Here is a 72,089-nt window from a genome sequence, read left to right as displayed (position 1 = left end):
ACCTATGGCTTTTCATCTTTTCCTCACCATTGTTCTCCACATGCCCCTTCTTCTTATTCTCCAGTCTTTCCCTACTCTGTCCTCTCCCTCTTTCCATCCAGCAGCTTCCCTCTTTCTTTTGCATCCAGCGTCTCCTTTTTCTCCCTACCCTTCCATCCAGTGTCTTCCCTCTTTCTCTCCTCATCCTTCCACCCATCTACCCTCTCTCCTGATCCTTCCATCTAGTGTCTCTATCTCTCTACCCTTTTCTGTTCAGTCTCCCCTCTCTCTCTCTCTCCACATCCTTCCAGTCTCTCCCCTTTCTCTCTGCATCCATCCATCCATCTCCCCTCTTTCTCTCCCTATCCCCCCATGTCCAGCAGCTCTCTCCCTTCCCTCCTGTCCCTTCTTCCTCTCCCTCCCATGTCCCAGCGGCTCTCTCCCTTCCCTCCAGTCCCTTCTTCCTCTCCCTCCCATGTCCCAGAAGCTCTCTCCCTTCCCTCCAGTCCCTTCTTCCTCTCCCTCCCATGTCCCAGCAGCTCTCTCCCTTCCCTCCAGCCCCTTCTTCCTCTCCCTCCCATATCCAGCAGCTCTCTCCCTTCCCTCCAGTCCCTTCTTCCTCTCCCTCCCATATCCAGTAGCTCTCTCCCTTCCCTCCAGTCCCTTCTTCCTCTCCCTCCCATGTCCCAGCAACTCTCTCCCTTCCAGTCCCTTCTTCCTCTCCCTCCCATGTCCCAGCAACTCTCTCCCTTTCCTCCAGCCCCTTCCTCCTCTCCCTCCCATATCCAGTAGCTCTCTCCCTTCCCTCCAGTCCCTTCTTCCTCTCCCTCCCATGTCCCAGAAGCTCTCTCCCTTCCCTCCAGTCCCTTCTTCCTCTCCCTCCCATGTCCCAGCAGCTCTCTCCCTTCCCTCCAGCCCCTTCTTCGTCTCCCTCCCATATCCAGCAGCTCTCTCCCTTCCCTCCAGTCCCTTCTTCCTCTCCCTCCCATATCCAGTAGCTCTCTCCCTTCCCTCCAGTCCCTTCTTCCTCTCCCTCCCATGTCCCAGCAACTCTCTCCCTTCCAGTCCCTTCTTCCTCTCCCTCCCATGTCCCAGCAACTCTCTCCCTTCCCTCCAGCCCCTTCCTCCTCTCCCTCCCATATCCAGTAGCTCTCTCCCTTCCCTCCAGTCCCTTCTTCCTCTCCCTCCCATATCCAGTAGCTCTCTCCCTTCCTTCCAGTCCCTTCTTCCTCTCCCTCCCATGTCCCAGCAACTCTCTCCCTTCCTTCCAGTCCCTTCTTCCTCTCCCTCCCATGTCCCAGCAACTCTCTCCCTTCCCTCCAGCCCCTTCCTCCTCTCCCTCCCATATCCAGTAGCTCTCTCCCTTCCCTCCAGTCCCTTCTTCCTCTCCCTCCCATATCTAGTAGCTCTCTCCCTTCCTTCCAGTCCCTTCTTCCTCTCCCTCCCATGTCCCAGCAACTCTCTCCCTTCCAGTCCCTTCTTCCTCTCCCTCCCATGTCCCAGCAACTCTCTCCCTTCCCTCCAGCCCCTTCCTCCTCTCCCTCCCATGTCCCAGCAGCTCAGCCATTTTTCCTCCAGGTCCGCCCATCCGCATCCTTCGCGCTGTCTCTATCCCTTTTGTCCCACGGAGGCAGCGCTTCCTTCCTGCCCTGTCTTCTCCCGAAGCTCCGCTGCATCGGTCCCTCCCTGCAAGTAGAATCCTCCTTCGCTGGTTGCGCTGTACTGCCATGCACATGGAGCTTCGCTCCTCCCCCTGCCGCGTTCATCCGGCCCTAAACAGGAAGTGCATCACAGAGGGCCAGATAGACGCGGCAGGGGGAGGAGCATAGCTGCGTGTGCAATTGCATGGCAGCGCAGCGCGACCGGCGAAGGAGGATTCTACTTGCAGGGAGGGACCGATGCAGCGGAGCTTCAGGAGAAGACAGGGCAGGAAGGAAGCGCTGCCTCCGTGGGACAAAAGGGATAGAGACAGCAATGCGGATGGGCGGGCCTGGAGGGAAAATGGGTGGGCCTGGGCCCGTCCAGGCCCACCCGTGGCTACGCCCCTGGTGCATAAGGGGGTGAATTCTATAAGTGATGCTGAATAATTGGCACAAAAAAAGCGCACTGTAAACCAAACATGCACTCTTATAGGTCAGTTCCCAACTGGACAGTTACTACTGGACAGTTCGCACCCACCAATTCCCATCTGGACAATTCCCACTGAACCAATTCCCACCACACCAGGGAGGACAATTCCCACCCATAACCCAAAAAATACAAAACACACAAGGAAAGTAATCTCCCTCCCTTTTCTCTTCCAGATCAATTGGGGGGACCAGTACCCCCGCACCCCCACCCCCCCACAACATTATCTTTTACACATCCCTTTCTCCTTCCAGACATGCAATTCATGTGTGGGTGGCAATGCCCCCTCCACAACCCCCAAACTAGATTTCAGCCTAATTCATGTTTAATCCGGGATCTAAATGTCATAAACAAGTAAATAAATAAATAGATAAATACCTAATGCAGCCTCTCAAAATGACACACTGATTACGATTTATAACAAATTGCTACTCTACCTATGAAAAGTTATTTTTGTTATTATATGTCCTCTGTGTACACCCGTACGCTGCTTTAACCCTCTTTGTTCCAGATGCCGTAAAAAAAAAAAAAAAGCACCGCCAGGACATATGGGACTTGATACAAGAAAGAAACTGTGGTTGGTAAAAAAACAAAAAGGCTAGGGAGGGTGGGAAATATCTGGCGGGGGGGGGGGGGGGGAGTCCTAAGTGGGAATTGTTCCGGGGGTAATTAGTGGGTGGGAACTGTCCGGGTGGGAACTCATCTGATATTGTCTTATAGAATATGCGTAATCTGTGCCTAATTTAGGCACCAGCATTTATGCCTGCTTTTCAGCAGATTAGACACATAGGTGCTATTCTATAAAGCAGTGGCGTACCTAGGGTAGTTGACACCCGGGGCCGGTCATTTTTTAACACCCCCCCCCCCCCCAAATCCAGTACTAGGCATGCCGAGAATACAAAACACTCAGGACCTATAGAGCAATTCTACCATACCATAAGCAGTCATTTCTACGAGTCACACAAGGAAAAGGAAAGCATCTTAAACACTACAGTGAGCACTAGAACATCAATTCACCTATTGTAAAACGAAACCAGACAGAATAGTACAGATCGTAGATCCTGCACAGTCAATGCCAACTGAAAGCCATGTCTTTCTCACAAACACAGATACACCCTAATCCACTATAGAATAAGTAATCATAAACTTTCTATTTAGACAAAAATTAAACTGAACCCCCAATGCCAGACTCTGCATACAATGCAACACCACAGAAACAGAAACTGTCCCCTAGTACTGTGCAAAATATAAAGACAGCAGATGTAAATTTGAAAAAAAAAAAACTAACAAGTACCAATCACCACTTTACAAATTAACAAATAGAAATAAAACAAATATAGAAAGTAAAATAATACCATTTTATTGGACTAATACATTTAGCTTTCAGAGGCCAAAACCTCCGTCCTCGGGTCAGTACAGTATAGTGCTGTTACAGTATCCTATCCTGACCTGAGGAAGGGGGTTTTGTTCTCCGAAAGTTAGTCAAAATGTATTAAAATTAGTCCAATAAAAAGATTACCATATTTACATGTTCTATTATAAACATTTAACACATCTACAATACTTTATCCTAAAGCAAAAAAAATATATTTTATTTACAGTTTGTTGTCTCTGGTTTCTGCTTTCCTCATCTTCTTTTCACCGTCTTCCTTCCATCCAGCATCTGTCTTCACTCTCTCTCTCTCTCTCTCTCTCTCTCTCTGCCATCCAGTGTCTGCCCTCTCTGCCGTCCCTTCCATCCACTGCCTGCCCTTTCTCTCTGCCCCTTCAATCCACCATTTGCCCTCCCTCTCCCATCCATTTAGGGTCTGCCCTCCCTCTCACTCCCCCTTCCATCTAGGATCTGTCCCCTCTCTCTCTCTGCCCCTTTTTTCAGCCCCCAGTTCCAGCCCCCTTCTCCCCTCTGAACACCCCCACCCCAGTCCCCTTCTCCCCTCCCCTCCCCTGTCTGAGACCCCCACCCCAGTCCCCTTCTCTCTTCTGAACACCCCCATCCCAGTCCCCTTCTCCCCTCCCCTTCCCTTCTCCCCTCTGAGATCCCCACCCCAGTCCCCTTCTTCCCTCCCCCTCCCCTGTCTGAGATCCCCACCCCAGTCCCCTTCTCCCCTCCCCTTTTCCCCTCTGAGACCCCCACCCCAGTCCCCTTCTCCCCTCTGAACACCCCCACCCCAGTCCCCTTCTCCACTCCCCTTCTCCCCTCTGAGATCCCCACCCCAGTCCCCTTCTCCCCTCCCCTGTCTGAGACCCCCACCCCAGTCCCCTTCTCCCCTCTGAACACCCCCACCCGAGTCCCTTTCGCCCCTCTCCTTCCCCACCTCAGTCCCGTTAAAAACCGGCGAAGCAGCGTCGCAGGCAGCGCCTCGTGCCCTGCTTGTAAAAAAAAATCAAATCTCCTTCCTTCTCCTCGTCTTGACATCGACTCGGGCCTTCCAATCAAATTGATTGGAAGGCCCGAATCGACGTCAAGACGTCAAGACGAGGAGGGGAAGAAGATTTGATTTTTTTTTTTACAAGCAGGGCACGAGGCGCTGCCTGCGACGCTGCTTCGCCGGTTTTTTAAATGTGCGGCGCCGCGGGAACGGCCACGGGAGGTGGCGGGAGCGGAGCACCCCCCCCCCACCCACTGGTACCCGGGGCGGACCGCCCCCACCGCCCCCCCCCCTTGGTACGCCACTGCTATAAAGTGTGGATGCCCTTTAAAGAATACCGCTCAACGCATAATTTTGTAATCGGCATAATTTACTGAATCTAGTCCTATGTTACTATCGGGCTCATTTTCGAAACAGAAGGACACCCATCTATCAACATAAATTGGAAGATGGATGTCCTTCTCCCAGGGTCGTCCAAATTGGTATAATCGAAAGCCGATTTTGGATGTCCCCAACTGCTTTCTGTCGCAGGGACAGCCAAAGTTCACGGGGGCGTGTCAGAGGCATAGCAAAGGTGGGACTTGGGCATGCCTAACACTTGGACGTCCTTCACCCATAATCGAAAAAAAACAAGGACGTCCCTGACGAACACTTGGACGACTTTACCTGGTCGTGTTTTTCTTACGACCAAGACACAAAAAAGTGCCCAAAATGACCAGATGACCACTGGAGGGAATCGGGGATGACCTCCCCTTACTCCCCCAGTGGTCACTAACCCCCTCCCACCCTCAAAAACCATCTTTAAAAATATGTCGTGCCAGCCTCAGATATCATACTCAGGTCCATCACAGCAGTATGCAGGTCCCTGGAGCAGTTTTAGTGGGTACTGCAGTGCACTTCAGGCAGGCAGACCCAGGCCCATACCACCCCCCTACCTGTTACATTTGTGGAGGAAACAGCGAGCCCTCCAAAACCCACCACAAACCCACTGTACCCACATCTAGGTGCCCCCCTTCACCCTTAAGGGCTATTGTAGTGGTGTACAGTTGGGGGTAGTGGGTTTGGGGGGGGGGGTTGGGGGGCTCAGCACACAAGGTAAGGGAGCTATGTTCCTGGGAGTAATTTCTGAAGTCCACTGAAGTGCCCCCTAGGGTGCCCGGTTGGTGTCCTGGCATGTTAGGGGCACCAGTGCACTAGAAATGCTGGCTCCTCTCACGACCAAATGGCTTGCATTTGGTCATTTCTGAGATGGACGTCCTTGGTTTCCATTATCCCCGAAAATCAGAAACGACCAAGTCTAGGGACGACCAAATCTAGGGACGACCAAATTTAAGGATTTGGATGTCCATGACGGTATTTTCAGAACGAAAGATGGACGTCCACCTTGTTTCGAAAATACGAGTTTCCCCACCCCTGGATTGGGATGTTTTGCGAGGACATCCATATCAAAACATGGACGTCCCTTTTGAAAATGCCCCCCCCCCCCACGTTTGTTACTACGTCCTATAGTGTGCACGGTTTCACCTGCATTGAAAGTGAGCAATTTTCAAACATCAGCTTTACACTGCTAATTTAGAAAAAACACAATCTGTGGAAATTAGCTTTCAATACAGCCCTACCCATGATGGTTTATGGTTTGTTGTTTTTAATATACCACCCTTCATAGGAGAATGGCAAGGCGGTTTACAATCATCAATAACAAAAAATAAGAACAGAAATTGAAAGGAACTACAAAAATTGGATAGAAATATAAAGCATAGAAGAGTGGCAAATAGAAGAAGAAGAAAGGGCAATGACAGAAATACAGGGTGCTGTTGGTCACTCTTGCCAACAAGGCAGGAGCTGGGGGAGAAAGGAATTAGTAAATGGTCCCTTAGTTTATCAAGTCAACATAAACAGCCACTGTAGTACATAAGCACTTACACACACATTCATATCTGCTCCAAAACAGATGTAAACATCTGTACTTTGTGGCACATGACAGCAACACAGGAGTTAACATGGGTGGAAAAGTGGGGGTCAGCCCAGCCATAGTTTAAGTACAAGAATCCCTACCTGGGTTATCAACAAAGGAATGCTCAAATGAGAAGAGAAAGCTGTGGGTCTGTGGCCCCTGAGGGAGGGGAGGATAGGCTGCCTGAACTGTACAGTAGACTACAGCCCAGGGGAGAGCAGCTATGTCTTCTGGGAATTGTAGTCTAGCCCTATGCACCAATTGTAAGTAAGAATCATGGTGATGTCATCTCCTAAAATGGAGCAGGGTGGGGCTCTAGATTCACATGTCTGTGTTCAGCCAAGAAGGTTAGATTGAGAACAGGAGATGGTACGAAGCTATCTAGCCCATTACGTGGGTTGAAGCCAGTAGGTGTAGCTTGTTGGCAGTAGGTGGAGTCACAAGTACACCCAAAATAATAGCAAACACTATTGAAAGCAATAGTAAAAGATTCTTAGATGCAGGTAGCAGCGATGGTCCTAGAGAGCAGGCCCACCTGTGGCTACACCACTGAACCTTTGGGCCTCAAGTTTTTGAATGATGTGCATTTATTTAGAAATCAGGTTAAGGCATGACTTTTCTCAGAGATCTGAGACACTTTGTTATTTTTTTTTTATATAGTTTATGTGATTCTGTTATTCCTAATCTGTTATTGGTACTTGCCTGGTATTCAATAGATAGACTATAAATGAGTTTTAAATGCAAAAAAGTGCTTCCAATTTTTTTTCCCAAAGCCTTCAACACAGAAGAGTGAACATGCCTAATGTACTCTACATTGCAAAAGGGTGCCAGCTTTCTGAATGGAAGAGAATAGAACTGTATTGCCAGACTAATCAGCTTTTCATATCCTATGATCCCAATAAGCTGGGGATTCCAGTTGCCAAGAGAACCTTATCAAACTGACTAACAGGCTGCACAGCATACTGCTAAAGTCTTGCAGAACTGCAAATAGCAGATGTTACGAAGGCAAAATCAGAAGTATGCCAAGATATAGCACTCATCTCCACTGCCTCTTGTTCAAGAAGATACACAGAGCTGCAACATGGTCTTCCAGTCATATCTTTACATCTCACTACTATCTGGGTATCATGAACATAAGAATATAAGCATTGCCATACAGGGACAGACTTAAGGTTCATCGAGCCCAGTATCCTGTTTCCAGTGCCAATCCAGGTCACATGTACCTGGCAAGATCGCATAAGAGTAAAACAGATTTTATGCTGCAGTGTCTTAAAGTGACAGTGCATTTGGACAAGCAGTTCCACAATATGCATAACAACAACATTGCTGTCACTCAGCTCCCCAGGTTGCTTCTGCATAATTTAGAACCAATTCACACTTTGAGTAAACTGACTGCCTGTCTAGTAGCAAGTAGGGAATGGGCAAAAAGTAAAACATGGATTCTGTGAGTTCTTAACAAAAATGGACAGGTACCTAACTTCCAGTACCATTTGGGAAGTGTGAACTCCCCCTAAAATCACAAGTCAAGAATCCTGGGATGCTGCTGGAGTAATCACTTACTGTGAGTATAATGTAAACTGTTGATACAAAGCGTGATTGGATAAGCAGTATATTTTATTATTTATTTGTCTAAAACATTTTCTAGCCCACACCATCTACAATTCAGGGTGGCTTACAGCCAACACATTTTTCATAAATGCATACACAGTACTGCAAGGGAAAAGGTAGAATTAAATAGGTAACTCAGGGAATTTATTTTAAGTTACTCTGCTCACTTAGCAAAGGAGTTTAGGGAATTGTTTTTCTTAGTGTAATCCCCCATTATAATGGGGATTACTAGAATCATCTGAGAGAATGCTCCAGTCTCTCTGAGGGGAGGTTTCTGGATTTGTGGGAAGTCATCTGATTTGTGGGTGGTAAAGGATCCAGCCCAAGGGGGTGGGTTCCTGGGATAAGTTGCGGAGGGAAATGGTTCTGGTAAATGATTGACAGTGGATGTGGAGTTTGAAGGTAATAAAAGTTCTTGTTTGTCTGAGCACATGGTCCTTGGTTGCCTTCACCCCCACCAGGACTCTAGGAGGAGAAGGGGTATCCTGAAAAGGCCAGATAACCTAAGACTGAATTAAGGGGGAGTTATTGTCAGCCAAAGGCCGTAACTGTTGGAGAGGAGTGCTCTGGGTGGGCAATGGGAGCCCAGCTCATGAGCAGGAACAGGGAAGAACCTTATCAATGCCAGAGAATGCACCTCTGTGAAGTGCAGCTCTGGAGGAGTGGACAGACAAGGGAGTCTGGTCCTGGAGGAGTTTGCTGGTGATAACTAACGCTATCAGCACAGCCTTGGATTATATGGCCCAAAGGGATGGGTGATGGATTCAAGGAGTTATGTGTACAAATATACAACTCCTCAAATCCATCACCCATCTCTTTGGGCCATATAATCCAAGGCTGTGCTGATAGCGTTAGTTTTTGGGACTGCTATAAGAAACCAATAATCTAGTGGATAGGACTTTACCAAATAGACCTGGATGGGCAGAAAACCTCTTAAACCAAATGTTGTCTATAAATAACGATGTATAAAGTTTGGATTAACTGCCTGTTGCAGAGTTCAGTAAAGTTTGCATAGAAAGATAACTCCACACCAAGGTGGAGTATTCCTTGAGAGAGAGAGAGAGAAAGAGAGAGAGAGAGAGAAAAGAGCTTTCTCCCAGACTGCAGAGGATATTCAGATTAAAGCCCAGTTTAACATCCTATGGTCTTCTGGATCTGTATCCGGCCCCGGCCCACACCCAAGCTCAAATCAGAAAGACTGCATAATGTGTGGAGAATGAGTTATGGAGGAACAAGAGAGAGGAGAATACATTTTTCTTTTGTTGTGACCTGGGTCAGTCAAAGAGAACTGAGCTGGTTGCTGAGACCCAGGTTACATTAGCATATAATGTCTCTGTTACAGTTTGATAGGCTAGAGTCAACCACCAAAATGGAGGAACAAGATCCACTACAAACGAAACAGGTCAAAAGGAGAAGAAGCGTGATCAACAGGACTCTTCCAAGGATACCAGGGAGATGGTAAATGTCACATACACTTTATTCCATAAATAAGAAGATGTTAAAAATGACACAACACGGCACCGTGTATCGGCTAAAGTGCCTGCATACAGCCCAATTACAGCAAATGATATTTGAAGGAAATGCTAAAGGTGAATAAAGTTTTTTTAAAGACTGTCAGTCATGAAAACACCAGAGCTATGTACTACTTGAGCTCTAAAAATGTCAGTCCTAAGCCATCAAAGGAGAGCCCTTATATGGGACTGACCCCATCCAATGCATCCCAGGATGCACCGCCTGGGGTTGGGCACTACTATTTTTCAAGATGGTGGTGCCAGAGTCAAGAGCGAGTAGGCATTGCTGTTGCCTTCTTTAAGGTATGAACTGGGGGATTCTGGAAGAGGATGTCAGGGGTGGGAGAGTGCACTAGACCTAGACACCAGGAAAGGGTTTGTTTTTTTTACAGTCAGAGTTGGGGGAGGGAGAGGTGGGAGGTTAAATAGATATCAGGGAAAGGTCTTTTGTTTACATTCAGGGTTGGGGTGGGGGGGGGGAGGAGTGGGGACCCACTAGACACCAGGGATGCATTTTAAGTAGGGGTCAGGGACAGTTTGTCAGGGTAGAGGGGGGAATGCAGACTGCCACAACCTATTTTAAATGTCACTTTTCCTGTCAGTGCCTGAGCCAATCACTGCTCAATATAATATCATAAAGAGCTTAATAGGATATCACTTATAATCAAAGTTCACATCAAAGCCAGCAAAGATGTCCTAACCAGTCCTGAAAATTCTAGATGTTAGGAGGAAAAAACCTCAAATTATAAAGGCACACTCCTAGTGTTGGTATCACCAACTATTGGGAGGTCCTTTAAATCATCACAGGTAAAAAATCCTCCTTTTTTGTTATTTTGCAAGTACTACAATATTTGTTCACTCTATTTAAACCAAAATAACAAACCCGTCTAATTCAAGTACGGGGAAAGGCACTTATCTTATCCAATTTACAGTCAACTCAACACCTTCCATGGCCCGACTAGGCCTCAGTTTCATGTCCTTCTTCAGGGTACCGTGGTGTCTGACTGATCGAATCTGTAGAAAAAGTGCATCATCATTTCAACATGACTTCATTCTGAGTAGCCTTGTTAGCGAAGTCATGTTGAAATGATGATGCACTTTTTCTACAGATTCGATCAGTCAGACACCACGGTACCCTGAAGAAGGACACGAAACTGAGGCCTAGTCGGGCTGTGGAAGGTGTCGAGTTGACTGTAAATTGGATAAGATAAGTGCCTTTCCCCGTACTTGAATTAGACGGGTTTGTTATTTTGGTTTAAATAGAGTGAACAAATATTGTAGTACTTGCAAAATAACAAAAAAGAAGGAGGTTTTTTTTACCTGTGATGATTTAAAGGACCTCCCAATAGTTGGTGATACCAACACTAGGAGTGTGCCTTTATAATTTGAGGTTTTTTCCTCCTAACATCTAGAATTTTCAGGACTGGTTAGGATATCTTTCCAATCACTGCTCAGACACTGATAGGAAAGGTGAAAATTTGCAATAAGCTGTGGATTACTGCCACATTTTGAATATGACAGTAATTTGCATGCTCAGTGTTTACTGTGGAATATTTTTTCACATTAATTTTGCAGTAGAACCGGCATGCTGAGCTGACTACAGCCCCACAGTCTCTCCTTCCTGGGATCCACTTCCACAAAGACTCTAGAGGAATAATCTTGTACACCGTTCCTCCAGTCCAGCTCCTCTCTGAGGTTTCTCTCCCTTTGGTCCTAATCGATTGAGGGTCAAACAGCTCCTCCACCCCTCTATCAAACACCAGGCAAAAATACAGGTAGAACCTCTAACCTGTCAGATTCACTTTACAGTGGATACAAACTAAAAAAAAACTTAAGGGAGTTTTCACACAGACAAAAATGTAGCAGAAAGATACAGAAATATTTCCCATCATTTTGGATGCCATCACCAACACACACTAAGGGGAAATTCTATTTGTGCACCTCCATTTAGGTGTACCGAGGGCACATGGTAAGTGTCTAGCCTATAAAGAAACCTAGGCACCTAGGTTCCATTATAGAATTGTCACGTTCCTCACCTTCACGTCCCTCATCTTGGTCCCGGTTGGGCCCTTCGACAGCACAGAGATGCACGCCACCATAGCGATTTGGTGCTTCCCCATGGCCTGCTGATGTCAGACGCTTGCCTGGGACGTCCCGTTGTTAACACCCCTGCCATACGCTGCTCTCCTTCCCAGCGTGATCCGGCACTCCCCCACGGTCCTGACGTCAGACGCTTATACTATTTCTAGGAACCTTCCCTCTCCCTCGTTGCTTCGACTTCGACCCGGTAAGCGTTCTCTTTACTGCCTTCTTGTATTTCTGGTGTGAGACCTTGCTTGTCCCTGGATTGCTCTCTTGTCTGTTGCCTGCCTGTAAGACCTTGCTTATTCCTGGATTACTCTCTTGTCTGCTGCCTGCCCTTATGACACTGCTTGGACCCAGTCTATTCTATTGTCTGCTGCCTGCCTGTCAGACCTTGCATATACCTGGATCATTCTCCTGTCTGCTGCCTGCCTGTGAGACCTTGCTTATACATGGATCACTCTCCTGTCTGCTGCCTGCCTGTGAGACCTTGCTTATACCTGGATCATTCTCCTGTCTGCTGCCAGCCTGTGACACCTTGCTTATACCTGGATCACTCTCCTGCCTGCCTGTGAGACCTTGCTTATACCTGCACTACTCTCTTGTCTGCTGCCTGCCCATATGACGCTGCTTGGACCTGGTCTATTCTCTTGTCTGCTGCTTGCCTGTAACACGTTGCCCGAGCCTGGTCTACTCTCCCATCTGCTACCTGCCCGCGGCACCCGCCTCTTGTCTCTTTGTGTAAGTCCTGTCGGCCGCCCGCACCTGGGGGCTCAATTCCTGGGGAACGGCAGTCACCACAGGTGAACTTCAGGGTTGCTCGGCTGCCAAGCAGAATCTGGGGCCAAAATCCTCATACCTGGGATCACTGCTTGGCACAGGGACTCACAAAGCTGACAAGAGTATTGGTGTAACCCGGTATCGATGCACCTAAAATTTTTAACATGAGCACTCATGTCAGCCATAGAGCTAGTGTGAGTGTGAGAGTCTAAGGGGTCCTTTAACTAAGCCATGGTAGTGTTTTTAGCTCGTGGTAGACATCAGCTGGTAGTAAATGCTGAGATGCCCATAGGAATATAATGGGCATCTTGGCGTTTACTACCAACTGATGTCTACCTCAGCTTAGTAAAAGACCCCCTAATTGCAGCAGCTACCCATGTAACTTACAGTAAGTAGGAGCTCCACCCAGTGGTGTTCCTTGGTTAGCTGCGGATCGCAACTGCACCCCTCCCCCAATGCATCACCTTGAACCCCCCCTCCCCCACGGATGCATTGCTCTTACCTGCTGGGGTGCTGGGAGCAGCCACACGGCTTTTGGCTCTGCCAGATCCCTGCTCCCTCTGCCCCAGAGCAGGAAGTAACATCAGAGGAAGCAGGGAACCAGCGGATCCGACAGTTACGTGGCTGCTCCCTGCACCCCCCCTGCAGTGTGCACCCGGGGCAGACTGCCCCCACCGCCCCACCCTTTGTACGCCACTGGCTCCACCTGTGTCCCACACATACTCACCCTTGTGTACACCCATCATGCAAATAAATGCTATGTAAGTTAAATGGGTTTTTGCAGAATAGCTCATAGATGCCATGCTCACACTTATGTATGTAAGTGTGCATATACATACATAAATGTTAGTTGAACATTTACATGCGTAACATGTGCATAAATGCGAGCTTCTAGGTTATAAGTACATAAGTATTGCCATACTGGGACAGACCAAAGGTCCATCAAGCCCAGCATGCTGTTTGCCACAGTGGTCAAACCAGGATAAAGAATTGTCTTTTAAGTATCTCTGACTTATAAAGGACCAGCAGTACCATTGCAGCCATCTCACGAGAGGGATATTGTACACAAGTGTTGTATACCTCCTTTCTACTCTGACTTGGCATGGTTCTTGGGACAAGGACATGCAGAACTAGTGAGGGTCCTGAGAGGATCCTTACATAAAGTTTTGACTATATATTCATCATATATCTTTAAGTGGCAACTGCCCCGAGAATGTCGACCTCTGTGTTATTCTAACATGATGCATAAAAAATGTTCTGCATTTAGGGTGTAAATTCTGTAAAGAAGGCCACCACTGTTTATACACCAGATAGGGGCCCTTTTACTAAAGGGTTGGTGCGTGGCAACAGGCTTGCCATGTGCCAATCTGGAACTTCCGCTGGGCTACTGTGGGATTCTAGCAGTAGTTTGTACCCCCAGCGAACGCCATTTCCAGCGCTACAAAAATATTTTCTATTTTTTGTAGTGCCGGTGCTTACCCGGCGGTAATGAGGCAGCACCACATGCTGCCCGGTTACCATCGGGTTAGCACAGGAGCACTTACTGCCACCTCAATGGGTGGTGGTTAGTGCTCGTCCCCCCGAAATGGCTGTGCGGCAAGTGGGTCACTTACCTTATGGCCATTTCTTTTCTAGAAAAAAGGCGGCCTTTTACCCACTGCAGTAAAAGGGGGTCTTAGTGCGCATGAAAAACACACGCTGACGCTAGCACAGGCCCCCTTTTACTGCAGCTCAGTAAAAAGACCCCTATCAAATATTTGTAGTTGCCCTTTCCTTCCTGACCTATTGCTTTGTTATAATGTTTCCCCTTTTTTTTGTACTGTAAACCACTGAGATGACATTTCCAGAGTGGTATATCAAATAAATAACCTTGAACCTTGACTTCTTGATAATAGAAACAATGGGATCCATAAACAAACAGATGAAAAAAATGTTAACAGAAATTAGGAAAGTTGACAAATTGGGCAACAGTATAATAATAAGTGATTTCAATTACTCCACTATTGACTGAATAAATGTCACATCAGGGAGTGCTAGAGAGGGAAAATTCCTAGATGTAATAAATGACTGCTTCTTACAGCAACTGGTCCAGGAACTGACAAGAGAGGGAGCTATTTTAGATATAGTCCATAGAAAGAGAGTTATCAATGTTGAATCCGCTGGGAAACAATTGTCATAACATGATAAAATTTGAGCTAATATCTGGACTGAAGTCACTAAGGAAATCTACTGTAGCAGCATTTATTTTTTGAAAGGGTGACTATGATAACATTTTATTTATTTATTAGAATTTATTTACGCCTTTTTGAAGAAATTCACTCAAGGTGGTGTACAGTAAGAATAGGTCAAACATGAGCAATAGGAAACCACAGCAGTAAAAATATTCAAATAACAACGCAAAGCATGGCATGGTACACTACTTACAGAATGTCAACACAATTCGTAATTAATAGAACTTTATAATTGATAGCGAAGGGTATGAAACACATAGGCAAGACAGCAGGAAGAGCCAGAAAGCAAGGTGACTGATCCAAAGAAAGCCACACATAAGTACAGAGAGACAGCTAAATACCATCTCAGCCAGGGTAGGAGTAGACAAACATGTCCTGTTGCAGTATGTGCAGCCCAAGTCACTCCCTGTGTGTGAGAGTGAGTGAGTTTAGCAAGTTAGTTACTTCTTCCATTAAAGACCTGGTTGAAGAGCCAAGCTTTCACCTGCTTCATGAAGTACAGATAGTCTTGTGTTAAGCAAAGCCTTTTAGGCAGTGCATTCCAGAGTGTGGGGGCTATTCTGGAGAAGGTTAGCTTGCGGATATCACGTCGTGTAATGTCTTTTGGAGAGGGTGTAGTTAGTGAAAGTCCTTGGGAGGACCTTAGTGTCCTTGGTGGTATGTGGAGGATCATCCTATTTTTCAGGTATTCAGGGCCTTTTCCTTTCATGGCCTTGAAGATCAGACATAGAGTTTTAAATTTTGCCCTGTATTGTACTGGTAGCCAATGAAGTTTTTGCAAAAATGGTGTGATGTGGACACGTTGCTTGAAAAATGAGAAAAATGGTTTAAAAAAAAAGCTAAAAGGATCAGCCACAAAGGTTAGGACTTTAAATCAGGCAAGGATATTTTTTAAAATATAATCTTGGAAACTCAGATCAGATGTATTCCATGTATTAATAAAGGTGGAAAGATGAGCAAGCAACAGCCAGCATGGTTAAAAGGTGAAGTGAAAGAGGCTAATAGAACATCTTTCAAAAAAATGGAAAAAAGATCTAAATGATGACAATAAGAAGTAACATAAGCACTGGAAAGTTAAATGCAAAGCACTGATAAAGCAGGCTAAAAGAAATTATGAATAGAAACTTGCCACAGAAGCAAAAACTCATAGTAATAACTTTTTCAGGTACAATCTGTGGGACTATTAAATCATGAAGGAGCAAAACGGGCACTCAAGGAGAACAAGGCCATAGCAGAGAGACTAAATGAGTTCTTTGTGTCAGTCTTTACGGAAGAAGATGTAAGAGATCTATCTGTACCAGAAATGGTTTTCAAAGGTAACGATGCGGAGGAACTGAAAGAAATCTCAGTGAACCTGGAAAAAGTACTGAGCCAAATCGACAAGACTAGTAAATCACCTGGACCGGATGGTATGCACCCCAGGGTACTAAAAGAACTCAAACATGAAATTGCTGATCTGATGTTAGTGATCTGTAACCTGTCATTGAAATTGTCCATAGAACCTGAAGATTGGAGGGTGGCCAATGTAATGCTGATTTTTGAAAAGGATTCCAGTGCTGATCTGGGAAATTACAGACCGGTAAGCCTGACTTCAGTGCTGAGCAAAATAATGGGAACTATTATAAAGAATAAAATTACAGAACACATAGATAAACATGGTTTAATGGGACAGAGTCCGCATGGATTCAGCCAAGGGAAGTCATGCCTCATCAATTTGCTTCATTTCTTTGAAGGCGTGAATAAATTTGAGGTGGTTGATGTACTGTATCTAGATTTTCAGAAAGCTTTTGACAAAGTCCCTCATGAGAGACTCCTGAGAAAATTAAAAAGCCATGGGATAGGATGCAATGTACTGTTGTGCATTTGGCACTGGTTAATGCATAGAAAACAGAGGGTAGGGTTAAATGGCCATTTTTCTCAACAGAGGAGGATGAATAGTGAAGTGCTATAAGGATCTGTACTGGGACTGCTGCTATTTAAAATATTTATAAATGATCTGGAAATCAGAACGACAAGTGAGGTGATTAACCCCCCCCCCCCCCCCATTTTTTTTTTTTTTTTACAAAACCACACTAGCAGCTATCGGTGCTGTAATGCTGACACAGCAGCTGCTAGTGCAACTTTGTAAAAAAAAAAAAGGGGGAGGGGTAAATTTGCAGAAGACACAAACTATTCAAAGTTGTTAAAACACATGCGGACTGTGAAAAATGTCATACCACTGCGGGTGTTCTGGAGTAGTGAGCCCTTGGGCTGCTGCCAGAGACCAGCAAGAGCAGGAAAACCACCCAAACTGCTGGAATGGACTTGGCTTGGCTGGACTGGAACCAAACGCTGGAACGGACTTGGCTTGGCTGGACTGGACTGGAACCAAATGCTGGAGCAGACTTGGCTTGACTGGAATGGAACTCAGGATTCTCAAACTAGGCAGACCCAAGCAGGGTAGGGCAGAAGCTGGGTGATACAGACAGGAAGGGAGCAAGAGCTGAGGAGAGACAGAACAGAGACACACAGGAAGGAACTGAGACTAAAGACACAGAGGGCAGCTACAAGGAAGGAAGCTAGGACTAAAGACAAACAAGGCAGACACAACAGTAAGGAACTGAAGCTTAAAGACACACAGAGCAGCTGGATACAAACAGTAAGGAACTGAAGCTTAAAGATACACAGAACAAGAACTAGCAGAGCTAGAACAGCAACAAGTACTCACAGATGAAAGCACATCTGAAGACCTCTGTTGCAAAGGCAAAGCCTGAAAGTTTCCATGTGCTTAATAAAGGCAATTACAGATGAGGTCACAGGTGAGGCTTGGCAGCAGAAACCTCGGGGCAAGTCTGGAGTGCTGGAATGTCAGGACCAGAATGGAACCCGGAAGATGTCTGAGAAACGGAAAAAACAGTCCACAGCAACCACAAAGCTTGGTCACCCGGGGGCCAGGTGAGTGTCGGCATGGAATATAGTCACAGTCGTGACAAAAAATTGCAGGAAGACCTTAGGAAATTAGAAGACAGGGCATCCAAATGGCAGATGAAATTCAAAGTGGACAAATGCAAAGTGATGCACATTGGGAAGAATAATCAGAATCATAGTTACTTGATTCTAGGGTCCACCTTAGGAGTCAGCACCCAAGAAAAAGATACAGGTGTCATTGTAGACAATACGCTAAAATCTTCTGCGTAGTGTGCGATGGCGGAGACCAAAAAAGCAAACAGGATGCTAGGAATTATTAGGAAAGGGATGGTGAATAAAACTGAAAATACTGTAATGCCTCTGTTTCGCTCCATGGTGCGACCGCACCGTGGGTATTGCATTCAGTTCTGTACGCCGAGTCTCAAAAAAGATATAGCGGAATTAGAAAAGGTTCAAAGAAGAGCGACCAAAATGATAAAGGGGATGGAACTCCTCTCGTATGAGGAAAGGCTATTGAGATTAGGGCTCTTCAGCTTGCAAAAGAGACAGCTGAGGGGAGATATGATCGAGGGCAGTTAAGCTGGTATTCTATAAAGGAAAGTACAGGAGGCACCTATTTTACAATAAAGAATATGCTCCCAAAAGGTGCCTTCTAGGTGCTTATATATTTGGATCCAGATATGCTCTTCAGTTGACTCCTGGCGATCACACAATGTGGGATCTCCACCTGTGGATTTCTTGGCATGATACAAGAATGGTTTTCCAGTGTCTTCTCCTGAGGCATGGACAGTTAAGTGACTTACCCAAAGGCCGTAAGGAGATGCTATGGGATTTGATCCTTGGCCTTCTAGTTCCCAAACCACTGCTCTAACCATTAAGCTACTCCTCTGCTCTTTGGGGCTTATATATAGGTGACCATTTATACAATTGCCCTCAATATGGCCACCAAACATAGAAATTCCATATTCATGAATTTTTATTGGCTATTGTATGGATAGTGCCACCAAAAATCCCCTCTAAATGCTTGGGCATTCTGCCTAATGTACTCCTAGCAGCGATATTCAGCCTCTATCCATATGAATATGTGGTTTAATTTAGACTGGCAAATGGCTGTCCTCTATTAGACCAGCTATATCATCGCTATATGTATGGATGCCAGTTGTGAAGACTTTCCATGTATATTTATTTTATTTATTAAGATATATTTACTGCCTTTTTGAAGGAATTCACTCAAGGCAGTGTACAGTAAAAATAGATCAAATATGAGCAATAGGCAATTACAGCAGTAAAATATTCAAATGACAATAAAAAGTATGGCATAGAGGGGCATAATTGAACGAAAACGTCTATCTCCATGGGTGTTTATCTCCGAGAATGGGTCCGTGAAGGGGCGGACCGAACCGTATTTTCGAAAAAAATAGACGTCCATGTTTTATTCGACAATTTGTGAGCTGGGCGTTTTTGTTTTTCAGTGATAATGGAAAATGAAAGCGCCCAGCTCAAAAACGAATAAATCCAAGGCATTTGTTCGTGGGAGGGGCCAGGATTCGTAGTGCACTGGTCCCCCTCACATGCCAGGACACCAACCGGGCACCCTAGGGGGCACTTTTACAAAAACAAAAAAAAAGGTAAAAGAGCTCCCAGGTGCATAGCACCCTTCCCTTGTGTGTTGAGCCCCCCAAATCCCCCTCAAAACCCACTGCCCACAAGTCTACACCATTACTATAGCCCTAAGGGGTGAAGAGGGGCACCTACATGTGGGTACAGTGGGTTTGGGGGGTTGGACGACTAATAAGCACTAAGCAGCACAATTGTAACAGGTAGGGGGGGATGGGCCTGGGTCCACCTGCCTGAAGTCCACTGCACCCCCTAATAACTGCTCCAGGGACCTGCATACTGCTGCCAGGGAGGTGGGTATGACATTTGATGGTGAAAATAAAAAGTTGTGAAACATCATTTTTTGTGGTGGGAGGGGGTTAGTGACCACTGGGGGAGTCAGGGGAGGTCATCCCCGATTCCCTCTGGGGGTAATCTGGTAATTTAGAGCACTTTTTGGGGCCTTATTCGTGAAAACACAGGGTCCAGGAAAAGTGCCCTAAATTCTAGCTACAAACGTATACTTTTTTTCCATTATCGGCGAAAGGCGCCCATCTCTCCTCGGCCGATAACCACGCCCCAGTTTCACCTTCACCACGCCTCCGACACGCCCCCGTCAACTTTGTACGCTTCCGCGTTGGAGTGCAGTTGAAAACGTCCAAAATCGCCTTTCCATTACACCGATTTATTCGTTTTTGTGAGATAAACGTCTATCTCTCGATTTGGGTCGAAATCTAGGCGTTTTTCTCTTTCAATTATAAGCTGGATAGTATACTACTTACAATGTCAACACAATACGTAATAGAACATTTTAATTGATAGTGAAGTGTATAAGCAAAGATGGAACATATAGATAGGTATGACAGTAAGAAGAGTCAGAAAGGAAGGTGATTAATTTAAAGAAAGTTGCACATAAGGTCAGAGATGGTTTAATATTATCTCTGCTAGAGCAGGAGTGGATAAACAAGTGCCTTCTGCAATATGAGCAGCCTATGGCACTCCTTGTGTGTGTGAGTGAGACTAACAAGTTAGTTAGTTCAGTGCCACTACTTAGCTGGACTGTGGTGCTGAATATGCATATTGTTTTAAGTGCTGTGGCCATATTAAAAAAAAAACAAAAACACTCACTGCCGGTTATGAATATTGACCTGATTATGTGCACAATATTTAGTCTTAGCACAGAATTCCACCAGTCAGAGAGGCAAATATTTGCACTCTCGTGTACAGCACTACAGGAGTTTCTGGATGAAGACACTTCAAAAAGCCATAGAAAAGAGGTTTTCAAACCTGTCCTGGGGGCTCCCTCCAGTCAGTCAGGTGTTCAGGATACCCTCAATGAATATTCATGACATAAATTTGCATATTCTGCCTCTATTACATGCACATTTCTGTCATGCATATTTATTATGAACAGTCTAAAAACTCATTTGGCTGGGGAGACCCTCTGGACAGATTTGGGGAATTCCTGCCCTAAATGCTGTTTCTCTGCATTGGTGTCAGTTGGGCTTATTTTATCTCTATAAGGCTGGGGACGGCTCTGTATACCTTGACATCATTTAAAGGAGGATCAACCAAGTGCCTAATTTAACCCAATTAAAAATGGACTTCCTGCCTGGCAGGGTGGTTGTAATCCTGAAGCAAACAAACAGGCTTAGTTTACCACAGATAGATCAAATGCTGGAGGAGGATTGGTGCTGGCAAAGCTTGAAAGGAAAGAGCTTGCGTGCTAATGCTGAGCTGAAAAGATCATTCATGGTAGTTATGGGACCTGCTGTGACTCATATCATGCAGGCTTTTAGGCTTCTGTTCACATGGTTTAGTGGTATGCTCACACTGAAAAGGCATCATGAGGGCAATGTATCTTGCACATTAGGCACTGGGGGGGGGGGGGGGGGGGGAGAGGTAAATAGTTGTGTGTGGGGTAAGAAGCCTGTTTGTAAGGACAGCAGCAAATTGAGACATTATGTGGCCCTTTGTTTGTAAGTGATATAAAATAAACCCTGTTATGATATTGAGAAATCTTTTGTTTAATGCTATAGTTACAGATATGGCAAAATAGAGAGCAATTTACAAAAGGATTTCCATGCATAAAACAGGGATTTATGCATGAAGATGGCATCTTTGAAACCTGCCCACAGTCTAGGATGAACAATTGCCTGGTTTTTCACCAGATAGTTTACTTTACTGAGCCACATACATATACAACTGTATTTCTCAGTAAAGCATGGAATAAAAATCAAGTTACAGCTCCCAGTGCTCACCACCCAACATGAATAAAGCTTACTTAGTAAACCAGGAAGAGATGTCTGGAGGCCAATGAACAGCCCTTCTGGCATTTTACACCACCACTCAAAGACCAGCCCAAGCAGCAAGTTGACTTCAGACTGGAGTTAACAGTCCTTCTCACCTTGCTGTCACTGTTTGTTCTGCAAATTGCTTCCTCCCTCCCAGGGGCGTAGCCAGACACCCAATTTTGGGTGGGCCTGGGCCAAAGATGGGTGGGCAGAACTCCGCCTTGTCCCACAAGTGATATGGTCTCGTCCTCTCTCTCCTGCATGCCATATGGTCTCTCAAACATCCCCACCCCCCCCCCCCCCCCCCCCGCATACCTTTTAAATAGTAGATTTTCATTGGCAGTGAGCAGCAACTAGTATACACTGCTCATGTTGGCCCCACAGCATGTATCAGTTGCTCATCGCTGCAGGTGAAGATCTGCTATTTACAAGGTATGCAGTTGTTGAGAGTTTTCGGCTGGTGGGGCTTGGGATCCCTGTTACCCACATCATAGGTGTGCTGCTACTGAGTGGGCCTGAGCTCAAAGTGGGTGGGCCTGGGCCCACCTGGGCCTACCCTTGGCTACGCCACTGCTCCCTCCCCAGGGAGCTCCCAGGCCCTGTAGTTAAGGCTGCTGCGACCCATAGAGGCTGGTGTGCAGACCCCGTCCTGGCCTGCAGTTGTGTTGGCAGTGACTGGCTATGCAGCATGTATCTCAGGCCCCAAGACTACCAACTGAACTGATCCAAGTCTACATGGCCCACTGAACCACCATTGTCCACTTCCCAATCAGCTAGGCTGGCCGTGCTCCAGGGCTGTCAATTGAGACTCTTCCTGTATGTTGCTGAGTGATGATACACATGCAATCTGGAACTGATGCAAAAAAAAAAAAAAAGCTTACATGAGCAGAAGCACACTTAATGAGGCATGCAGGCTCACATTACCAGATGAACGATGCAGAAGAGCATCCTTCACAGAAATGTACTCCTGCAATATAGGGTACACAGCATGGTAAAATGCATGCTAAGGATGCTATTAAACTGCTGTAATGCAGATACATTTTTGACGGAGCACAACATGAGAAATGTACTGCCAGGCCTGGGGTGTCATAGAGTGGGTTACTTGCTCTGGTAGTCTAGTGACCCCTGACCTAACCTGACCACTTTGCCCCCAACAGAAAAACAAAATGCTTGGTAGTCTAGCGGCCTCCTTCTTCACCCTGACCTGATCTGATCCCTCCCCTGCCCCTGGCATTACAAAAATCCCCTGATAGTCTAGGGTACCCCCTTCCTTCACCGAACCCTCCCAGACCCACTTCACACACCTCATACAGTGCAAATGCAGATGCAATGCCCACTTGCTTCTATCTACAGCACTGCCATCATTCAAAATAGTGGTGCCTGACCTCTAGCAATGCCTTATTTGGTAGACTGACCCCTTGCAAGGCATCCTGACACACCGGCAGGGGCAGTCTACCAAATAAGACAATTAAGCTGATATTCAAAGTGATTCAACCCGGCAGAAATGGCTTCTGGCCAGATAAATCACCTGTTCAGGGTTTAGCACTAATTCTCAGCCCAGAAATCCAGCATTGAGGGTCCTTTTTACTAAACTGCAGCAAAAGGAGATCTGCGCTGGTATCAGCACATGTTTTTGACGCCTCCCGAGGTTCCTTTTTACCGCAGCAGGTAAAAGATAAGTCTTGCTTTTCTGGCCATGCTGGCAAGTAAAGCATTTGCTACATGGCCATTTCTGGGGGGAGCGCGTGGCACTGCTCAATTACTGCTGGGTAGCATCGAATAAGACGGTGCACTGCGGATGGGAAGTACTACCAGGCTGCTGCGGTAGCCCAGCAGTACTTCCTTTTTAGTGAGTGGTAAGCTTGCATTGGGCTTACCGCCGCTTTGTAAAAGGGGCCCTGGATTTCTGGGTTTAATGCCTGCGGAGGTTAGCAAAATACAGATTGCACCAGCTGAATATAGGTCCAATGTGTATTGCCTAATTTGTTAGACTGACCCCTAGTGGCACCCTTCTTGGAAATAGTGCCCACTCTCTCAAAAAAATGCACACTATTATTAGCTAATGAGTTTCTCTCTTTTTTTCTGCTTGCTTTCATTTGATAATGACATACACCATGGGATTGCAAATTTCTCTATCATGCACGCCATACAAATCATGTTTCTCCACTACTCTGACAACATCATTGGCTTCCCATTGAGCAATGTACCATTTATAAATCACTCCTTCTTACTTTCAAAGCCCTTCATATGGGCTGCCCTGATTACTTATCCTCCCTTACCATCCCCTATGCTCCTCTGCACCTGCTCCATTCTCTAAATGATCAGCCCCTTATCCTTCCAAATCCCAAACAAGCAATTCTAGAATCAACCAGACACAGAGCTTTCTACTTTGTTGCACCTGCCTTCTGGAATTCCATGCCTTTAATACTTTGTGCTGAATCCTCTTTAAAACAGTGTGGATTAGAAATTGGTTATTGGACAGAAAACAGAGGGTAGGGTTAAATGGTCATTTCTCTCAATGGAGGAGGGAGAATAGTGGAGTGCCACAGGGATCTGTATTGGCACCGGTGCTATTAACATATTTATAAATGATATGGAAATCGGAACAATGAGTGAGGTGATAAAATTTGCAGATGATACAAAATTATTCAAGGTTGTTAAAACCCATGAGGACTGTGAAATATTGCAGGAAGACCTTAGGAAATTAGAAGACTGGGCATCCAAATGGCAGATGAAATTTAATGTGGACAAATGCAAGATGATGTGCTTTAGAAAGAATAATCCGAATCACAGTTTGTTGCCTGGTGCTAGAGTCCACCTTGGGGGTCAGCACTCAAGAAAAAGATCTAGGTGTCCTGTTTGTCTGTCCTAATTAGATTGTAAGCTCTGTCGAGCACGGACTGTCTCTTCATGTTCAAGTGTACATCGCTGCGTACGTCTAGTAGCGCTATAGAAATGATAAGTAGTAATAGTAGCAGTAATACACTGAAATCTTCTTCTTAGTGTGCGGCGGCGGCCAAAAAAGCAAACTGGATGCTAGAAATGTTTAGGAAATGGATGGTAAATAAGACCGAAAATACTATAATGCCTTTGTATCGCTCCATGGTGCAACCACACCTTGAGTATTGCATTCAGTTCTGGTCGTCTTATCTCAAAAAAGATGTAGTGGAATTAGAAAATGATCAAAGAAGAGCGGCTAAAATGATAAGATAGAACTCCTCTCGTACGAAGAAAGGCTAAAGAGGTTAGGGCTCTTCAGCTTCGAAAAGAGACGGATGAGGGGAGATATGATTGAGGTCTACAAAATCTTGAGTGGTGTAGAACAAGTAGAAGCAAATAGATTTTATACTTGTTCTAAAAGTACAAAGACTTTTAGACACTCGAGGACACTCAAGGAAATTACATGGAAATATTTTTAAAACAAATAGGAGGAAATATTTTTTCATTCAATACATAGTTAAGCTCTGGAACTCTTTGCTAAAAAAGTCCATAGTCTGCTATTGAGACAGATATGGGGAAACAACTGCTTGCCCCGGGATTGGTAGCATGGATTGTTGCTGCTAATTGGGTTTCTGCCAGGTGCTTGTAACCTGGTTTGGCCACTGTTTGGAAAACAGAATACTAGGCTAGATGGACCATTGGTCTGACCTAGTATGGCTACTCTTATGTTCTTATGTAAAACTGACCTTAAGACTTGGCTTTTCTATCTTGTTTTCACGCCAGACTGATAGTTCAGTGTCCTAATTCACAGAAATTTTTGCCTTACTTTCTGTTAGTTTTTCTTATTTTCAGTTTATTTCTGCTTTATTATATTTTTGCTATTTATGAGACACAGGGGAGATGCTGAGCAGAACAAGAATAAGGACACAGAGGCCAGATGAATGATGGACATGGAGAAAGAAGAAATGCCAAAGAGACCTGGAAGGAGAGTTAAGAGAAGATAGAGAAAAGAAGGCAGGAACCAAGGACTGGAACCTACACAATTAGAAAAAATAAAATGACCAGATAACAAAGGTATAAATAAATTTTATTTTTTATTGATGGATTAGAATTGTACATCTGCTAGAAGCGATGTTAGACATGGCTGAGGCCCGTAAAAAAATTTCAGTCAATGGCCTTCAACCTCAAGCATAGCAATGGTAAATTTCAATCTTTGGGATGGGCCACTATTGGCATCTCTGATACTATTTGTGTACAGCATCCCCCTTCTGGATGGCTACAGTGGTACTTCCTGCCCTTATATAAGTCAGTGACCCCCCTACAAAGCGTGTGGTGGTGGATTTGCTAAGAGAAGCAATATGTGTGTGTAAAGTTCAGTCTTTGGGCCTAGTTGAGATTTTATCTCATGTGAAACCACCCTTGAGTTTTGCATTTATGTTCAGTGTGAAGTGAAAGTAGAAGACAGAAGTTTTACCTACCTCTCAGCCTGCTATTTAATTAAGGAGGAGCGTAACAGCAGCTTGACTCACAAGGAACCAGGAAAGAGAAAAACCCTCTCAGGAACTGGACTACTACTACTTACTACTTAACACTTCTAAAGCGCTACTAGGTTTACGCAGCGCTGTACAGTTTAACAAAGAAGGCCAGTCCCTGCTCAAAGGAGCTTACAACCTAATGAACAAAATGTGCAGTCAAACAAATTGGGGCAGTCTAGATTTCCTGAATAGAGGTATAATGTTAGGTACCGAAGGTGACATTGAAGAGGTGGGCTTTGAGCAAGGATTTGAAGATGGGCAGGGAGGGGGCTTGGCGTATGGGCTCAGGAAGTTTGTTCCAAGCATAGGGAGAGGCGAGGCAGAAGGGGCAGAGCCTGGAATTGGCGGTGGTGGAGAAGGGTACAGAGAGGAGGGATTTGTCCTGTGAGCGGATGTTTCGGGTAGGAACGTAAGGGGAGATGAGGGTAGAGAGGTAATGAGGGGCTGCAGATTGAGTGCATTTGTAGGTTAGTAGGAGAAGCTTGAACTGTATGCGGTACCTGATCGGAAACCAGTGAAGTGACTTGAGGAGAGGGGTGATATGAGCATATCAGTCCAGGCGGAAGACAAGACATGCAGCAGAGTTCTGAACAGATTGAAGGGGGGATAGATGGCTAAGTGGGAGGCCAGCGAGGAGTACTACTAGAGGAGGTCGTGTGTATTAGATTATTCCTATTGGGAAAAATCTATGTGGAAGTAGATCCCAGAAAGGAGACTGTGTTTTATTCAGAAGAAAATAGGTTTGCTCTGGTACCCAAAAAAGATTGATTATTATTTAAAGGGATCACAGACACAGATAAAGGAAGAGTACAGTGTTTATTGAATGGTATACAGCCTCAAGACAGAAAGCAGTAATTGCTTTGTATGTATATCTAGTAATGAGAGTTGGAGCACCCCATAGCTTCCTCTGAGTGATTGTTGAAGGGACTTCTACACCTAGGCTTTAAAGGGAAATCTTTCCCCCCCCCCCCCCCCCTTCCCTGTGAGATAACCTGCTCCCTTCAATAACATTGTGCGTATAAGAGGGGTGGCCCATCAAATATCTGTCCATTTGTCTGTGTAGGGGCAAGATAACTGCAAAAATTTAACACGATGGAACCAAGTAAAATGGGCCAGATTGGACTAGGATTTCCAGACAAATAAACTTCCCAATGCATTTGTATAGAGGAAGCAGTTCCAGTTTCTGTAGGAAACTGCCTACTCCTCTTCTCTGCTCTCTCAGTCACAGACACACAGAACCAACCTTTGCCACCCCCACCCCCCTACACTTATGTCAGACTCCTATCCCTGCTGTGCTGACTCATGCTGAATCAAATATGTATTTCATGTCTTTCATTGTAGTTGAACTGCATAGTCATTATAATGGTTGCTATAGTGACTGAACTGGGTGATGTGCTATTGGTTCCTATACGTACTGCCAAGTGATGGTAGAGAAGTACAGTAATACCTGTTGCTGTGAGACAGTGACACCCTTTTTGTTAAGTTGTTAAAATATATCCTTTACAATTTGTTAACAATGACATCTAATGGTTAGATATATATTTCACACTTCTACTCTCTTGGTCAGAGACACATACAGAGACAACATAGAGCCAGATGCTTCAAAGTCCCAGAATAGCACTGATCGTAATTTCTGCCTCGGTAAAAATTACTGAATTTGAAATAGTGAGGGATGCTCAAAAGAATTGGCATGCAAATGAGCTGCTCGCAAAAATAGCGAGCAGCTCAGCAGGGGGAAGCCAATCGGTCACCAGAGCATGCGCAGGATAGCCAATTGCTAAGCGTGGCTGCTCTGCACATGCTACAGACATCTTTCATACATGCATTAGCTGCGTGTATGAAGATGTCTTTCATACACACATACAAGCTACGTGTATGAAAACAGTGTGTAGGTTTTTTTTTAATCACCACCAGACCCTCAGCAGCAGTACAGGCAGGGAGGGAAGCAAGGGAGAGCGAGGCGGAGAGAGTGAAGGGCTGCCGTGCATGCTTGACCAGTGGGGGCGGGGGGGGGGGGGGCTCTAGAGATGGCAAAGCTCTCCTCAGCCAAACAGCACCTGCTATTTCAGTGGTAATGGGAAGGAAACAGCAGTACCGGCAGCTCCTGACCACCTGTAAAAATTTCATCATTAAGGCAGGCGGTCCTTTCTCTGCATCACTAGGAAAATGGCTGTGCATTACTTGGAATGCACAATTGAATAGTAATTAGCTCATTAAAATAACTTTGCATACAATTTTTGTTAGCTGCTACCGTGACAGGAAAGGAGCTCGCTGAACTCCGTACTCGCTAAACCAGCTAGAACCAGTGTAAAAAACCATGAAGCTGGCTCGTTAAGTTTTGTACATCTGGGTAGATACACACACACAGATTGGAAAGAATTCCATGAGCCATATTCCATGTGCTTTCTCCTCTTTTTGCATTCAACAGTACTGCCTATATCACAGTCAACCTATAGGGGCCGGGAAGGAGGAGGAACCCTATCTATTGGAAATATTGAGGCTCACAAATTTGCTATACGATCAGTAGCTAGCACCTGAAAAGCCCAGTGCTGAAACTGAAGCTTATATTTCTTATATGATACAAGTTTTCCTTGTACAAATTACAAAACCATTTCTGTACTTTAGCTAAGCTTAATCTTACCCCTGAGATAGTTTATGGTCATTCATCTGTGGCAGACAGCAATGTGAGAGAAAATAGAAATGGGATAAACCATCCAGCCCAATGCCTCTCAGCCTGCTGATTTGTTAATCAAGGAGTTTTTGTGCCTTTCAATACACTCTCTCCTAGCTAAATGTTTTGTTACTAACATAAAGGTGTCTTTAGAGGGGTAGTAAAAACACAGACACTCCGTTATTGCTTGGATCAAAAACTGCATCCTAGAAAAGTTCTTAAGTTTCGGTAATTATTTAATTAATAAGGGCAATGCTGTTGAAAGGGTGGTGAGGGTTAATGATGTGGGCATCTGGGAAACAGATAAGTATCCTTTGATGTGGTTATGTTTAAGTACTTGCAGTCTGATATCTGCCTGGGGGATAAAGAGGTTTCAAAACAGAAGATGAACACCAACATAATTAAGCAACGTTACTCAGCACGGCAGATTTCTGCTGGGTAGCCAGAGACCGTAAGCAAAAAGATGAACGTTTCACTCAGTAAAAAGGTTCCACAATATTAATTTAATTTTTTTACACAGCTTTTCCAATTCTAGTTCGAGGCAGTTTGCAACATTTTTTCAGGTATTAAAAACCCCCCTCCACTAAGAGCTTATGTTTTACGGGGGTAATTCTGAAAAGCTGGCCAACATTTTGGCACGGAGTCTGCACCCTAAGTGTGAATTCTAGATCAGTAATTGTGCATGTCATTGTCATTATAGAATACTAGCGTAAGTCAGCAGTTATGCACCATTAAGGCATGGTTGCTTATGTCAATGGCTGGTGTAAATGACCATAACTGTTGCAGTTGTATGCTTAACTGACACTATTCTAGAACCCTAGCGCACAAGTGCTAGGCACACTGCTGACCCGTCTATGCCCCTCCCATTGTTTTCCTAATAATACCTAACATTCAGTGATTACTGAAGGAGAAGAAATGTCCATGTCTAAAAAGAAGGATTCCTTATTTAGACCTGTTTTAGGAACACCAACGAAATCAAGTTCGGTCTGAACATCATGGATTAATGGGCAAATGCATTTCAACTAAAACTCAATAAAGAAAAAACTCATTGCCTCATCCTCTCATCCCAACACAGCACGGACATCCACACAAGTATCAACACCCCAGATATCACCCTTCCTATCTCAGACAGCTTGAAAATCCTCGGCATTACAATGGACCGTAACTTAACACTAGAGAGCCAAGTGGCATCCACAACAAAGAAAATGTTCCACTCAATGTGGAAACTCAAACTCTTGAAGCATTTCTTCCCAAGGGAAACATTTCACAACCTGATACAATCAATGGAACTAAGCCACTTAGACTTTAAAGAAACTTCAGACCGCTCAAAACACGGCAGCTAGGCTTATATTTGGTAAAACGCGATTTGAAAGCGCTAAACCCCTCCGCGAAAAACTACACTGGCTCCCAATCAAAGAACGCATCGCCTTCAAAACCTGCACCCTGGTTCACAAAATCATCTATGGAGAAGCCCCGAGTTACATGACAGACTTGATCGACTTACCAATTAGAAATACATCCGAATCAACATGAACCTATCTAAATCTGCACTACCCAAGCTGTAAAGGACTTAAATACAAAACAATTTACACATCTAGTTTTTCCTACATAAGCACACAGCTGTGGAATGCATTACCGAAAGCCTTGAAAACGACATACGACCACCTACACTTCCGGAAAGCACTAAAAGCTAACCTGTTTAAAAAGGCATACCCCACAGATCCAATTTAAATGCCTAATCTCTGCAACACAACCAAACTAAAGCATGTAATAGACATAACACAACTCTTCAGTTCTCCGATTCCCTAATGTGGCTGTGCCACATGAACTTGATCTTACCACAACATCACCCTGTATTTGTTCACACCAGAGCCTGCATTGAGCCTACAAATAGGTGGGAAAATGTGGGATACAAATGTAACAAATAAATACATAAATAAATAAACATCCAGGTTACAGAAAGGTACTCTGATTGAGCAGCTGTTCTCTGGAGGGATTAAAACAGGACACCTATCCCCCCCCCCCTCCCCCGGGTAGCTGTCCCCCTCCCTCTCCTCTGAAAGTGAAACTGAAAGGTGATACTAGGCTCTGTGACAGCTTCAGATATTATAGGCAGGGCCAGTCTTAGCAATTGTGGGGCCCTGTGCAGACCAGTTCGGTGCCCCCCCCCACCTCGTCCTACCCGCCCTGCCCCCACCTAGCCCCACCCCTTGTTGACAAGATGTGTTTCCTGTGTAGGCACAGGGGGAAAAAAAGATTTTAAATGCTCCCAGGTTTCAATCTAATTCATGTTTAATGTGGGATAAAATGCCATAAATAAATAAATAGTTAGATAGAAACACTGAATGTTGAGCACCTAATTCTCATAACATGATGTCTGTTTAATGGTCCTTTATCAAGAGAAAAAAAATCTCTGCACGAATATAATAGTACTAGGGTGTCCCTTTAAGCAGCCCCTCCAAATGACACAGATATTACCTTGAGCTTTTTTTTTACAGTATCCTCCCCCACTGTCCCTTTAACCAGTCCCTACTCCCTGCTTCCTGTTCTGAGGCAGAGAACTGGCACAGCCGACAGCCACTTGACTGCTCCCAGCACCCCCAGGAGATAAGAGCAATGCGTTGGGGGTGGTGAAGGTGATGCGCCGGGGGAGAGGTGATGCAGTGCCGTAGTGAGGGTGCCTGACACCTGGGGCGGGTCGCCGCTGCGCACCCCCCCCCCGGGTGCAGGGCACGGCGTCCCCCCTCCGGAGCGCACCCCCCCCCCCGAAACGCACCCTACCTTTCACCGGAGGCAGGCGGGAGGGCCGATCCGCCCCCAGTGCACATCACTGGGAGCTGCGTCGGCTCTGCTGCTTCCCTGCTTTCTCTGCCCCGGAACAGGAAGTAACCTGTTCCGGGGCAGAAAGAGCAGGGAACCAGTGAGCCGACACCCCCCCCAGCACGTGCACCCAGGGCGGACCGCCCCACCGCCCCCCTTCCTTCGCCACTGAGGTGATGCACTGGTGGGAGAGGTGATGCACCGGGGGGGGGGGGGGGTGATGCTCTACAGGGTGCTGTGCCCGGGGGGGGGGGGGTGCACAGCGGCGATCCGCCCTGGGCGTTAGCTGACCTAGGAACACCACTGTAGCCGGCTAACCACTAATATTCAGCAGGAGATAGCTGGTTATCTCTGCTGAATATATGTAGTTAGCGCATAGCGGCTAACCAGCTATTTCTTGCAATATAGTTGGTTATCTGTGAATATTCAAGGGCTGGCCGGCTAAGTTTAGCAAGCAAATCAGACTGTAAAAATATTAATTTTACTGGCCAGCATTGAATATTCACATAGCTGGTTAAGGTAGAGCTGGCCAAAAAAAAGCCCTAGATATTCAATGTTAGTCACTTGAAATGGTCTGGCTATGAATGTCCGGGGTCAGCGTTGACAGCGGCACTAATTCGGGCTGCCTCCCACTGGCTAAATATCATCCCCCAGTGTCTTTAGGTGACTTTTAATTTGACAAAAGATAATTCAGATCTAATGTATGGTGAAAGGGCATTCTAAAGTTTTGAGGCCAGAATGGAAAAAAAAGGGGAATTTCTAGTAGATTCATAATGAGCTTTTTTGGGTGCAGTTTAACAGAAGTGTCTGTGTAAGCAGGGTAGCTACAGGTGGAAGAAGCACCACTTACACCTGGAGGCTGCAAAATTACCACTTTCAAATGGAAAAGCATCTGTTGGGAGTGCTGCGATTCAAATAAGTACAGTTACATGTGTTGGATGAGTCAATTTTATGTGCACAGAGAAAATATTTATGAAAAAAATGGCCATTTCTGATGAATCATTTTAATGGAGCATGGACCAAATGTTGAATTAAGAAGCAATATTAATAATAAAACTTTATTTATAACCCGCTATAGCTTTAAAAGTCTAAGCGGGGAACAAATCACATACAAAATATAAAAAAACAAAGCAATAAAAAGTATTTCTTTACACAACAAACTATACAAAAAAACTCTACAATTCAAACATACATCAGATTAAAATGTACATGGTATTAAAATAATTTATACATCAGAGGAACGAAAAGCCTGAAGAAATAAATGGGTTTTCAATGCAGTCATTATAGTGCAGTTTAACTCTGGTATCATTATAGAATACTAGTGTAACCCCGCACTAGCGCATCTAACATTTCTACCCCTGCAGTTACACCACCATAGATTTGCTACTACTACCACTAATTATTTCTATAGTGCTACTACATGTACACAGCACTGTACACATTATGGGGGAGATTCTATATAAGGCACCTAAAAAATCGGCACTGATTTAAGCGTGTTCTATAATCAGCAAACACGCTTAGTTGATATTTCAGTGCCTAAATCTACGCACATCCATTTACACCAACAAAAATGTGGCGTAAATTCCAGCGTGTAGAATTAGGCACACTGGGCCATATTCTATAACTAGGCGTGTAAATGTCAGAATGCCCATGAAACACCCATTACTATGCCCCTTTTTGCCTGTGTGCATTAGAAGTTTGGCGCACATCATTACAGAATATGCTTAGCAAGTTGTGTTCCTAAATTCTAACCCGTGCCAATTTGTGCTCATTATTACTTGAAAAGTGCTGTTATCAGCACTCATTAGCTTGTTAAGCTATGCACATTGTTATAAGGGATTTACGTTCCAAGACGTATGAAGAGAGGCTTGCTGACCTGAACATGTACACCCTGGAGGAAAGGAGGAACAGGGGTGATATGATACAGACGTTCAAATATTTGAAAGGTATTAATCCGCAAACGAATCTTTTCCAGAGATGGGAAGGCGGTAGAACGAGAGGACATGAAATGAGATTGAAGGGGAGCAGACTCAGGAAAGATGTCAGGAAGTATTTTTTCATGGAGAGGGTGGTAGACGCTTGGAATGCCCTCCCGCGGGAGGTGGTGGAGATGAAAACGGTAACGGAGTTCAAACATGCGTGGGATATGCATAGAGGTATCCTGTGCAGAAGGAATGGATCCTCAGAAGCTTAGCTGAAATTGGGTGGCGGAGCAGGTGGGGGGAAGAGGGGGTGGTGGTTGGGAGGTGAGGATAGGGGAGGGCAGACTTATACGGTCTGTACCAGAGCCGGTGATGGGAGGCGGGACTGGTGGTTGGGAGGCGGGAAATACTGCTGGGCAGACTTATATGGTCTGTGCCCTGAAAAGGACAGGTACAAATTCAAGGTAAGGTATACACATATGAGTTTGTCTTGGGCAGACTGGATGGACCATGCAGGTCTTTTTCTGCCGTCATCTACTATGCCCCTTTTTGCCTGTGTGCATTAGAAGTTTGGCGCACATCATTACAGAATATGCTTAGCAAGTTGTGTTCCTAAATTCTAACCCGTGCCAATTTGTGCTCATTATTACTTGAACAGTGCTGTTATCAGCACTCATTAGCTTGTTAAGCTACGCACATTGTTATAAAGTCCACACCAATTGTGGCATGGACCTCTAGGTGTGCTATATAGACTCCAGAGGTATATGCGGGTACTTTCGCTGTCCCTAGAAGGCTCACAATCTAAGATTCTGTTCCTGGGGAAATGGAGGGTTAAGTGACTTGCCCAAGGTCACAAGGAGCTACAGTGGGAATTGAACCCAAGTTGTCAAGATTAAAGCCTGCTGCTTTAACCATTAGGCTACACCTCCATATCTCTAACTACAGCACCCAGATGTGGCCAGGGCACACAAAACTTACTGTATAAACAACTTGAGAATCTGAACATGGCCAAAGCTATGGGGCCAGATGGGATACATCCCAGGATACTGACGGAGCTCGTAGAGATCCTGGTGGGACCTCTTAAAGATTTATTTAATAGATCTTTAGAGATGGGAAAGGTACCGCAAGATTGGAGATGAGCGGATGTGGTCCCTCTCTATAAAACTGGAGACAGGGAAGAAGTGGGAACCTACAGACCGGTAAGTCTCACGTCGGTGGTAGGAAAAATAATGGAGTCGCTGCTGAAAGAAAGGATAGTTAAATTTCTAGAAGCCAATGAGTTACAGGATCCGAGGCAACATGTCTTTACCAAAGGAAAATCCTGCCAAACGAATCTTATTGACTTCTTTGACTGGGTGACCAAAGAACTGGATGAAGGATGTGTGCTAGATGTAATCTACTTGGATTCCAGCAAAGCCTTTGATATGATCTCCCACAGAAGACTCGTGAATAAGCTGAAAGGGTTGAACTTAGGACCAAAAGTGGTGAACTGGATAGGAAACTTGTTAACTAACAGGTGGCAGAGAGTGGTGGTAAATGGAATCTGCTTGGAGGAAAGGAAGGTGAGCAGTGGAGTTCCTCAGGGGTCGGTGCTGGGCCTTATTCTGTTTAATATATTTGTGGGAGATATTGCTGAAGGGTTGGAAGGAAAGGTTTGCCTTTTTGCAAATGACACGAAAATAGCCAATAGAGTGGACAGCCTGGAGGGAGTAGAAACGATGAGAAGGGATCTGTGAACATTAGAAGAATGGTCGAGGGTCTGGCAGTTAAAATTTAATACTTATCTCTCTCTGAGGTACCTAATCTTTCTGGTCTCACTTTTACTCACATAACAAACCTGAACGAGATCATTTTTAAAATTTTGTTTTTTACTATGCTCTTAAACTGAAATCTCCTCTACTACATGTGTAACTTCAAATTATTTCTATTAATGAAGTGATAGTGCTCAGTAATACCATATTACTCCGGCATAGAAAGCGCTTAGTAATATGTTGTCAACAACATCACTGCACTATGACCCTACCTACCTCCTTATACTACATTCTCAATCTTGTTTTCAATGTCATTACTAATTGTAATGACTACTGTTACTATGTAGTTGCTTATTCAATCATACACTAATCTTAGAGTCGATCTTATTTCGTGCTGGTGAAGCTAACAATATGGTTATGCCTCCAGAGTAACAGCTGGACATGCAAATGTGCTCAAAGTAAATGTGAATAAAACCAATTCAATCCTCCTCCATTCGCTCAGTTCTTATATGGTTCTTGTTCTACTCCACAGTCAGGTTACACGCCTGGTTCCTGGCCCAAACTCCAGAGCTTATTGATTTTAATCTGAAGCTTCAGCACATTGGTCACGCTGCTTCCCACATTTACAAGTACCTTCTTAGCCACTCCCGCACTAAATGTACTGGTTTACGTAGATGCTGGGAGGAGGCCATACAACAACCTATGTCTGAAAAGCAGTGGGAACAGCTTTGGAAATCCCTCTTCCGGTGCTCTAACTCTTCTGATACTATAAAGTCTATGTATTTCTTTATGCATAGATCTCTTTGGACGCCTTATAAGTTGCATGTTATCAATTCCTCTAACTCTAGTATATGCTGGTCTTGCCAGTCTCAAGTGGGTACTATAAAGCATCTTACCTTTGAATGTGTGTGCCTTCGTCAGTATTGGCTGGAAATTTGGTCGCAGCTGGTAGACATTTTTCACCTTCCTGGCTCACTCACTTATCAATTTGTGATTCTTAGGGATCAGTATTACAAGAGTCTGCTGACTCCTAGTGAAAGGGCTTTTGTTAGCACCCTGGTTTCTTTAGCATTGAAGGTAATCTTCTCCCATTGGAAGTCTTTACATCAGGCTACCTACCAGGAATGGTGGAACTTAGTGTTCCAAATTTACAAATACGAATCACACCTTGCAAAGAAATCTTCTCGTTTTGCTTCATATAGGGAAAAATGGCTACCACTTGTTGCTTATTTTGATACGGTACAAAGATAAGTACAAAATGTGATGTGTTTTTTGGCATATGCATGCTTTATACTTTGATTTGTATTCTCCAGCCCCCCCCTCCCACTCCCCTTTCCCTCTTCTTTTTCTCTTTCCTCCCTCTCTCTTGTTTTCACTTAATTTGATTCTGAATGTAGATTGCTGCTTCTTACATGTGAGCTCCGGTATTGCCTTACTTTGTAAAATGCTACTTGTTATGTTGTGAGCTCTTGATGGTATCTGTATCAAAAATCAATAAAAGAAATTAAACTTGTGAAAAAAACATTTAATGCCAAGAAATGTAGAGTGATGCACTTGGAGTGCAGAAACCCAAAAGAGAGATACCGGATAGAAGGGGAGAGATTAGTAAACTCAACTCAAGAGTGAGACCATGGAGTGTTGGTGTCTGAGGATCTAAAGGTGAAGAAACAATGTGACAAGGCGAACACTGTGGCCAGAAGGATGCTAGGCTGCATAGAGAGGGGTATAACCAGCAGAAGAAAGGAGGTGTTGATGCCCCTCTACAAGTCATTGGTGAGGCCCCACTTGGAGTATTGTGTTCAGTTTTGGAAGCTGTATCTTGCTAAAAAAAAGTCTGGAAGCGGTGAAAAGAAAAGCTACAAAAATGGTATGGGGTTTGCGTTGCAAACCGTACAAGGAGAGACTTGCTGAACTGAACATGTATACCTTGGAGGAAAGGAGAATCGGGGATGACATGATACAGACGTTCAAATATTTGAACGGTGTTAATCCGCAAACAAACCTTTTCTGGAGACAGGAAGGCAGTAGAACTAGAGGACATGAATTGAGGTTGAATGGAGGCAAACTCAGGAGTAATGTCAGAAAGTATTTTTTCACAGAGAGGGTGGTGGATATGTGGAATGCCCTCCTGTGGAAGGTGGTGGAGATGAAAACAGTAATGGAATTCAATCTTGCGTGGGATAAACACAAAGGAATCCTGTTTAGAAGGAATGGATCCACAGAATCTTAGTGGAGATTGGGTGGCAACACCGGTAATTGGGAAGCAAAACCAGTGCTGGGCAGACTTCTACAGTCTATGCCCTGATCATGACTGAATAGATATGGATAGGCTAGAGTGTAAATTTTAAGGGACTTCGATGTTAGTTTCAGAACTTTTAGTACAAGAACATTGCTGGGCAGACTTCTACGGTATGTACCCTGAGAATGACAAGGACAAATCAAACTCGGGTATACATATAAAGTATCACATACCAAGTAAAATGAGTTTATCTTGTTGGGCAGACTGGATGGACTGTGTGGGTCTTTATCTGCTGTCATTTACTATGTTACTATATGCTCTTATTTTATCAAGCACTGGTTTACACCAGGGCTTTCTCCCAGAAATTTTGAGCTTGCTAGTTTAGCCTCTTAACAACTACATCATCACAGCCACTTCATTTCCCAACTGATTGGGCAGATTATTTTGTTTAATGGCTAGGAAACAGGGTAGCCTGTGTGGTAAAAAGCAGAAGCCTCTCATTTCAGTCTCCACAGACCTCTGTATTCCTGTTTGAGCCAGAACAAACTCTTGACATGTATTCCATATGTCTTTGCAACCCTTTTTCTTTCCTGCCTTCCTCAGCCACTTCAAGTGTTGCAAGGAAAAAAACAACCCACCTAACCTGCTGTCAGCAAGTTAACCACCCATGAGTGTGTGTGTGTGTGTGGGGGGGGGGGGGGGGGGGGGGGGGGGGGGGGGAGAAAAGCAGCTTTCAACACTCACAGCTTAGGTATGGAATAGTCATCAGGTGAAACTTCCGCCTATAGAACTTCTTGCCAGGTTATGAAAAGAAAACAAAGGTTAAAATAAGAAGAGACAAAAAGAAGAGTTACCATGATCATAAGCGGTGCACTTAGGGGCACAAAATATTGGTGTTTCTCTTTCCGACCGTGCTCAATCTGCTGTAAAAAAAAAAAAAAATCACCTGATTTCTCAGTAACTTCCACTTGCTCCTGCTGCAGTTTCCTATTATTTAAAGACAGGTTTGGAATGCACCCCCCCCCCCCCTCCAAAAACATAAACCCTTTATAAAGAGTAGGGGTTGAAGCATTTGTTATCTGTGGCTCCTTTCAGGAAAGTGGGTGGGAGTATCACAGTTAGATTTGTAAAAACATAAGAATTGCCTAAGGTCCATCATGCCCAGTAAACTGGTTCCAACAGTGGCCAATCCAGGTCACAAGTACCTGGCAGGATCCTAAAAAGTAGCAACATTCTGTGCTGCTCACTCCCAAGTTGCCTTTATAATTGTTTATGGAGTTTTCTTCCAGGAATGTGCCCAAATATTTTTTTAAACCCAGCAACACTAACCTCCCCTGTTTACTAAGCCGCTGCCAACATAGCCCATTCACTTTGAAAGGGCTGTGTTGGCATTGCTGCGTGCCTTAGTAAACAAGTGTTTTTACCACATCTTTCACTAATGAATTCCAGAGCTTAATTATGAGTTGAGTCAAAAATATATTTTTTCTCTGATTTGTTTTAAATATACTAGTTAGTAACCTCATGGTACAGGTCACAAATACCTGGCAAGATCCCAAAAAAGTACAAAACATTTTATGCTGCTTATCCCAGAAATAAGCAGTGGATTTTCCCCAAGTCATTTTAATTATGGTCTACGGACTCTTCCTTTAGGAAGCCGTCTAAACAGTTTTTAAACCCCGCTAAGCTAACTGCCTTTACCACATTCTCTGGCAACGAATTCCAGAGTTTAATTACACATTGAGTGAAGAAATATTTTCTATGATTCATTTTAAATTTACTACTTTGTAGCTTCATCGCATGCCTCCTAGTCCTAGTATTTTTGGAGATTTATGTTTACCCATTTTACTTAACTCATGATTTTACAGACCTCTGTCATATCAACCCTCAGTCACCTCTTCCAAGCTGAAGATCCTAAACTGTTTATTCTTTCCCCAGTTTCCTCATAGAGGAGCTGGTCCATCCTATTTATCATTTTGGTCACCCTTCTTTGTGCCTTTTCTAATTCTGCTATGTATTTTTTAGATATGCAGTGACCAATGTTGCACAAAATATACAATAGTGTGTCACACTATAGAGCAAAACAGAGGCATCATGATATTTCTGTTTGTTTAACTTTCTACTCCTTTCCTAATACTTCCTAATATTCTGTTTGATTTTTTTTGGCTACTGCCCCACACTGAGCAGAGTACTTCAGCACATTGTCCATGAAGACACCTAGATACTTTTCCTGGGTGGTGACTTCTAATGTGGAACTTCGTATCGTGTACCTATCATTTGGGTTATTCTTCCCTATGGGCATCACTTTGTACTTGTTCACATTAAATTTAATCTGCCATTTTGATGCCCAGTCTTCCAGCCTCCCAAGCTCCTTCTGCTGTTTTCTCACAATTCTTTTTCTGATTTAACAACTTCAAATAGTTTTGTATCATCTGCAAACATGATCACTTCACTCATTCCTATTTCCAGACATAATAAATATATTAAAGCACTGGTCCCAGGTCCCTGTGGTACTCCACTATTCACCTTCCTCCACTGAGGAAATTGATTATTTAGTCCTACTTTCTGTTATCTATCTTTTAACCAGCATCTAGTCCTCAAGAGGATTGCTTGAAGTCTGTTGTATGGTCTAGATTATCTTGGAGTGATGTAAATTATTGAACTTGCTGATGGATTTGTGACTTTTTCAAATAACACTGTTTGTGTTGCCTTAGTGTGCTCTGATGCATGAGACAGGCCCTGGGGTTGTGGTCCATAGGGGGAAGCATAATCAAAACCCTTTGGTGAGGGAACAGTATACTTCTATCCCTGTTTCCCACCACTAAAATGCCATGTCCATGCTTGATATTATCATAAGCTTTCTCTTAAATCTAGCCATAGATTCTTTTTGCTTAGGTAAATAATTGTAAACTGTCCATTAACATCCATCCATAGAAATTAATTGGAATTTATCAACAAAGTTCAGTCCTTTCCTCTTGTACACCTCTGTAGTTGAGAGGCAAACACTTATTAAGATCTCGTTCACTTTATTTATTTATTAGGATTTATTTACCGCCTTTTTGAAAACAAATCACTCAAGGCAGTGTACGGTAAGAATAAATTAAACATAAGCAATAGGCAATTACAGCAGTAAAAATATTCAAATAACAGTACAAAGTATGGCACAGTATACTACTTACAATGTCAACACAATATGTAATAGAACATTTTAATAGCCAGCGTAGGGTATAAGCAAAGATGGAACATATAGATAGGTAAGAGAGTAAGAAGAGTTAGAAAATAAGGTGACTAATGGGCTCATTTTCAAAGAGAAAAACATCCAAAAAGTGGCATGTCTGCATTTGGACGTTTTTCTGACAAAAAACATCCAAATTGGTATTTTCAAAACCAATTTTTAGACATTTTTCTATGAAGTCCGCCAGAAGTGAGTTCAAATCACAAGGGGGCATCTCAGGGGCATGTTACGGGTGGGATTTGGGCATTCCTAACACTTGGACGTTTTTCAGCCATAATGGAACAGAACAAAACCGTCCAAGACTAACACTAAGACATTTTGAGCTAGGTCAGTTTTTATAACAAATAAGGCACAAAAAGGTGCCCTATATGACCACTAGAGGGAATCAGGGATGACCTTCCCTTATTCCCCCAGTGGTCACTAACCCCCTCCCACTCCCCAAAAATGTGATGAAAAACATTACTTGCCAGCCTCAGATGTTATACTCAGGTCCACTAGAACAGCGTGCAGTCCCTGTAGTAGTCTAATGATGGGTGCAGTGGACTGCAGATAGGTGGACCCAGGCTCCTACCTCCCCCTACCTGTTACACTTGTGGAGGAAACTGTGAGCCCTCCAAAACTCACCAGAAACCCACTGTACCCACATATAGGTGCCCCCTTCACCTGTAAGGGCTATGGTAGTGGTGTAAAGTTGGGGGTAGTGGGTTTTAGCTGGGTTTTAGGGGAGCTCAGCAGACAAGGTAAGGGAGCAATGGTGAGATGTGTACCTGAGAGCATTTTATGAAGTCCACTGCAGTGCCCCTTAGGGTGCCCTATTGCTTTCCTGGAATGTCTGGGAGAGCAGTCTTCTAAAAATGCTGGCTTCTCCTATACCCCAATGGCTTGATTTTGTGCGTTTTGCACTTGGACGGTTTTTGTTTGAAAATGAACCAAAAAGCAAAACGTCAAAATCACAAAACCTTGTTCAAAACAGTATTTTTAAAAACAAAAGATAGATGTTTTTCTTTTTTGAAAATTGCCTTCTTTCCTATTCAGATTTTGGACCATTTTTTGCAAAACGTAGAAAGTTGGACTTGGACATCATATCGAAAATGCTCCTCTATTTTAAAGAAAGTTGCACATGAGGTCAGAGATGATTAAATGTTATCTCATCTAGGGTATGAGTAGATAAACATGTCCTGCTGCAGTAAGTACAGCCTGTGTCACACTTGTTGCACCTCTGGCTCCACACAAATCAAGAAAGCTCTCTCTCCTGTACAAAACAATCCATTTACTGCCAGCCCACCTAATTATATGAAGTGGTTCATAAGCACCTGATCAGTAATAACATATTTGTGGTTTCTCAGGCCTCTTTCAACACTACACATGCTGGTTCCAAAATGCAAAGTACCGAGAGAGCTCATAGCTTGGTGATCAATAAACCCAATTCAGCAGTCAAGACTTCCAGACTTTCCTGGCACTAGTTCAGAGAAAAGCTGTCTCACTGCTGTCAGTCCACTCTTCTAGGGAAGTTTCTGAACTTTTCTCCAGTGGTCCTTGTGCATCTCCATCTGGCAGCACTAAAATAGCTGGAATCTACTACTACTACTATTTAGCATTTCTATAGCGCTACAAGGCGTACGCAGCGCTGCATAAACATAGAAGAAAGACAGTCCCTGCTCAAAGAGGGGAGCTCAAGTGCCAACCACTCTCTTCTGGGTATTGGGTTCTTTCATCTTAAGAAACGCAAAGTATCTCAGATTTGCACCATAGGAAATTATCTAATGAAAGCTAATCCAGTGTGAACGGTATTTGTTTCCTAATCTACAAAGCAAGGCCACCAAAGCAGTATGTCAAGACTTGCCTACAGTTTAGTTTTATCAATTCATTTAATTACTCAAAGTTATTAAGCACCTCTGGTACAACTTCAAAGTGATTTACAACTTACAGTAAAAATTTCAACAATAAAAAATAAAGCTAAAAACAAGAATGGTGGTCCATGATCATTTTCCACAGTACTTACATTTAATACACTATGATAAAATAGATGTTTTACCGTATCAGTCGGCAGACTTGTACATGTCACAAATACTTGAGTCAATATTCTAATGCCATGATTTTAAACACTGGCTGTCATGTTTAAAGTATCCACATATATTCGGTACCATTATCTGCAGAAGCGGCAGCGCTGAATATATTTAGAGAGGTTGTTAATGAAGTGTGGGAGTGTTAACGCAGTGTAGGGGTATTAATGCACTGTAGGGTTGTTAATGCAGTATGAGTGTTGATGCTGTGTGGGATACTAAAAGAGTATGGGCGTGCTAATGCTGTGTGGGAGTGTTAATGCTTTGTGGAGGTGTTAATGCTGTATGGGGGTGTCAATGTAGTGTGGTAGTGTTAATGTAGTGTGGGAGTGTCAATGCAGTGTGGTGGAGTTAATGCAGTGTGGGGAAGTGTTAATGCAGTGTGGGAGATATTAAAAGACTATGAGTGTGTTAATGCACCGTGGGGGTTTTAATGCGATGTGAGAGTGTCAGTGCTGTATGGGGGAGTTAATGCAGTATGGGAGTATTAATGCACTGTGGGGGTGTTTACACAGTGTAGGGTTGTTAATGCAGTGTGGGGATACTAATACAGTATGGGAGTGTTAATTCATTGTGGGGTTGTTAATGCATTATGAGAGTGTTAATACAGTGTGGGGTGTTAATGCAATATAGAAGTGTTAATGCAGTGGGCAAGGATATTAATCATTATGGGGGAGTTAATGCAGTTTGGGGGTATTAATGCAGTATAGAAGTGTTACTGCAATGTGGGGGTTTTTAATACTGTGTTAATGTCAAAACTCTTCCAATTTAATATCTGAAATACCTGTAGTAACGCTGTATCAACATGGTAAACAAAGCGTTATGCTAAAGGACTGAACACTGCCCTGATTGTAAATGGTTTGGAGCTGACTGATTACAGCCACCTGACTCATCTAGCCCTGAATTTCACCTACTGCTAGCAATCTATAAGGAATAAATAGTGGGCCCATAACAAGTGAATACTCCAGCTAGAATCACAGTGGAGCGCTCAGTCCTTCCTCCTCATTGCCAGGGCCTGGGGAAATAACTAAGTACGCAGGTGCTTTGTGTGGTGTGCAGTTCAGAGGTGGGCAAAAATTAAGCCCAGAAGAGAAGCTCACAGGCTTAGAGTTGAATGACCCTCAAACCAACTGGCTTTTCTTACAACATGAGAAAAAAAGAAAAAAACTCCTGAAGCTAAAGAGCTCCAGATTTCTAGCTATTTATGTGGCTCAGGAGCTCTGAAGAACAAAGACCTGTTTCATTAGTCCTTAGTCCTCACAAGACGTAAGCCCTGGAAGCACAGCACTCAGACATTTTGGTGAACTGTAATATTAATGTTAGCAATCCCTTGGTGCAGGGAGCACATTTCCTGAATCCTTCATTTCCTTCTAGTATATTTCAGCAGAACAAGATTCCTTGCTCCATGAACAGTAACTAGACAGCATGCAACAGGCTGCTTTTACAGACACACAGCACTTGTTTTAATTGCGTCCCCACCATCCGCTCAGGTCCCTAATTGCAAGCACAGAGAGTTCCGCTCACCATTGCACTGTGAAACCAGTAACAAGTGTGATCATTTCAGGCTAGTGTGTACCTGGAATACTTGGAGGCTCCTTTCAGAAAGAAGTCAGAGGAGCTGCTCATTGATCTCAGGAAGATGATTAGGGCAGTGGCCTAGCTAGGACTGAATGGGCCTCCTATAACACCATTGCTTCCAAGCAGGGGGAGAGGGAGAGGAGGATGCACATGTCCCAAAGCTGACATATTACAATTAATAAATTCAGAAAAGAATACTTTTCTTCTACCTTTGTTCTCTGAGCATTGCTTTGGTCCAAGTGTCTCTTTTCTGCTTTTTTCTATTTTTCTTCAGGGTCTCATGTCCTCTTGACATTTCTTTTACCCCGATATTCAGCTGGCGGTGGGCAGTGCTTTGACTGCCCATTGCTAGGATTCTACTCGAATATTCCTTGCCAGTCCAGTTACGGCTACTGGCATTGAATATCCAGGTTTTTCAACACTGGCTAGCGCATGACCAGTTAAGTCAATATTCAGACTTCACCGGTCAAGGCTTAACAGGCAAAAATAGGCCTGCTTTTTATGCGACTTTATTTGGACGCTACGTCTGAACAGATAAGTTCTGAATATCAGGACTTAACTGATCATGCCGCTGGAATGCCCCCAACATCGCTGGATTTATTTTCGGTGCTAACTGGACATTTTCAGTGGCAATAACCAGTTGGCTGCTGAGACACGAATGAATTGTTCAGCGGCCATTCCCAGCTGGCTAACTTGTGCCCTTTATGTCCAGCAGTTATCTTTTCTGTGTGTCTGTCCCTATCTGTCCTGTGCAGCATCTCCCTTCTTTGGTCCTGTTGCTATCCTCCCCCCATATTCATTATCTCTTCTCTGTTTCCTGTCCATCAAATTCTCTGTGCCCCTATCCCTTCCCTTGTCTCCAGTATTGCCTCTCTGTGTCTCTCTCCTTCCCTTTGTTAGTCCAGTATCAATCCCCCTCTCTCCCCAATCCAGTCTCTCTCCCTACCCCCCTTTCCAATCCAGGATCAGCTTCCTCTTTTCTCCCTCCACTTTGTTCCAAGTCTATCTCTCTCCCCTCTGCTCCTCTATCCCCTGCCACAATAATACTAGGATTAAGGGGCATGCAATGAAGCTACAAAGTAGTAAATTTAAAATGAATCATAGAAAATATTTCTTCACTCAACGTGTAATTAAACTCTGGAATTCATTGCCAGAGAATGCAGTAAAAGCAGTTAGCTTAGCGGGATTTAAAAAAGGTTTGGCTAGCTTCCTAAAAGAAACGTCTATAAGCCATTATTAAAATGGTCTTGGGGAAAATCCGCTCCTTATTTCTAAGATAAGCAGCTTAAAATATATTGTACTTTTCTGGGATCTTGCCAGGTACTTGTAACCTGGATTGGTCACTGTTGGAATAATGGCTTATGGACATTTTTAAAAAGAAGCTATCCAAACCTTTTTTAAACTTTGCTAAGCTAACTGCTTTTACTACAATCTCTGGCAACGAATTCCAGACTTTAATTACATATTGAGTGAAGAAATATTTTCTCTGATTTGTTTTAAATGTACTACTTTGTAGCTTCACTGCATCAACGACATATCCCATGTCTTTGCATGTCATTAATCAATTAAAATGAGCAGAAAAAAACATGACTTTTTGCTTTTTTGTTTGCACATATGCACAAACCATCGAGAAACAGTGTGCACTCTTGATGAAACTGTGCCCTCTTTTAATGGCACTGCCAAGAAAACAGAATGAAGACTAACCAAAACGAACAATGCTACAAATGACATGGGAAATGAAGCGAAACAAAACCAGCCAATCTGCAGTCAGATTCCCCATGCATTAATCCAGAGAAATAAACATGCTGAATCCAGCCACTAGCCACATTTAAAACAACTGTTTTTGCAGTGTACTGCAAAATTCCCCTTTGCAAATATAGAAAGATGATACCCTTGGCAGTGAGCAATATCACAAGATAATTGCCCTTTTCTTGTCATTACATGCTTTCCCTTATGGTTCAAGACCTCAGACATCAACATAGGCAATTAACTCATGATAACGGCCTCTGCACTATGGGACTACTGTTTAAAATGCACATTGAATCCCCAAGTATCAATTAATCCAGAATCCCTGCAATGCAGGGCGACAGAGCTGAAAGAAAAGAGGAAAGCAGTCTGTTGACGACACATTCACAGGCCGACGTACTAACCCGAGCAAAACTGCATGCGCAATTGGGTGGAACACGTTTCTTGCTTTAAATTTTATAGTTATGAAGTTTTCATAACAATCCATCCCAAGGAAGCCCAAAATAAGCAAAGAATGAATATCTACAATAAAAAGGTAGGCAAACAAGTTTAAAAGTACATGGAAGAAGCATTACAAGATGATGCATTTTAAAACTTTGTGACAAGGTAGGTGTTCTCAGAGCATAGTTTTATAAATGTAAAAAGGATGATATGTAAAAGAACAATGCTGATACAGCACTTCCATACAGCAAGTGAAAGGATGGGACATAAACAATAAAAGGTTCCAGACATTTGTAACTGCACAAATTCAAAGGAAAAATCACAATTCCCATTTCCAAATTGAATCAAATTCATATACGGTTGCCGACTTGCAGCCTGTCTGTGTAGAGATGGATTGACAGACAATGGGGAAAATATTGCCCCCCCCCCCCCATACACAAATGGCCCAATTCTTGCATTAACTTCGTCTCTCTCCAGGCTGCCTCATCCTGACCGTCCCTCCTCCCATTCCAGGCTCCCCCCTGTTTACAATTTTGGCCTGACAGTGGAACTCAGTGGGTAACTTGGCATTTGTCTCTTCAATCTGGTTCTCTTTGCTTCTATACCAGGGGCATAACAAATATCAGACATTCCCACTTTGTTCTTTTAAATATAGTTCATTTTGCTGCTTAAAACTCTGCAGGAAAACATCAACTGTACCTTGTTTCATTTTTTACTAAAACTGCTGCGTCTAGAGAGGCTTCTATGACAAAGACTAAAGGTACTATCCACTACCAGGAGCTTAGCCAGACCTCGATGGGAGGGGGGCCCAGAGCCCAGGGTGGGGGGGGGGGCACATTTTGGCCTGCCTCCCTTCCACTGCCCTCCCGCCACTACTTCCATCCCCCCTGCGGCTGCTACCGCCCCCCACCACCGCCCTCCTGCTGCCACTTCTGCCCACCCTGCGGCTGTTACCGCCTCCCCACCACCGCCCTCCTGCCGCCGCTTCCACCCCCTGCCGCTGCTCCCCCCCCTCCCACCCATCACCACTGCAAAGGTACTTTGGCTGGCGGAGGTCCCAAACCCCTGCCAGCTAAAGCATTTGACTAGGCTGGTCTCACATTGCTTGGTGCCCTGTTCAGTTTTCAATCGCTGTGCATGCTCGTTTTAATGGAAGTCTCTTCGTAGTGACGTCCATGCTTTAGTTCAAGCTGCCACCATTGCAAAACACATTATAAAGGCTGAGGATAGATTTTTGACTCAACTTCATGTCTGCATTTTATCCTTTCACATTGTCCCAAAGTACACAAACCTCTGACTTAACACCGGGTCGCTCCGTTGTCTCCTTACAAGGTACTATCTTAGAAATGCTGTCTAAATTTGTGGGCCACTTTGTAAAACTTTGTGTGTCCTCCTATAGGTCATATATTAGATGCATATTAATTTTTGTGTATTTAAAGTAAGTGTCATTCACTGTTACAGTCACTAAATGCTTGCATAAAAATTTGCTTAAAAATTGGTTAGGGGGGTTTTCAGGCTGATGATAGTCACACACAATCTGTGCTGAAGCATAAATGTGTAAACAAAGCAGAGTGTCTGAGGCCTAGTGGAGAGTGGTGGAGTAGCCTAGTGGTAAGTGCAGTGGACTCTGATCCTGCTTTTAACTCCTAACCCTTATTCACTTATTCAGAACCCTTCTCTTATCATCCTCACTTTAATATTCCCTTATCTCTTGTTTGTCCTGTTTGTCTGACCTAATTAGATTGTAAGCTCTGTTGAGCAGGGACTGTCTCTTCATGTTCAAGTGTACAGCACTGTGTACGTCTAGTAGTGCTTTAGAAATGATAAGTAGTAGTAGTCATAGTAATTCCCACTGCAGCTCCTTGTGCCTCTGGGCAAGTCACTTAACCCTCCATTGTCCCAGGTACAAATAAGTACCTGTATACAATATGTAAACCACTTTGAATGTAGTTAGAAAAACCACAGAAAGGCAGTATATAAGTCTCATTCCTTTCCCTTTTCCTCCTATTGTTGAAGATATATGCATTTAGAGATATATGTACAGGGGGAAGCAGATTTATTTTTACACCAAGCAGGTCTGAGGAATTTATGTAGTTCATAGAGTTCCCGGTTTGATTTATATCTCTGTATATTTGGAAATTATATATATATATATATATATATATATATATATATATATATATATATATATATATATATATATATATATATATATTCTGCCTCCCCTAGTGGCAAGATCAGCCCTGGTGGCAGATTGTCCAGGAACACAAAGACCATCCATTGTTCTTCAATCACATGCTACCTCCTGTGAGCTCCTAAAATCTAAAAGGCAACACCTCAGAAAAAGACATACTTAGGGAAACCCAACACCAGCCTAAGCAACATCTATGGGACCACAGCGATTCATTACACCATAGAAGTCAACTTTTCAAAATGATTGGGGGTGCTAAACCCAATAGAACCTACCCCTCCCTAGACACAGACAAAGAGTGTACTCAATATTGGGGGTGCTCAAGCACCCACAGCACCCACAGAGCTGGCTCCTATGCATTACACCTTGTGGTGATGGTAGTGGCTTAATGTCTCCTGCACTCCCCTGCTACCGCTTCTCACTCTCTTCCACTTAGCACAGGTCAAATCTTGCCAGAGCAAGTAACCTACAGCTCTGGTATGACATGGTATCCCCTGGCTAAGGGAAGAAGGGAATATAGGAAGCTCAGCAGAAAGACCAGGAATCAGGGGAGTAGCCAGAATATGAATCACAGTCTTGGACTGGGAGCAGAGTACATATAGGCAGGAAGCAGGGGGACAGCAGAGCATGCACATGCAAGGGACAGGACATGAGGCATGAACAACATGCATGCATATGGATGGGTGGCCAAATAGATAAATGCAGCATTGACAATAGATGCTTAAATACTAGTGAAATGTGGCTAACCGTCCCCCTCCCCTCACATAACACACACATACATATATATATATACACACTCTTTTTAAAAAAAAAATTTCTTTTTCTTTTTTGTGTATAGAATTTTCAAGTACAATCACCACACTCTCATTGTACAATGGAAAGACTGAAAAAAAAGGAAAAAAAATAACAAAATATCAACTTCTAAGTTGATAAAGGAAAATAAGTTCTAATTTCACCCACAAGAAATGGCAAAGAAGAGGGTGAGAATTAGGAAAATTAGACAGAGGAAAAAGAAAATGCCAAGAAGGAGATACTAAACACTGTGCATTAGCTCCAGCCACACATTAACAGTGATTCTTAAACCTTTTAAACACTCTCCATTGTCCCGCCTCTGAGGAAAGAGGAAGTTATGTCAAGAGACGGGCCGCAGTATGGAGAAGAGGCCAGAGCCAGCGGCAGGGCAGCCTATGGGAATCACTGCTGCTGCCTCTGCTGACTTTTGAAGGTAAATGTGGGGAACAAGGTTGAGGAGGGAAAGGGGAGATACCGCTCCATGGAGAGTGCCACCTGAGGCCCCCATCTCAGATGGCCTAATGGTAGGGCTGCCACTGGTTGCACCTGTGGTGGTGTGATACCTGCACGTCAATCATGGAGGCACTGAATGCTATTGTGGCTGATGCTTTGCCGGATGTGGATGAGAGTTTGGCGGTGAGGCCCAGGAAGAAATACCCCAATCCCAGAGTATTTATACCTAGGACCTGCTTCATGGACCGACACTGACCAGCAATACCTTACTAGGTACTGCTTTGATAAGGCTACCATACAGCACCTCTGCGACCAGCTACAACCTCTCCTCCAGGCCCACCTGATTGAGGGATTGCTTGGTATTGTATGTCATTAATCAAGTGTGGAATGGAGGAATAGCCTAATCATTAGAGCAGTGGCCTGAGAACCAGGGATGCCTAATTCAAATCCCTCTGCTCCTTGTGAGCTGGGGCCAATCACTTAACATTCCATTACCTCAGGTATACGCTTACCCCCGCATTCTGTAAACTGGTGCCTAAATACAGGCGCCAATAGTGCAGCAGGATTTTAGAATACTACCACCTACGTGCATGATTGGCACCTATAACTGGCAGTTATGTGTATAAGTATTTGGCGTTATTCTATAGACATTCCCTCTGATATTCGGTGCTATTTAACTGGCCATGAACAGCTCCTGGCTGGTTAAATAGCACTGAGCTGGCTATCTGCAAATATTCAGCAGGGGATAGCACTTAGCGGCTAACCAGTTATATCATGCGATGTAACCGGCTATCTGTGAATATCCAGCACACCGCTGGCTAGCTTTGGTGGCCAAATGAGGCTGTCCAAATAGCAGGCCTATCTTTTGTCATTATAAACTTAATCGGCTAGTGCCAAATATTGGCTTGGCCGGTTAAGTTTAAACTGGCCAAAAATAAACTGGATATTCAATGCCGGTCACCATAAACAGCCCAGCATTGAGTATCTGGCCTCACCACTGACTGCAGAAGTAACCAGGTGCCTCCCGCGGTGTGAATATTGGCCCCAGTGTGCCTAATTTGCATAGTATGCAACTACAAGGAGGCGTTACCATGGGCGGAGCAAGTGTGTGTCACAGGCTTCTTGCCAAGTGACACACACAACTTATAGAATACTATCAGTCATGTGCATTGATTGGCATCTTAGGGATGCCAACATACTCCAGCCATCGGCATGACATAAGTTGGCATAGCTAAGCAGCTTCGTGAAAGTATTCGATAATGGCCTAGGTGCACCTTTAAGCTGTTGATATATATACTGTATATATATATATATATATATATATATATATATATAAAGCAGATGTGTGTGTGTGTGTGTTTGTTTGTTTGTCCTTGTCCGAACTCCTCTATCCTCCGAAGAGTTACGGCCACCAAGCCCGGCATGCAGACTCTGCCCGCCATTGCTGAGGTTATTGTTTAGTTTGAAGTGATTCTGTTCACAGGGGCACTCAGGGGAGGGGGAGCAATACCTCCATCCATTATATGTATAGGCTACAGGTCGGAAAGTTCTTTCTTGCTGTTGCTAAGCGACAAATTGCTTGGGACAGGGTGAGGGTTCAGATACTGGTGGGGAGAAATAAAAGTTGCTTACCTGTAATGGTAGTTCTCTTTGGACAGTTGATCATCCAGCCACACAGCTGAAGTGACGTCTGGGTGATGTTACCAACCCGGGCTTCCAAAAGCACAGAAAACTCTAAGAGTTCTCTGCGCATGTGCAAGTATTCCCGCCCCTGCTATAGTATAAATAGTGGACACATCCCCCTGTCAAATCAGTTGATAGTCAAGTTGGCAACAACTCAGGGTGGGAGGGCGGGTCTATGTGGCTAGATGATCAACTGTCCAAGAAGAACTACTGTTACAGGTAAGCAACTTTTATTTCTCCATGGACAGTTTGATCATCTAGCCACACAGCTGAGACTTGAAAACATTGTAACAGTTAAATACAGAAGTAAAATATAAAGTATGAAACTGTTACCTGAGTTGGTGGTGGAGGAGGTGAGTTGGTGCCTCACAAGGACGAGGTCAGAACCAATCTGCCAAACAGAGTGTCAGCTGCTGATGCATTGTCAATACAATAGTGCTTTGTAAAGGTATGCATGGTTGTCCAAGTTGCAGCTCGGCAGATATTTATTTATTTTATTTATTTGTTACATTTGTATCTCACATTTTCCCACATATTTGTAGGCTCAATGTGGTTCCATCGGAGAAGCATGCTGAAGGAGTGGTGAAGAAGTTGCCACAGCTCGTAATTGGTGTGCAGTGACATGATGAACGTCTTCTCTTGGTGACTGAAAAGTATGTTTATGGCACAAAGTGATGCAGTCAGATATCCAACGAGATAAAGTGGATTTCTTTACTGGTTTTGGTTGGTGCACTGACTGGAGTGAAAGAAAAAGCTGCGAAGGACGATTCAAATATTTTGTCCTCTGCAGATATATGGTAACAGCTCGAACACAGTCAAGAGTGTGTAACAACCTGTCATGATCCGAGTTGTGAGAAGGGGGATGAAATGCAGGAAGTACAATGGGGTCTGATTAAAGTGGAAGGGCGACACAACCTAAGGTAAAATTTTGGGTGTGTCCTTAACAAAACCTTATCATGTAGGACTTGTAGGTATGGAGAATAATGCACCAATGCTTGAATCTCCCCTATCTTCCAGGCAGAGGTTATGGCAATCAGAAATAAAGTCTTACATGAGAGATATTTAAAATCAGCTGTCTGCAATGGCTCAAATGGCAAACTCATGAGATTATGTAAATAAGATTGAGATCCCATGCAGTAACTGGAGTCTTTATTGGAGGCCTAGAATGTAGTAAGCCCTTCATAAATCTCTTGGTTACTGGATGACGAATAAAAGTGGTCTCGTCAACTGGATCATGTAACACAGATAAGGCCACTAAATGCACCTTGACTGATGGAAATGATAAACCTGCATCGAAAAGGTGCAATAAATAGTCAAGAATAGTAGAAATAGAACAACTATATGGATGGTGGAAATTCCTTGTGCACCATAGCTCAAAACGGTGCCATTTAGAAGCATATGAACATCTGGTCGATTCTTTACGTGCTGCCTGAAGGATTTGTAGGACTTGTGACAAAAATTGTTTACAGTTGGTCACATTTTTTGAATGAGCCATGCTGTAAGTTTCAGGGAATGAAGGTTTGGATGATGAAGTGTGCCGTTGTTCTGAGTAATTAGATCTGCCAGTATGGGTAAAGTGATTGGTGCGTCCTGTAATAGAGACAGAAGTATTGGAAACCACAACTGTCTTGGCCAGTGAGGAGCAATCAGGATCATGCGAGCTGAGTCTGTGATCACTTTTTGCAACGTCTTCACTATGAGAGGAATGGGAGGATAGGCATATATCAGCCCCTGGTCCCATTTGATGAGGAATGCATCGGATGCTACCCTGGTGCGACTGGGCCACTTTGAGCAATATCCGTGGCACTTCCTGTTCAGAGGGGATGCGAATAGGTCTATTACAGGGCATCCCTGTTAGGTTTTCAAGGCAGAAACTAGGTTTGTAAGCCCTTGGACCACTGCTGGGGAGCGGCAGTGGCAGGCAAAACCACCCCACACCAGAGACAAGGCAGAACTCTGACATACACAGCTAGACTTCACCTGCACTTGACCGCCCTTCCCCAGGAGTTGAGCCCCTGGGTGCAGGCGGCCGGCAGGACTTACCGGACAGGGCAGGAACTGGATGCCAACTAGGCTGAACAGGGATCAGAGGGGAAAGGAATATACATGGGCAGCAAGGCAGGAAACTGGGCTAGGACTCACAGATAGACAATACTACAAAAGGCAGGAAATGGACAAACTAAAGGACAGGAACTGAAAGCTGCCAAGCAGCCACTGAAAAACACTGACAAACAAGAGTCAGGACTGGAAGCTGCAGAGCAGACACTAAGCAAGAACACAGACAGAAAAGAGCCAGGACTGAAAGCTGCCACACAGCCACTAAGAGAAAGACACAGACAAACAGAAACTAGACCAGGACTACAGACCAGAAACAAGGCTAAGAAATAAGCAACAAACCTAAGCTAAACTACACACAGACTAACTAGAACCGGACAAGAAACCAGACTAGGCAGAAGTTCAACAAGCACACCAACATACCAGGGACCTTAGACGATGCAAAGGCAAACACAGAAGTTTCCAGGTGGTTAATAAAGCCCATCAGCAGCTGAAATTCAGATGCAGGAATCACAAGGCAGCTACGGGTGCTGTTCAGTCACAAACAAGAAAAGCAAGTCTGGCAGCCCGGAAGATCCGGACCGGACTGGGCTAAAATCTGGAACGGGTGACAGTCCATAGCAGTCACCAGTTCTGACCACCAGAGGGCGAGGTGAGCACAGACAAAGAAACAGTCACCATCGTGACAATCCCTGCTTCTGGAATAGCTGTTGAGAAATTATGGTCTTCAAAGACCATTCGTGCGGCTTTAACTTGCGACTGAGTGAATCTGATAGGCATTTTAAATGTCCTGGGAGGTAAGTGGCTGTTATAGCCGATCCCATCTTTAGAACAAAATACCAGAGTTGGATCGCTTCTTGCCATAATCCGATTTCCCCTTGTTTGTTGACATAATACATTGCCACTTGATTGTCTGGATCTGAATATTTTGTCTGTGAAGGTGAGCAAATACTAGCACTGACAGACGAATTGCTCTGAGCTCCAGAAGATTGATACTGCAGGTCTTCTCTTCCCGTGACCAGAGCCCTTGAGTTGATTGATTCTGACAATGAGCACCCCATCCCTTCTGTAACATCATAAAAGATTCTTTCAACAGGCTCCTAGCCTGAGCTTTTCAAATGCTCCTGGGAAGTTCATGTTGAGCAGCTTGGATGCCTTTTCACTTTTCTGAACCCTGCATTTGGTCTAGGACCTTTGAGGACTGTAACAAACCTTTAACTAGGTTATTGAGTTGGTTAGGATCCTCTAGAAAGGTTTATTTGTTTGGGATTTAAAGTGTTGGAGTGTCAAGTTAAGTTCATGAAGGTAGGGTCTTGAGTCAAATCAGTGTAACTACTCATGCTTGAATGGAAGTCCACATTATTAAAGTGGCATAGCCTAGTTCCCTGGCATTACAAATAGAATATACTTTACTAATGAACCAACTGTCTCAGAGCATTCACTGTGGAGGAGTGGCCTAGTGGTTAAAGCACCAGTTTTGAAATCCAGAGGTGGCTAGTTCAAATCCCACTGCTGCTCCTTGTGATCTTGGGCAAGTCTACTACTACTACTACTACTATTTAGCATTTCTATAGTGCTACAAGGCGTACGCAGTGCTGCACAAACATAGAAGAAAGACAGTCCCTGCTCAAAGAGCTTACAATCTAATAGACAAAAAATAAATAAATAAAAAATAAAGTAATCAAATCAATTAATGTGAACGGGAAGGAAGAGAGGAGGGTAGGTGGAGGCGAGTGGTTACGAGTCAAAAGCAATGTTAAAGAGGTGGGCTTTCAGTCTAGATTTAAAGGTGGCCAAGGATAGGGCAAGACGTAGAGGCTCAGGAAGTTTATTCCAGGCGTAGGGTGCAACGAGACAGAAGGCGCAAAGTCTGGAGTTGGCAGTAGTGGAGAAGGGAACAGATAAGAAGAATTTATCCATGGAGCGGAGTGCACGGGAAGGGGTGTAGGGAAGGACGAGTGTGGAGAGATACTGGGGAGCAGCAGAGTGAGTGCATTTATAGGTTAGTAGAAGAAGTTTGAACAGGATGCGAAAACGGATAGGGAGCCAGTGAAGGGTCTTGAGGAGAGGGGTAGTGTGAGTAAAGCGACCCTGGCAGAAGACGAGATGGGCAGCAGAGTTTTGAACCGACTGGAGGGGGGAGAGGTGACTAAGTGGGAGGCCAGCAAGAAGCAGATTGCAGTAGTCTAAACGAGAGGTGACAAGGGTGTGGATGAGGGTTTTGGTAGAGTGCTCGGAAAGAAAGGGGCGGATTTTATGGATGTTGTAAAGAAAGAAACGACAGGTCTTGGCAATCTGCTGGATATGAGCAGAGAAGGAGAGAGAAGAGTCAAAGATGACCCCAAGGTTTCGAGCTGAGGAGACAGGGAGAATGAGAGAGCCATGAACAGAAATAGAAAATGGGGGGAGCGGGGAGGTGGGTTTGGGGGGGAAAATGAGAAGCTCGGTTTTGGTCATATTTAATTTCAGGTGGCGTTGAGACATCCAGACAGCAATGTCAGACAAGCACGCTGAAACTTTGGTTTGGATGCAAGGTGAGATATCAGGGGTAGAAAGGTAGATTTGGGAGTCATCAGCATAGAGATGGTAGGAAATGCCATGGGATGAGATTAATGAACCAAGGGAAGAAGTGTAGATAGAAAAGAGGAGGGGACTAAGAATAGAACCCTGAGGTACGCTGACAGGCAAAGGGATAGAAGTAGAAGAGGATCCACGAGAGTGAACACTAAAGGTGTGAAGGGAGAGGTAGGAAGAGAACCAGGAAAGGACAGAGCCCTGGAATCCAAGTGAGGACAGGGTATCGAGAAGTATGCTGTGTCAAAAGCAGCGGAAAGATCAAGAAGAATGAGGATGGAATATTGACCTCTAGATTTAGCCAGTAATAGGTCATTGGAGACTTTAGTAAGCGCAGTTTCGGTTGAGTGGAGAGGGCGAAAACCAGATTGTAGAGGGTCAAGAATAGCATGTGAGGAGAGAAAATCAAGGCAGCGGCGGTGAACAGCACGCTCAAGTAATTTGGAGAGAAAAGGAAGGAGGGAGATGGGTCGATAATTAGAGGGACAAGTAGGGTCGAGTGAAGGCTTCTTAAGGAGAGGTGTGACCACAGCATGTTTAAAGGCAGCAGGGACAGTCGCAGTGGAAAGTGAGAGGTTGAGAATGTGACAGATAAAAGGAATAAGAGCAGGAGAGATGGCATTAAGAAGGTGGGTGGGAATGGGATCAGAGGAACAGGTGGTACATTTTGAGGAAGAAAGGAGAAGTGTAGTTTCCTCAATAGTAACTTCAGGAAAGGAGGAAAGGGAATGAGGGGAAGGAGAGAGAGAGGAACGGACTAGTGGAGGGAGAGGTGGTGAGGTAGAGAAAGCAAGGTTTATCTTTTGAACCTTGTTGTGAAAGAATTCAGCAAGGGTCTGAGGAGATAATGAAGGGGGAGTTGGGGGAGGGGGAACCTTGAGGAGAGAGTTCAATGTGGTGAAGAGAAGTCGAGGATTAGAGCCAAGAGTCAAGGATTAGAGTCACTTAACTCTCCATTGCCTCAGGTACAAGCTTAGATTGTGAGCCCTCTTGGGACAGAGAAATATCCAGTGTACCTAAATGTAACTCACCTTGAGCTACTACTGAAAAAGGTATGAGCAAAATCTAAATAAATAAATAAATTTCACCTATGGGTCTATACTTGTGTAAATATCCACTTTTATAAATAAATCTAACATTTGTGGAGCCACATCTCAGATAGTGGGTTTAAATTTGTCATAGTATCTAAGCTTGTGAGAGAGAAAATAGTACCTAATAGTCTATTGAGTAATTTTGTAACCACCCCCTAAGACAGGAGTTCTCAACCTAGTCCTCGGGACACACCATGCCCGTCAGGTTTTCAGGATACCCACAATAAATATCCATCAGATACATTTACATACAGTGGAGGTAGGTATGCAAATTTGTCTCATTCATTTTTAACCCCTCTGAGAGAATATATGGAGAAGAGTGATATGTAATAAATGTGTTAATTATGATTAATTAAACGTGTATACGTTATTATAAAGAGGTATATAATTGCTAAGAGTCCCATTACTAAAGTAATTCATTTTTATAGTGGATATCCTGAAAACCTGACTGGCTGTGTCTGAAGAGTTGGGTTGAGAACTCATGCCCTAAGACAGGGGTTCCCAAATTTTTCAGTTCACGGCACCCCCTCCCAACCAAATGGGTCTCCTTGCCCCCCCCCCCCCCCCCGGCCACATGGGTTTTCGCACCCCCCCAGCCACATGGGTCTCCACAAACACCCCATATGGGTCTCCCTTTCCCTGCAGCCCCCTCCTCTCACATCAACACACCTCTGCTTCCCTGCAGCCCCCTCCTCTCACACCAGCACACCTCTGCCTCCCTGTAGCCCCCTCCTCTCACACTAGCACACCTCTGCCTTCTTTCCTACAGATCCAGGATCAATGCTGCTTCCTTCTCCTTCCCCCGCTGCCGCTGCAGTGCTTGCAGCTTACACTTTTGGGCTGTCCGCAATTCACGCAGGCACTCTGAAGCCTTCCCAGTCTGCCACGTCTGGCCCTCTCTGATGCAACTTCCTGTTGCGAGGGCCAGATGGGGCAGAGGGAAGTCCCCGCAGTGCCTGTATGAATCGCAGATGGCCCAAAAATGTAAGCTGCAAGCACTGCAGCAGCAGAGGGGGAAGAAGCAGGAAGTTGCAGATGCCGGTCCTGCGGGAGGAGAAAGTAGGGAGCGATGCACTGCGGCACCCCTGAGAGTTCGCTGCAGTGCATCAGGGTGCTATGGTGCACAGTTTTGGGAACCACTGCCCTAAGAGAATAGTGAAAACCCATCCACAGAGAAGCCTGGCCTGTCACATTGATCAAGTGAGTCACCCTGCTGGTCCACTACACCATCTGTCAAACCAGTTAACAACCCTTAAACCCTTGTCCCAGCCTAATATCCCCTACACAGGGTTGCACTACCATCACAAGCCAGATCCTTTCCTTCACTTTTCCCCCCTTCTCCTGCTTCTGAATTAATATGACCTTTCCCCTCTTCTCACTTCCTCTCTCGACAATGTGTATCTTTTAACTTTAAATTTCCAAGTTGTCATTTGGCTTCTGTAGTATATCTCTGCTCATTCCTGTTCCTTTTGCCCTTGCATTTGGGGTTGCATAATAGTGATTTGGATTCCTATTCAGGACATTTTATCCTGTGAGGCTTTATCCTGTTCAGAATAGAAGCCTTTATTCCTAGAGAGTCTAATCTATCCAATTCTAATTGGATATTTATATGTACTTTGTTGGACTGTGTATTATCTTTAGAAAGTACCATTGTATATCTGCCCTTGAGAACGTCTTATTTTGGACATTGTGTAATCTGCTTGAATTCATTTTCTAATTTAGAATGAGTTGATCCACAATTCATGCCGCTGTGGCTGATTGGATTGTCAGTCACATTCTAGTTCATGTGGATAAGAGATTTAAAATGTCAAAGTCTGTATTTATCTACATCAGGAGAGACTGTCTGAAACTCAGCAAAGGGGCTTGCATTTGGGAGGGTGCTCTCTCCCCTTCATCCCATGCTCTCCTCTCTTTTGCCCCTCTCCCCATAATCCTCCTCCTGTGTTTTACCCGCTTCTCTTCCCTTTACAGTCATCTGCTCTTACATTCACTCTGTCTCTTCCTCATCCATCTTCTCTTCCTCCTCAGCCTCTCTCTTGCACAATTATTGTTCTCCATCCTCCTTACACTCTAGATTCAGGTGTCTCAACCACCACCATCACTGCCTCCACCGCTATTGTTCCACACAGAGAATGCTCCACAGGCCAAATTTCAGTTAGAGCAGTGGCGTAGCCAGAAGTCAATTTTTGGGTGGGCCAACAGGTTGGATGGGTGGGCACTAGACAGTGGTTTGCTGGTAAATGTTTAACAACAGGCTCTCTCCCCGGTCCACCTCTGCGCCCCCCCCCCCTCAAAATTGCAGAGCTGGCTATAGCCGGGGAGAGAGCCTGGGGGGGGGGGGGGAGGCAATGCATTACTCTCTCCAGGAAAAAAAAAATTAAATGATCCCAGGTTCCAATCTAATTCATGTTTAATGTGGGATAATATGCCATAAATAAATAAGTAAATAAATAAATATATTTTAATGTTGAGCACCTGATTCTCAAAGTGGACATATTCCAAACAGTATAATGAAAATAAAATGATTTTTTTTTTTCTACCTTTGTTGTCTGGTGACTTTGTTTTTCTGATCATGCTGGCCCAGTATCTGATTCTGCTGCTATCTGTCCTCTTAACTCCGTTTCCAGAGCTTCCTTTCCATTTATTTCTTTACTTTCCTCCTTTCTTCTTCATTTCTTTCTCTACATCCGTAAGTAAAAGCTTGGTCCTCTGCAGACTTGACTGTCCAGTGGATCCAGCTTCTGCCTATTTTCTCCCTCCATGTGCTGTTTTTCTCCTCTCTTCCTTTTCCCTTATATATCCTTCCTCTCTCTTCCCTCCCCTCCCTCCATCCATGTCAGCAATTCTTCTCTCTCCCTTTCCCTCCATCCATGTGCATCTCCTTCCTCTGTCTTCCCTCCCCTCCATCCATGTCCAGAATTTCTTCTTTCTCCCCTCCATCCATGTGCATCTCCTTCTGTCTTCCCTTCCTTCCCCTCCATCCATGCCCAACAATTCTCTCCCTGCCCTCCCCTCCATCCACCCATGTCCAGCAACCATCCTCTCTCCACTGTCCTCCCCTCCATGTCCAGCAATTTCTCCTCTCTCCCTGGTCCTTGTCCTACCATCCATGTCCATCAATGCTCCTCTCTCCCCTTTGACCACCTCCCTCTCATTCCCTCTCCAGCACTCCCATTCCCCCCTCTGTCTCTCCCTTACCCAGTCTCCTAAATTCCTCCCCCATCTTTCACCCACTTCATTAGTCCCCCATTCCCCATACTCTGTACTTACCACCCCTCCCAGTCCCATCCATCTTCTGCTCCTTCCCTCAGCTCACTACCCTTCCCAGTCCCATCCCTGCTCACCACCCTCTGCTGAATAAAGAAGACAACGTGGATGCAGGCAGCACAGCAGCTCACTGGTTTGCTTGCTGTGCTTTAAGTGAATGGCGATGGCTGTGCAGGGGAGTAGAAACAGAGATTTTAAAAAATGGTTTCCTTCTGTAGTCGCAGCGGCGAACTGGCGGGCGGCAGCACTAAAAGCATAAAGCAGCGAAGCTCTTCGATTCCGTCCATCGCTTTCCGTTTCCTGCCCTCTCAGCGTCCCGCCTTCCTTTGATGTCATTTCCTTTCGGGCGGGCGGGACGCTGAGAGGGCAGGAAACGGAAAGCGATGGACGGAATCGAAGAGCTTCGCTGCTTTATGCTTTTAGTGCCGCTGCCGACCAGTTCGCCGCTGCTGCCAGTCTGGAGAGATCAGCTGGGTGGGCGGGCCTGAGCTGAAATTGGGTGGGCCTGGGCCCACCCAGACCCACCCGTAGCTACGCCCCTGAGTTAGAGTCTCTCTCTATATATATATAATAGCAGAAAGGGGTGTGTGTGTGTGTGTGTGTTACTGAGTGAGGGGCATGCTTGTGTTGGGGATGTGTGGGGATAGTGCTCTCTCCAGCAGATTTTCTCCTTCAGCTTTGCATGTTCCCTTCCACCCTCTCCTCTTGCACTTACTTCTTTCTAACCTCCCTCCCCAAGCTTTCCTCTCACTTTTTTTATACTCTGACTCCTACAATACCTTCATGAGATGCCTCTTTTTGTGCTAGCGGAGTGGGAGGGGGCAGGGTCCCAATCAGAACACTGCCCACTCTATCACCCCACTACAGGATATCTCCTCTTTTTGTACCAGAGCCACAAATTACTTTTATAAAAGTGCTTGTTATGGCGAGAGCTTCAAACATAAGTACATAAGTAATGCCACACTGGGAAAAGACCAAGGGTCCATCAAGCCCAGCATCCTGTCCACGACAGCGGCCAATCCAGGCCAAGGGGACCTGGCAAGCTTCCCAAACGTACAAACATTCTATACATGTTATTCGTGGAATTGTGGATTTTTCCAAAGTCCATTTAGTAGTGGTTTATGGACTTGTCCTTTAGGAAACTGTCTAACCCCTTTTTAAACTCTGCCAAGCTAACCGCCTTCACTACGTTCTCTGGCAATGAATTCCAGAGTGTAATTATGCATTGGGTGAAGAAAGATTTTCTCTGATTTGTTTTAAATTTACTACACTGTAGTTTCATCGCATGCCCCCTAGTCCTAGTATTTTTGGAAAGCGTGAACAGACGCTTCACATCCACCTGTTCCACTCCACTCATTATTTTATATACCTCTATCATGTCTCCCCTCAGCCATCTCTTCTCCAAGCTGAAAAGCCCTAGCCTCCTTAGTCTTTCTTCATAGGGATTGAGAGATAATTGTCCTTAATCCTCCTTTTTTATTTTTTCCTTCAAATAAAAAAAATCTTTAGTGGCTTCACTCTTAATTGACTCTATGTATACATCTCTCTCTCTCTCTCTCTCTCTCTCTCTCTCTCTCTCTCTCTCTCTCTCTCTCTCTCTGTATATATATATTTTAAAATGAGGTCACTATTGAGATAATTTTAGAAATTCTTCACACATAAATGCTGTTCTATACATGTAAAAGGGATATAATAAAATTTCCTCATACTTATGTGGTGTGATTCAGTGTGTACTTACATACGACTTTAGAGTGAGTATGTTCAGGGGAGGAGTTAGGGTGTAGCATGGGTGAAATTACAATGTACAAACATATTTTATAAAATATTTGCATACATGTGCACTTTACACATGAACAGATTTCCACAGTTGTCAAAAAGATCTTTCTTCAAGGTTCAATTGATCCATTCCATAAGATCCCTTTTGCACCCCTCTGCATTGACAATTCTAGTTCATTCCCTAATTATTATTCAGCTAGATTACTGCAACACCCAATGTATTGGACTTGGAGTTAAGGACCTTCATAGCCTACAACTAATACAGAACTCTGCTATTAAACTGATCTTAGGCGCCAAGAAATGTGATCATGTACCTTCTAAATGCAGCCCACTGGTTACCTGTAACCCACAGCATCACTTGCACAATTCTACTTTTAGGGCTTCATTTACAAAGCCACGCTACCGATTCTTGGTGCTGCAAATGAGAGAAAGCCCATTCAATTCCTATGGGCTACCTCTCATTTGCCGCACTGGAATCGCTAGCACTGCTTTGTAAAAGAAGCCCTTCGTTTTCAGGGTCCTACAATCGGATCATCCTCCATATCTTTCTTGGCTTTTAACCCCTTACTGCCCAACTAGAATGCTGAGATCACTGCAGCAAAAATGCCTACATGTGCCCTCGTTTAGGAAGCTCATACACAACTGCACATGGCACGCCTTCTTTTCAGTTCATGGCTCTGAGCAGTGGAGTATGCTGTCACAACATCTTCAGTAACAATCTTTGTTGCAATAATTTAAAATGGACCTCAAAACTTTTCTGTGTTTGGATGCTTACAACTAAGCCTTCTCATTAATTTTCGAAGCTCGCTGGGGCCCGACTGAATGTCACAGTCCTCCCCCTCCCCCCCGTAGTACCCTATTACTTTCCTATCAAACATTGTAGTTCTAAGTCCTCATTCTATCTATTCTATCTTGTCTGGTCTCCTTATTTCCCCACTAAATTAGACTGTAAGCTGCTCAGATACTTTTTTCATGGGCGGGATAGCAAATCTTTAATAAACTTGGAAACTTGGAATATTTATACCAGCGCCTCAAGCAGGTGTAAATGTCCATGGCTTCAATGTAGGTGTAATTTCGGAAGGATTTGTGCTAGTATTTTATAAAGACACATAGAGGCCATTTTACAAAGTGACGCTAAGCCCAACACAGGCTTACCGCACGCTAACTTGGAACTACCGCTAGCCCAACGTGGCCACCGGAGGTAGTTCCACCTCAAGCATGCACCATTTCTGGCATGATGAAAAAAATGTTTACTTTGTAGCAAGGCATTAACCCAGCGGTAAATGAGCATTACCGTGTGCTGCCCGGTTACTGCGGGACCCTTTGCCGCCACCTCATGACCCTATCATAAAAGAAAATCCTGGAGAAGGAACGCGATGGACTGGAAAAAGTACAAATGAGAATGGAGTGAATAGAGCACCGTTCATGGAAGAGAGTGTGTATGAACAACTTGAAAAGCTAAAGGTGGACAAAGCCATGGGACCGGACAGGATCCACCCCAGGATATTGAGGGAGCTCAGAGAGGTTCTGGCGGGTCCTCTTAAAGATTTGTTTAATAAATCCTTGCAGACAGAAGAGGTTCCGAGGGATTGGAGAACGGCGGATGTGGTCCCTCTTCACAAAATTGGTGATAGGGAAGAAGCTGGAAACTACAGGCCGGTAAGCCTCACTTCGGTTATTGGAAAAGTAATGGAAGCGATGCTGAAGGAAAGGATAGTGAATTTCCTGGAAGACAACAAGTATCCAATACAACATGGTTTTACCAAAGGGAAATCGTGCCAAATGAATCTCATTGAATTCTTTGATTGGATGACAGGAGAATTGAATCAGGGACGAGCTATAGACGTAATCTACTTAGATTTCAGCAAAGCTTTTGACACGGTTCCCCACAGGAGGCTTTTAAATAAACTGGATGGGCTGAAGATAGGACCTGAAGTGGTTAACTGGATTAGGAACTGGTTGACAGACAGACGCCAGAAGGTGGTGGTGAATGGAATTCGCTCGGAGGAGGGAAAGGTGAGTAGTGGAGTGCCTCAGGGATTGGTGCTGGGGCCGATTCTGTTCAATATATTTGTGAGTGACATTGCCAAAGGGTTAGAAGGTAAAGTTTGCCTATTTGCGGATGATACTAAGATCTGTAACAGAGTGGACACCCCAGAGGGAGTGGAAAACATGAAAAAGGATCTGAGGAAGCTAGAAGAATGGTCTAAGGTTTGGCAAAGTGATGCACTTAGGGAATAAAAATCCACGGGAGACGTATGTGTTAGGCGGGGAGAGTCTGATAGCTACAGACGGGGAGAGGGATCTTGGGGTGATAGTATCTGAGGATTTGAAGGCGACGAAACAGTGTGGCAAGGCGGTGGCCATAGCTAGAAGGTTGTTAGGCTGTATAGAGAGAGGTGTGACCAGCAGAAGAAAGGGGGTGTTGATGCCCCTGTATAAGTCGTTGGTGAGGCCCCACCTGGAGTATTGTGTTCAGTTTTGGAGGCTGTATCTTGCGAAGGATGTAAAAAGAATTGAAGCGGTGCAAAGAAAAGCTACGAGAATGGAATGGGATTTGCGTTACAAGACGTATGAGGAGAGACTTGCTGACCTGAGTATGTATACTCTGGAAGAAAGGAGAAACAGGGGTGATATGATACAGACGTTCAAATATTTGAAAGGTATTAATCTGCAAACGAACCTTTTCCTAGATGGGATGGCGGTAGAACAAGAGGACATGAAATGAGATTGAAGGGGGGCAGACTCAAGAAAAATGTCAGGAAGTATTTTTTTCACGGAGAGAGTAAGTGGATGCTTGGAATGCCCTCCCGCGGGAGGTGGTGGAAATGAAAACGGTAACGGAATTCAAACATGCGTGGGATAAACATAAAGGAATCCTGTTCAGAAGGAATGGATCCTCAGGAACTTAGCCTAGATTGGGTGGCAAGAGCCGGTAGTGGGAGACGTGGATAGTGCTGGGCAGACTTCTAAGGTCTGTGCCAGAGCCGGTGGTGGGAGGCGGGACTGGTGGTTGGGAAGCGGGGATACTGCTGGGTAGACTTATACGGTCTGTGCCAGAGCCGGCAGTGGGAGGCGGGGATAGTGCTGGGCAGACTTCTACGGTCTGTGCCAGAGCCGGTGGTGGGAGGCGGGGCTGGTGGTTGGGAGGCGGGGATAATGCTGGGCAGACTTATACGGTCTGTGCCCTGAAAAAGACAGGTACAAATCAAGGTAAGGTATACACAAAATGTGGCACATATGAGTTATCTTGTTGGGCAGACTGGATGGACCGTGCAGGTCTTTTTCTGCCGTCATCTACTATGTTACTACATGTTATCATGTGGACCTGCCCCCCCCCCCCACACACACACACACACATGGCTATGCAGTAAGTGTTGGCGCTCACAGAATATGAAGGAAATACTAAGTCCTGCAGAGTTACCAGAGGTCTCAAGAGGCATTTTGTCTGTATCAGCATCAACAGTGCTCGGACATCATAAATGTATGAAAACGCACTGCAAGACATGTGAAATGACAGAAGAAAGAGTAGATTTTGTACACGCTGGGAGAACATATAAGCTGAAAGGCCAGACCACTTGTCGGACATTGGGAATCATTTACTACATTAAGTGCCCGTGTAAAAAGTTATACATAGGTAAATCTATGAGATCACTACACGCTAGAATGATAGAACATCGATCACGGATATTAGCGCGGAATTTGGGGATGAGTATCCCTTGGCTTTTGGAAGCATGGTTGTGAAAAGGAAGTTATTGCCTATTGAAGAATGTAGTCAAGCCAGGGGCAGTCTCCTGAAATTGGGACTGTGCTTGAGGGACTTTATTGGAAGTACCAATCCTAATAGGAAACAGCTGATTATTTCCTTTGTGTACATTAATAAAGTTATTTTGAATTTTACCTGCAACCTGTGTGTGAATCTGCCACATTTCTATGTAGTCCTGCAGCCAGCTGCGAGCCACACTGCCACATGCTCATCCTGCTTGGCTTAATAGTTGGCAACTCTGCCTCTGTCCAGTGACAATTTTAGCAAAGGATTGGATGCTACCAAGAACTGCGATGATAAATATGTTGTGCTTTAGTACTGAGATACAGTTCCAGGGTCATGACAGGTTGCTAGTTATTAATGGGTGCACTCTTCTGCTAGAGTCAGACTTGTTGACATTTATCTGCTGCTTTTCATGCAAAAAGAATGCCAGCATGTTCTATAGTCAACATTTCAGAAATGAACAGTATTGTCTTCTGAACGTTTGAGGGTATGACATGCATTGTTTGCCACATGAAAATTATAGCATTTTCTTTCAAGTGAACAGAGTCACCAAAGGAGCTGAACATTCCCAGCAATCGTCTGTCAGTTACTATTCAAACACCATGGTCCGTGTTTTTTTAAACACTAACCACGGCATTTGAATTACTTATGTATATTCAGTGCTGTTATCCATAGAAACGATGGCATTGAATATATGTAAAACAGCAGGAAAGAGAGGGTTCAGAAGTACACCAAATATAACAATAAAGAAAAAGCACAAAAAGGCCTCCAGAGCTGGAACAATGGTACAGTCTTTAATGGAAGTGACCCGAAATGGGCCGTGTTTCAGCGCTCACCAGCGCCTGCCTCAGGGGTCAAGATGAATATCTCTTATAATTCTAACAGTTCCAAATTGAATGTACCAGATGATCCTTGTTGAGGTTCCAAATGAACCGTTCTATAATCCTGAGTGAATCGTGCTGGACGCTCCTAGAAAAGCGCAATAGGGTTCTGCGAAAACACCAATTAAAAGTATATGTATTCAGTAGTGACCACCACTAGCTCCACCGATAGCAGTGATACTCAGCCATTATCCAGATAGTTACACAATTTTAGTCAGGATGGCCATCATGCTGGCCTAATTGTATCCACTTAGCTATCCAAATAGCGGCTGAATATCATTGCTATCCACAGAGGTAGGCAGAATGCCCACACTCCACCTTTGCTCCATCTCAGTGCTATCTGAGTAGTGCTGCTCATAATGGGCGGATTGGGCATTTATGCTTATAGTGGCGGCTGCTATACAGAAAAGCACTTTTTGAATATCCGGCCCTGTACATTTTCACTGATGGTGCTGATTTGGAAGAGGTTCTGGCTGGATGTTCTTGGTTGCAGTTCCTGTCCCTGATCCATAGGATTACTTCCTGTTGAAGGGGAGAAGAATGATCCAGCTAAATCTGGCTAAAGAGCAGACAGGTTGATATGCCCGAAGCTACTCTAAATAGATAACAAAGCAGAAGATTGAGCTTACGAACCCTGTCTACTTAGGATAAATCTTTCTAACCACTGCTAGTCTCTCCATATCCTCTCCTGAATATGGGGTCCTTTTACAAAGGCGCGCTGAAAAATGGCTTGCGGTAGTGTAAGCGTGGGTTTTGGGCATGCGCCAAGCCATTTCTTGGCGCATCTGTAAAAAAAGGCCTTTTTTTGCCGAAAATGGACATGCGGCAAAATGAAAATCACTGTGTGTCCATTTTGGGTCTGAGACCTTACCGCCATCTAGTGACCTAGCGGTAAAGACTCACGCAGTAACCGGGCAGTAATGATCTTCACGTTTCAAATGCCACTTGGTGCGCATCCATTACGTGTGCCTAAAAATAAAAAATATTTTTGAAACGCGCGTATCGGATGCATGCCAAAAATGAAATTACCACAAGAGCCACGTGGTAGCCGGGCGGTAAGTCCATTTTGGCGCATGTTGAGCGTGCGTTGACACGCGGCTTAGTAAAAGGGCCCCTATGTTATTAAACAAAGAAGGCAGCAACTATTCAATGAGGTAACTCTTTTTCCCTTCCCTATCATTTATACCATAAAGCATAGGTCATGGAAAATTTACATACACTTTGTATCCGTATACAATGATATCTTATGAATCTGCTCCTGCACCCCACCCCCCCCCCCCCTCCAACTATCCAGATTGCAGGACTCAGGGTGTCTACCCTTCCCCTTTCTTTCTCCTTAATCATCCATGCCTTACCACTATATTACAAAGCCTTTGAAGTAGTCAGGGCCTGCAATCCTGATACTTCCACGCCACAGGTCTGATAATCCCATGATCGAACAACAAATGGAATGAAAGGAGACATTAAAGAAAGGGATCAAGCTTCTAAGGCAGGTTCAGGTTACTTTCACACAGTGTGCTCGTCCAAAAATAAACCGAGGGGTTAGGGAGAGCAGGGGGGGAGGGGTGAGCAGGGGAGGTTATTAGAGTGCTTCGGCTTCCATAATCCAAGCTGTATTTTTAGAAGTGGCATTTAAACTTGGCTTGGGTACAAATTGCTGGAAAATGTGTGGCATTTCCTCTTCCTGTCAGATGATAGGCTACAGCACCCACTGTCTCAGAATACTGAAAATGGACCCCTGGTGCTGGTCATTCACTAAGACACCCAAAACGGAGAGCAGCAGTCACAGCTGCATCATTCCTGCTTTCAACCAGCTAACTGTTTCAAGTAACAAAACATCTGTGCAGCTGCTACTTGAACACCTGTGTGAATCCCATTAGCTGTTTAACCCTTGCACTGTCTATATGGGATTTGTTACTCTCTCATACAAATATGGAGCACTGCCTACCACAGATCAGGCTGGCAGACTTCCTGCTTTGAACATATTTTTATATTTAGTGCATTTAGTGCAAACTTGTTTTTGATTGAATGGATTTCTCTTCACATGGTTATGCCAACATTTCAGAGCACCTGGGGAGATTAGGGGAGAATAGAGATGTCTAATCCAGGGCTTCCCAAACATGTCCTGAGGACTCCACAGCCAACTGAGATTTCAGGATATCCATAGTTAATATGCATAGGTTACATTTGCAGATCCTGGGTTTCCAGAAAATCTGAGAGCTCTAGGGCCCAGGGCTGTGGAGTCCGAATTGGAGTCAGTCAGAAGTGGAAGCAATTTTGGGTAGAGTTGGAGATGGTAAAAATGTGCCAACTCTGACTCCAGCTTCAAAATAAAATCATACATTATAATATATGGTAAATTTATCATTTTATACCTAGATATTGTGACCTGCAGAGCGAAAAATTACCAAAAGTGGCCTTACAAATAACAGAAATAAAGACTAGAAAAGTTTGAAGGGGCAGCTTTTATTCTTGAATGTGTTGTATACTATAGGGTCAGTAGAATGGGACAATGCAATTTTTTTTACAACTTTGATATTTTTCATGTTCTACAGATTAACAACTGCAGGAACTGGCAGAGGATCCAAGATGGTGTCCTTCTAAGACATACCTTTGGTTGCTCTGTGATACCCTGCGTGTTTGTTCTGTCATTTGGACTACTTTTGCTTAACAAAAGTATGGGCAAAAGGAAAGGGAAGATTCAAGCTGGTCCTTCCACAACAGTGTTGACTCCGACCATGAAGCAGCTGAAGCAAGAAGCAAGAAGCTTCTTCTGCTGGCCTGGCGGAAGTGTTCATCAGCAACAGTGTTGAGAGGGCTTCTCCGTGGATAGGGTGGCACCTCAACGACCCAGAACTGCCTCTGCTGAAGGGGAACAATGCTGGAGATCCAAGGGAATTGCATCCAGCTCAGCATTGCCAGTGGAATCCCCTCTTGCAGTTTCCTGTCCCCATAAGGAAGAATCATCAAGAAAGGCTGAAGCTCTCAATGCTTTGGCATTACAGAGTGCCATTGGTCAGTAAGCACAGAGGGAGATTGCACTCCGGGATTACAGCTGAGGGAAATCCAGAAGCCAGCCACCTTCACCTTAGAGGTTCTTTGAGAAGCCATGTGTGAGCTTAATTTCTCACTTCTAAAGATTTCTAACCTGTTTGTGACTGATTCTAAGGGCCCATGGGTGTCTCTAGTATTAGTGTGTGCTAAAAACACTAGCACACCTTAGTGAACTGGGCCCTGAGTGTTAAGGATTCCATTGTAGCAAAGAGTCAAAGACTGGGCCAGAGTCAAAGACTGTTCACGCTTTCCAAAAATACTAGGATTAGGGGGCATGCGATGAAACTACAGTGTAGTAAATTTAAAACAAATCTGAGAAAATGTTTCTTCACCCAACGTATAATTAAACTCTGGAATTTGTTGCCGGAGAAAGTGGTGAAGGCAGTTAGCTTAGCAGAGTTTAAAAAGGGGTTGGCGGTTTCCTAAAGGACAAGTCCATAAACCGCTACTAAATGGACTTTGGAAAAATCCACAATTCCAGTAATAACATGTATAGAATGTTTGTACGTTTGGGAAGCTTGCCAGGTGCCCTTGGCCTGGATTGGCCGCTGTTGTGGACAGGATGCTGTGCTCGATGGACCCTTGGTCTTTTCCCAGTATGGCATTACTTATGTACTTATGTAGCAAGCTACCAAAATTGAAACCTTACAAACAAAAATGAGCAAGGTTTAAGAGTTGACTATCATAATTATCAAAGAGAAAAACTTAATGATGTGTAAGATGGAACACCTGGAAAATCAAGTAAGAAGGCATAATGTAAGATTTTTAAATTTCCCTAGGTCCCACCTAATTTCTTCAATGGATATCGTAAGAAGATATTTTATGCAAGTTTTAAAGATTTCAGAAAATATCTTACCACCTCTGGATAATCCCCCGAATTCTATGTAGCGCGACTTAAGTTGCACGCACGAATTCGGTTATATTCTGGATTTGCACATGCAACTTAGAGGCCCTTTTACAAAGATGCAGGAGGGCTAACACACGGGTAGTGTACGCCCAATCAGCATTACCACCAGGGTATTGCGCGTACCCGGTGGTAATTCCAATTTTGATGTGTGCAGAACCCCGCAGTAGAAAATAATTTTCTATTTTCTACTGCGGGGGGTGTTCCCGGTGGTAACTGGCAGTACACCCACATTGGTGCATGCTGCATGTTTACCACATGAGTAGCATGTGAACTCTTACCGCTAAGTCAATGGGTGGCGGTAAGAGCTTAGGCGGTAAATAGGCACCCACTAGCTTAAAATTAGAGCAGGCCCATTTCCTGGCCCATTAAAAAATAGCCTTTTTCCCAGCCGTGGTAAAAAATGGCCCAGCACGTGCCCAGACTAATGCAGGCCACTTTTTACCGCAGCTTTGTAAAAGGACCCCTTAATTAGTTAACAAGCCAATCAGCACCAGTAGTTTAATGCTATGTGGAGGCTCCGGCACATAAGTTATTTCCTTACCAGAGAGCTGTTCCGTACCCTTGTGCATTGGTTAGTCCTCTCCCACCTAGATTATTGCAGCAGGATTTATGCGGGCTGCAAGGTCTCTCTATTGAGAAAGTTCCAGACAGTCCAGAACACAGCTGCTAGACTGATTCTGGGGAAACAATGATTTGCGAATGCTCGGCCTCTACGCTACAACCTACATTGGCTACCTGTAAAGGAATGTATTATTTTTAAAATCTGCTCCTTAACCCACAAAATCATCTATGGCCTTGCTCCGGATTATATGCTCAATTTGATTGATCTTCCACCAAGGAATGCCACACCTGCAGCACGGTCATATCTCCAACTACACTTCCCAAATTGCAAGGGCGTCAAATATAAGCTGATTTTCACCTTTTCTTTCCGCTACTGGAGCCCTAAATACAGGAATGCTCTTCCGCAGCATCTCAAAACGCAAATGGACCACATCCTCTTCAAAAAATTGCTGAAAACTTACTTCTTTGTTAAAACATACTCCCCTAGTTACTCTGCTGATTAATATTCCCACCGCACTCCCCCAGCCTGCTTAGTTCCCCATTGTTATCTACTGTTCCCCTTGTCTATCCTTTGTTAACTTTAACTGTATTTTCTCAATTTGTAATTTTTTCCTAATTTTTCTGTAAGCCACATTGTGCCTGCATCTGTGGGAAAATGT

This window comes from Microcaecilia unicolor, chromosome 5 (assembly GCF_901765095.1).
Source record: "Microcaecilia unicolor chromosome 5, aMicUni1.1, whole genome shotgun sequence".
Taxonomy (NCBI): Eukaryota; Metazoa; Chordata; class Amphibia; order Gymnophiona; family Siphonopidae; genus Microcaecilia; species Microcaecilia unicolor.
This window is presented reverse-complemented; position numbering follows the sequence as displayed.